The sequence below is a fragment of the Nicotiana tabacum genome, chromosome 17 (genome assembly GCF_000715075.1).
Source record: "Nicotiana tabacum cultivar K326 chromosome 17, ASM71507v2, whole genome shotgun sequence".
Classification (NCBI taxonomy): Eukaryota; Viridiplantae; Streptophyta; class Magnoliopsida; order Solanales; family Solanaceae; genus Nicotiana; species Nicotiana tabacum.
Window position 1 is genome coordinate 44,854,451 of NC_134096.1, and position 72,089 is coordinate 44,926,539.

General features: G+C 39.3%; 2 protein-coding genes across 4 annotated transcripts; one reads left to right on the plus strand and one right to left on the minus strand.

Moving 5' to 3' along the window:
• Positions 1-10,102: 10,102 nt before the first annotated feature.
• On the plus strand, positions 10,103-19,089 carry LOC107806620 (uncharacterized). Of its 3 annotated transcripts, none has more exons than XM_016630806.2 (16): positions 10,103-10,257; positions 10,408-10,490; positions 11,206-11,296; positions 11,388-11,514; positions 11,601-11,784; positions 11,958-12,102; positions 12,185-12,275; positions 13,026-13,084; positions 13,160-13,237; positions 14,773-14,856; positions 15,494-15,633; positions 16,237-16,365; positions 16,921-16,993; positions 18,006-18,091; positions 18,359-18,443; positions 18,531-19,089. In XM_016630806.2, the coding sequence occupies exons 1-16, from the start codon at positions 10,192-10,194 to the stop codon at positions 18,546-18,548; spliced, it is 1,539 nt and encodes a 512-aa protein (XP_016486292.2). In that variant the 5' UTR covers positions 10,103-10,191; the 3' UTR covers positions 18,549-19,089. The 3 variants fall into 3 exon arrangements, 2 of the variants coding, with proteins under 2 accessions (XP_016486292.2, XP_016486291.2); XM_016630805.2 differs by having other exon boundaries at positions 10,128-10,257; positions 10,405-10,490; XR_012701173.1 differs by lacking the exon at positions 16,921-16,993 and having other exon boundaries at positions 10,127-10,257; positions 10,405-10,490.
• An 11,346-nt stretch (positions 19,090-30,435) lies between these two features.
• LOC142171813 (uncharacterized) lies at positions 30,436-34,168 on the minus strand. The gene is made up of 2 exons (XM_075235517.1): positions 33,528-34,168; positions 30,436-30,622 (listed from the first exon to the last, which is right to left on the minus strand). Exons 1-2 carry the CDS (start codon positions 34,166-34,168, stop codon positions 30,436-30,438), a joined length of 828 nt encoding a protein of 275 aa, XP_075091618.1.
• Between the last annotated feature and the right edge of the window lie 37,921 nt (positions 34,169-72,089).

The window sequence follows — 72,089 nt, forward strand, 5'->3', positions numbered from 1 at the left end:
TTTGCTTGGTCCCATTTAGACATGACAGGGATCCCACCGGATATAACGACGCACAGGCTAAGCCTGGACCCTAGGTTCAAACTAGTAAAGCAAAAGAGAAGACCCAGTCCGAGGTAAAGCACGCATTCATAAAGGATAAGGTAATTAAAATTCTCAAAATAGGGTCCATTCGGAAGGTGAAATATCCCGAATGGTTAGCAAATGTAGTTGTAGTCCCTAAAAAAGGGAACAAACTTAGAATGTATGTAGATTATAAGGATTTAAACAAGGCGTGCCCCAAAGATTCTTTTACACTGCCTAACATCGATAGCATGATCAATGCCATGGCTGGCCATGAGATCCTTACTTTTCTCGATGCCTATTCCGGGTACAATCAAATCCAAATGAACCCGAAGGATCGTGAAAAGACTTCATTTATCACCAAGTATGGAACATATTGTTATAATGTAATGCCCTTCGGGCTAAAAAATGCAGGCGCTACTTACCAACACCTAGTAAATAAAATATTCGAAGAACAAATAGGTAAATCAATGGAAGTTTATATTGTTGACATGCTAGTTAAGTTCCTGCGCGCAGATGACCATTTGGCTCATTTTCACGAAACATTCGAGATTTGAAGGAAATACAACATGAAGCTCAACCCCGAGAAATGTGCTTTCGGGGTCGGTTCGGGCAAGTTCCTTGGCTTTATGGTATCAAATCGGGGGATCGAGATCAACCCCGATAAAATCAAGGCCATTGAAGATATCACCGTCGTGAACAGTGTAAAAGCCGTGCAGAGGCTAACTGGACGGATAACTGCCTTAGGACGATTCATTTCGAGGTCGTCGGATCGAAGCCACAAATTTTTCTCTCTACTCAAAAAGAAGAACAATTTCTCCTGGACCTCGGAATGCCAACAAGCATTAGAGGAATTGAAGCAATACCTATCGAGCAAACCACTGCTTCACACTCTAAAGGCAGATGAGAAACTTTACTTGTACTTGGCAGTATCGAAAATCGCGGTAAGTGGTTTCCTAGTTCGAGAAGAGCAAGGTACGCAATTTTCCGTTTATTATGTAAGTCGAACCTTAGGAGAAGGAGAAACTAGATATCCACACTTGGAGAAATTGGCACTTGCACTGATAAGCGCCTCTAGAAAGTTAAGACCATACTTTTAATGTCACCCTATATGCATATTAACCACTTATCCACTTCGTAATATTTTGCACAAGCCCGAACTATCGGGCCGATTGGCTAAATGGGTCGTCGAACTCAGTGGGTACGATATCGAATATCAACCCTGGACGACCATCAAGTCTCAAATTTTAGCGGACTTCGTGGCCGATTTCACGCCAACCCTCATACCCGAAGTTAAAAAGGAACTCTTGATTAAATCAGGTACATCATCGGGGGTATGGACCCTCTTCACAGACGGTGCTTCGAATGTGAAGGGGTCCGAGCTAGGCATCGTTTTGAAGCCACCCACGGGTAGCACTATTAGGCAATCTATCAAAACTTCTAGGTTGACTAACAATGAGGCTGAGTACGAGGCCATGATTGCAGGTCTTGAGCTAGCTAAAAGCTTGGGAGCAGAAGTCATTGAAGCTAAGTGTGACTCTTTACTGATGGTGAACTAAGTAAACAAAACCTTCGAAGTTCGAGAGGATAGAATGCAAAGGTATTTTGACAAACTGTAGGTAACTTTACACCGTTTCAAGGAATGGACTTTACAGCATGTACCTCGAGAACAAAACAGTGAGGCCGATGCACTTGCAAACTTGGGGTCATCGATCGAGGAAGATGAGATCAGCTCGGGGATTGTCGTTCAACTATCGAGATCCGTGATTGAGGAAGGTCATGCTGAGATAAACTCTACAAGCTTAACCTGGGATTGGAGGAATAAATATATTGAATACTTGAAGAACAGAAAGCTCCCATCGGACCCTAAAGAGTCGAGGGCCCTACAAACAAAAGCTGCTCGATTCACATTGGTTGAAGATGAAACATTATACAGAAGGACATTCGATGGACCATTGGCAGTATGCTTAGGACCATGGGACACCGATTATGTTCTACGAGAGGTCCATGAAGGCACTTGTGGGAACCACTTCGGTGCCGAATCACCGATTCACAAAATCATTAGAGTAGGATACTACTGGGATATCATGGAAAAAGACACTAAGGAGTTTGTTCGAAAATATGATAAATGTCAAAGGTTTGCACCGATGATCCATCAGCCCGGAGAACAACTTCATTCAGTCCTATCCCCATGGCCATTCATGAAATAGGAAATAGATATCGTCGGCCCTCTGCCATCGGCCCCAGGTAAAGCTAAGTTCATTTTATTTATGACTGACTATTTCTCTAAATGGGTTGAAGCACAGGCGTTCGAGAAAATGAGAGAGAAAGAGGTTATAGACTTCGTCTGTGATCACATCGTATATCGATTTGGGATACCCACTGAAATAGTGTGTGACAATGGAAAATAATTTATCGGTAGCAAAGTGACGAAATTCCTCGAAGACTACAAAATAAAAAGGATATTATCAATGCCGTATCACCCTAGTGGGAACGGACAGGCAGAATTGACGAACAAGACTATCATTCAAAACCTAAAGAAAAGGTTGAACGACGCTAAGGGAAAATGGAGAGAAATTCTACCCGAAGTCCTTTGGGCATATCAAACAATATCAAAGTCCAGTACGGGGGTAACCCCGTTCTCCTTAGTATATGGCTCCGAAACCTTGATTCCAGTCGAAGTCGGGGAACCTAGTGTTAGGTTTCGACATACAAAAGAAGAGTCAAATCACGAAGCTATGATTATTAACCTCGAATTATTAGATGAAAAATGAGAAGCCGCACTCATTCGAATGGCTACACAAAAGCAACGAATCGAAAGATACTACAATAGGAGAACCAACCTTCGCCACTTCAGAGTCGGGGACTTAGTCCTGAGAAAAGTCACCATCAACACTCGAGATCCTAATGAAGGTAAGCTCGGCCCAAATTGGGAAGGACCCTACCAAGTCCTCGACATCGCCGGGAAGAGATCTTATAAGCTCGGCACGATGGACGACAAATAATTGGAACATATCGCTTCTCGAATGGTATCATTGCTAAGGTTCACTTTATCCCCTTTTTTCATTTATATATTCGACACTAACTCACTGCAGGTGTTCGATCGAAGACATCAAGACCTTAGGTTTTAAAGCACGTGTTGCACTCTTTTTCCCTTAGATCGGTTTTTGTCCCAAGTGGATTTTTCCGGCGAGTTTTTTAGCGAGGCAACAATTATGTGCTACCTGAGGACAATTCAACAGTACCCAAGGCTTCTTTACAATAAATCTCGAATACTGTGGGGTATCACCCTCGGATGTTACGCTTTTGAGGAAAATACTTCGTGTCAAAGGGTCTCGATAGAGAAACTTTGTAATGGGCCAAACGGTCGAATGAACCGTGCCCGTATAGATTAGTCGAGCCCTGATGGCAAAACATGTACGCATGCATAAATTATACAAAGAAGCATTCTTTCTATATCAAACATCTTGTGTCTGAAAGAAAATTTTCTACTATACAAGCTTCATACTTATGATTTTGTGAGAAATGGCTCAAGGGCCAAGTGCAAACACTCGGGGACTGCCGTCGACGATCGACATATTCGAGTAATCTAAACTCAAATTCATAAGACCTCAAAGAGGCACACCTCGATCTATAGGCCAAGGACATCACTCTCAGGGACTAAAACTTTGAACAAGTTCAATGTGTTATTGGGAAATAATCCCAAGAGGCATACCCAAAGGCTATGGCCAAATTAAGGCGGCTCAGAGATGTTCGAATCCCGCAATAAAAATATGCCTTCAAATTCGTTGAAAAACCGGTTTAAAAAGGCTACCCTCGGCTAGTAATCAAAAGGGCTTCGAAGAAATCAGCCCTCGAATAACCTTAAGAGGTACAAATTATCTTAACACAAACGTGCTAAGGCACAAAAAGCAAAGGGGTTTCAATCAACATCGAACCCTAAAAAAACCCAATGGGTAAAGAATACGTGTTAAGGCATAAAGAAAGTTTTTACTAAGTCTTCTAAGCCAAAAAAGGGAAAAGATAGCCATCTTTTAGAGGCCATATCGGCCAAATCTAAAGAGCCTAAGGGCCAATATACTTAGAGTTTGAGATTTTGTTCTCACTCAATTCGGACCTAAGGGTTCCACTACTTCTAGCTCAAATAAAACTGACTTGAATATAGCTCAAGGATTCATCATTATTTGATATAAAACCTTAAGGGGTCTGTTACTGTGAGTTCGAAACTTACTCAAACTCGGCTATTAAAATAGTACAATTAGGGCTTCGATCAAGCCATCCGAAATCAAAATCCCGAACATATTGTTGAGCTCGGGGACTCGCCCTCGCTTAACTAAAAAACCTAAGGGTTTGTTCTACTCTGAGTTTGAGCTATTGCTCACTCGATTATAGAGACTATAGAAATCTGATTTCAACAAAAATCTCACAAGACAACGAAGTGAGTCAAATTTCTCATAGAACCTAAAGTATATCAGAATTATCATGAGGCGAAAGCAAAACAGAGTTTTTACGAAACAGAAATCAGAGACAAATTGAAAAGAAAAAGGATCTTTCATATATGCAAAAGTATTTATAAGGACCACTCAGGGTCTTACATAAAAAAGGAGAAAAAAATTCTAAGTGCCTAATCCTCCTCGGGAGCTTCATCTTCATCTCCTCCGCTCTCGGATCCATCGCGCTCCCGGAGTCATTGTCATCAGAGAGTAAAGCTTTGGCTTCGTCCTCCAGTACTTTCGCATTCTCGACATCGGCCGTGAGGTTAAAGCCACGAGCATGAATCTCTTCGAGATTCTCTCTCCGAGATTGGTTCTTAGCATGCTCAGCAACACAGGATAATCGAACCTGAGCAGCATCAGAAATTTCCTTTGCTCTAGCGTTAGCGACTTCAGTATCGGCTCGGTAGATGGCCACGACCGCCTTTGCCTCGGATGTGGCCTTTGCAAGCTCAGCGGCCAACCGAGCCTTGAGTTCTTCAATTTTCTTAGCTCGGGCCATGCTCTCCTCTTTCATGCTTCGGAGTTGACGCTCAACCGAAGACAGCTGGGCTCGAGCCGCATCTCTCTCCGAGGCAAGACGGTCCATGCTTTGTTTCCACCCCAAAGTCTCTGTCTCTTTCACCTTAGCCTCCTCGTGAAGCTGCTCAATCTTTTCGGCCTTCTATTGAACCTGCAGGATCTAAGTATTAATCACCAATATCAAATTAATATGTCAAGCTCCCTGAAAATTTACGTTACCTGCTCGATGAGATCAGTCTGCTCTTTATGAGCTCTTGCCAATTCAGCTCGGAGGTCCCTGATCTCCTCTTCTTTTTGCACATAGAGGAGTTTGAGGGCGCCTCTCTCCTCCGTGAACCTTTTGAGATCAGCCTCACACCGGTTCAGTTCAGCTTGGGATTTGGAAAACGCTTCCCGGTGGAGCATCACATCCTTTGGAGAAAGCAAGAAAATCAGACAAAAGGAAATAAAAGCAAACGCAAACCTAATAACGGGGGTTGAAATTTACCTGGCTCAGGAGTCGTTGAGCCTCATCAAAAATGATCATTGCATCCAGGTAGGAAACGTCATCGACCCCCCGTGAAGCAACCAAGGAATATGTCATCCCCTTCGTGGTCCATTCCCACATCGGGGGTCTCAATAGACTTAGCCTCCCGAAATTGCCCTTCAGAAAATGTGGGGCTGGGCGGCGAATCATCAATAATGATTGCCCCAAGTAAGTCACTTGGGACACTCTCTCCTTTTCGAAGTGCCTCGGAACCGGACTCTTCAGGCACGCCCGCCGATTGTTCGTCACGACGGGAGACGTCATCAGCCCCCGATGATTCGAGGACTTTGCTCAGACCATCTTCCGATACCTTCTCGACCATCACCGACTCAGCTGGATTCGAAGCTTCGACACTTCCCCTCTTTTGAGCCACCAACACACTGTCAGCATCTTCTCCCTCCTCTTCTTCACCTCATAGTTTTTGGGTTGCGGAGTCATTCTTCGACTTATGAGCCTTGTTATTCTTAGGCTTTGGAAAATCATAAGGCGAGGCCCTTCTCCTCTTCTTATCCTCAGCCGGTTTCGGGACCTCCCATTCCCCAGATGAAAGTGGCCTCATGACGACTTTGTCCCCAAGACCTGTATGGGAGGAAATCAAGTGAAAACGAAGCATTTCACAGGAAGGCATCAAACACAGATAGAGAAACTTACTGTGATTTTTGGCCTCCCATCGGCCCCCGGCCAAATTGCGCCACGAGCGCTCAGCGTACGAGGAAGTCGAGGCCAATTTCCAAACCCAACCTGCAAGGTTCGAGATCGCACCGAGCACCCAATAGACCGATGCACCATAAGGAAGGATATAGATGAGAAAAGATAAAGGAAGCAAAACAATCAACAAAAGTTGTTGGTGGGTTTGTACTTACGCTTCATGTTCCATTCCTCGGGGAATGACATCTTCTCGGCCGGGATTATGTCAGAAGTACGGACTCGGACAAACCGGCCCATCCATCCTCGATCTTTATCCTCGTCTATGCTCGAGGACAACACCTTTGTGGCTCGGTGCTGAAGCCTTACTAATCCGTCTCGATAGAGACGGGGCCTGTATAGTCTAATGAGATGATCGAGGGTGAAAGATATCCCTTCGACCTTGCTCACGAAGAATCAGAGCAAAATAACGATGCGCCAAAGAGAGGGGTGGATTTCGCCTAGGGTTATGTAGTATTGTCGGCAAAAGTCTATTATAACGGGATCGACCAGACCCAGTGTGAAAGGGTAAGTGTAAACACTTAAAAACTCTTTCACATGAGTGGTGATATCCTCTTCGGGGGTAGGAACTACCACTTCTTTGTTTTCCCAGTGGCAATCTTATTTTACCTACTCGAAATCGCCTTCAGTTATCGAGCATATATATCTCGACATGGGCTCACATCGGCCAGGAACCGAAGAGGATTTTTCAACTTTAAAATCGGAAGTAAGGTCGCATGACCCGGGAACTCACTCTTCGATGCGTGGCTCCACCGACGTTTTATCACCGACCGACCGCGATGATGAAGCTTTTCCCTTCTGAGGAACGAATTTTGATGTTTTCGCCATTGTTATATGAGGAAAAAGAAAGAAGAAGACGAAACTTGTTGTTTTAAAAGATTGGCCAACGTGGTTTGAAGAACCGGAAGAATTGATAAGCTTGAAGGGAGTAAAAGAGTTTTTGAAGATTAGGGGAAATTTTGAAAGTAAAGTTTGTGAAAGTTACGAAGATGGTCTATTTATAATATCTGCTATGACGGTTTGAAAACACTGGTGGCCGACCGTCAGCTGTTACTAACTAACGGTCTTGAGAACTGTGTAGACGCGACGCTTCGGTCGCCTCCGTCGCTTACGTCACGAATGTGACATCATAATTGGTCGAGGTACTAAATCGAAGGCTCAGTTCGTTTCTTCTAGTTACACTCCAAGAAACGAGAGGACTATCTATATACGGTCAAAATCGGGACCCGATTTTGCTGTTTGATCTAGACAAGGGAGTTGCATCGGGGGTAGCCTCGTAATAAATCAGACTCGAGCTCGAAGATGAGACATCGAGCCTAAAGATCGAAGTGTACGTTGAGACCGAGGCCAGCAACAATCGAGACCAAGTATGACCGAATTCGAGGGGAGCATAATAACAGAATGACGAGATATCCGTAACCGGTCGAAGATCACGGCAGAAACCCGGAACAGATCAAATCAAGAGCGGTTATTGGTACCAATCATGTGATTTATTTTCGTAATTAGAATTGTACCATACTTAGGAATCTTCTAGTATATAGAGGGGAGTCCCCATCATTTGTAAGCATCTTACATTCACGAATATCAAGGCAATATAATATCTCTTGCTTCGGTTTATCAACTTACTGTTCTTTAAATTGTTCTTACTTCATTATTCTCGTGGGTTCATCAGCTTGAGAGCATTGTCCAAATATTGGTTTGTTTTACATTCTTGTCAATTTGCATCGTTTATCTGTAAGTTAATCAATTAGTATTGAGCAAAATCGCGAATCCTTAAAATCACGTTACAAGTTTAATTGTTACTCGATTTTTAGGGTAAAACATTAAGTTCAATAATACAGCTGATTGTATAAATCGAACTAGTACAATATTTCTACGACCTCAACTCTCTTTACTGGGATCTGCTGTATATCTATGTCGTGTGGCCCTCGAAGATGATATTTTAACACATTCGCCGGTTGGCAAAAGCAATAGCTACAACCTCTTAACAATATCAACTTTGGGTTTCTTTATGAGAACGATGTTCAAATGAATACCTAAAGTTATTTTGAATGGTAATAGAAGTTCAGGAAATTTTCGAAGGACTCTAGGATATTGTTCTGAAGTTTCACTTACAATCCTGGAGTTTTACTTGCAGAAGTTTGAAATTCATGATACATTCTTGGAGTTTGACTTCCAACAGTTCAACTTGTATAAGTTTTAAACTCACTGTATTGGTGTCACTTGCTACAGTTCAAACTCCAAAGAGAATTTCTAAAGTTCTCGTGGCTATGTTTCAACTATTTTGCCCGTTTTTAAGCTCTAGCTATTTTTCAACTACTTCGTATGCTGGTTTTGTTCCAATTAACACCTCCTAAAAGTGGCTCATTTTTACCACTTCAATTTATGAATTGAGCCACTCATGGTTTCCTTAATAAAGGCAGTAATGTAGCGGGTGGATAATAGAAATATGGGGAGAAGTGCATTAGTAGCCACTTTTAAGCCTGCTATTTAAAATATATTCATAATTTATAATGTATTTAAAGTTTAGCCAATTCACCCAAACTTCAGGACTAAGCATCCTGAATTTTTGAGCTGTTAATTTGAAATTCAGGATTAAATGTCCTGAATTTTTTAACTGTTAATTTAAAATTCACGACACAAGATTCAAATTTCTGGACACAACTTTCGAACTTTGGGACACAATGTCCTGAAGTTTGAACTTTGAGGTTTAAACTTTGGGACGTCGTGTCCTGAAGTTTGAGCGAATTGGCTACTCTTTAAATATATTGTAAACTGTGGATATATTTTAAACATCATGCTTAAAAGTGGCTATCTTGTGTCATTTTCACCAGAAATATGACACTTTAGTGCCACTATTGATTCTTTATCCGGCTTGCCTCAAGGGCAGAACTTTAATAAGTGTTGCTCTCGCTTGCCATATGAGCAACACTTTTGACTTTTGACCTTAAAGGTTTGACCAAGCGGGGTCAAAATCAAGAGTAACTATTTTCAAGGTCATTAGGTGTAATTTCGTTTAATGTAGCCGAGCTCAATTGAGCTTGAGAGCCATGTTCAACGTTCGATTGGCTAACAGATTTGGGCTTATCTATTTGTTTGCTAAAGCAAACTGGTGTGAAAATAGCACGGAGCTAGTCAGTTTTCGGACGGATAATTGAAAAATAGCCAACGTTTGTAAAGTCATTAAAAAATAGCCACTATTTTGCTACAACACGGAAAGTTCCAGCATAATATACTGGAGATTGGTGCACTTGTGTATGAACTTCCAGTATATTATGCTGGAACTCCAACACACGGAAATTTCCAGCATAATATACTGTAGATTGGTACACTTGTGTATGAACTTCTAGTATATTATGTTGGAACTCCAACACACGAAAAGTTTCAGCATAATATACTGGAGATTTGAGCACCTATGTATAAACGTTCAGCATATTATGTTGGACTAGTTTATTATGCTGGAATTCCAGTATATTATGCTGGAAGTCTAGTATATTATACTAGAACTCCAGTATATTATGCTGGACTAGTATATTATACTAGAACTCCAGTATATTATACTGGAACTCCAGTATATTATGCTGGAATATTTTTCTGATTTTGAACAGTATTTTCGTTTAGATCTTTACATAAAAATGATTAAATTTTGATTACTTTTGAAACTGTGGCTATTTTTCAATTACCACACTTATAAATCTGGCTATTTTTTAATTTCACCCCAAACTGGTCTACACGGTGATCCGCCAACTCTGGCCCATGACTTTTCAAACGCCGTCGTTTCGGCGTTGCCGGGAATTTCTTTCGGTTACTACCAAGAAAATTCATACTACGAATCAAACAGACAGAAACCAAATATGACTTGTATTTGTCAACTGAAAAAGTAGAATGATGAACAAGAAAGGTCTGGCCATTCTTATGCGTACCCAAATGCGGCCTCTTTCACCTGTCTCTGTAAGCTTTACTTCACTCTCCTCCACTTTTATCACACAATTTTCGCGAATTAGTTCCTGTTTTTTTTTCCTAGTTGGATTTGATTCAATTCATCATTTTTATGGTGTTTTTTTTATTTAATCTTTTTCTTTGGTATTGAATATAAAGCAGAGCAAATTGAATCAAATGCAAGTCTCTCAACCGGAAGGTTATAAAGTTTCTTCTTCTCCGGATGCTTCACTTCTTCCAGAAAGGTCTTTAATACATTTATCTGTTTGTTTACTCAACTTTAAACCCGCCCCTCCCCCGAAAAAAAAAGAGAGAAATTTATCCAGTAGAAAACAATCTTTATTGTATCTTGAATTGATTGTATATATGATAAGCACCTATTTCATCTCTATGTTTTCTGGAGTCCTTTGGTCTAAATTGTTTGTTAATGTCAGGATCAAGCTTTCCTTGTAAATAGTTAATGATTTAAATTCTATGCATTAACGGCATATTGCCTTATCAGTGTCTAACAGGTTACATAACTTCTTTTTTGGGAAATCTCCCTTTGTCCCATTTATGTGATGGTGTTTGACTACGGTCGTGTGTTTAAGAAAGAAAGAAAAACTTTTGAAACTTAAGGTCTAAAACAAGCCATAGGCATTTGTGTGGCCGTAAATCATCTCATCAAGGGTAAAATAGGAAGTTTAAAGTTAAGTTTTTTCTAAATATAGAAGTGTGTCATACTTTTTGGGACAAATTAAAAGGAAAGTGTGACACATAAAATGGGTACTGAGGGAGTAAGAGTTTCCTGTAGTTGGTATTAAGTGGCTGAATAGAGAAAATGTCAGTGTAAATTAAACCCATCAAATTTATGGTCGGAATAGTCAGATTCTCAGAGATATAAAAAAGGAAAAAGGAAGACTTGTAACTTATTATCGTCAATGTTGCTGCCGGAATTAATTATAATGGTTCAACTTTCAGAGAGTTCACCCAAGTACGGGAGTCAATGCACTCAGCTATGTCGACAAACAAGACAGAAATTGTAGACGTTGCTCTAGATGACTTCTCAGAGGTGATTTCCACCACAGCACGAAATAATCAGTTATTTCTACTGATACTTTGTTAGTTGTCAAGTTAGTAATTGTTGAACGTTAACTTTGCAGGGATACTTTTTCCTTTCCCCAGAAAATCGTCATAAGATACTTCTTTCACTAGCCAAAGAGTATGATCTCAATCGGACCCAAGTTCGCGAGTTAATGAAGCAGCACCTTGATCTTCAGCTCCCAAGCGGTGGGTCTTGTTTTCATTCTTATGAGTGTGTCTTCTTCGTTACTTTTATTTTGTTAGTTGGGTTTAGAAGTTTAGAGCTTTGGCAGATAAGGCTGAAGATAGTGGTGATCATGAAGAGGAAGGATCTTTATCTGCTTTCTACCGGATTGAGCGGAATTTGAGGCAGGCTCTCAAGCCTATGCATGAAGTTCTTTTCGAGCGGCTCAATACACATCCTGGGGGATTGAAGTTCTTGTCTGATATTCGAGCTGATATTCTTCGTATTCTCGAGTAATGTTATGTCCCAAATGAAGTGATCTGTCTTTGCTTTTTATGGGCAAACACTGTCTTGATTATAAGACAGTGAAAATCTACAGATTCATTGGAAATTTGTTTTTAATTTTCTGTAATACTTATACCTATGAAACAGGGACTTCATAAATGGTTATTCAATGAATTTGCAGAGACGTAAATATAGCATCTCTGCGAGCATTAGACTCCCACTTAAAGGAGAAACTGATTACATGGCTCAGTCCTGCTAATTTGGAGCTTCACAATATTACATGGGATGATCCTGCGTCTTTGTTGGAAAAAATTGTTGCATATGAGGTACTTTTTTTTTCTTCCTTCTTTGCCTTTCATGTATTATATTCTGTCATTACATTTTTGTATAAATTTTTCTTGTGCTTAGGCTGTGCATCCAATAAGCAATCTTATAGATCTGAAAAGAAGGCTGGGAATAGGTCGCCGCTGCTTTGGGTACTTCCATCCAGCAATACCTGGTTAGCAATCCCTTTCTTGGTTAAGGAGTTGAACTCTACTCACTTTTCTGTTTACTATTGTTCACAGTGTTTGTGAATAAAAATCTCATTCAGTAGTCTATGTGGAAGAACATTTTCCTCTTCCTGGTAAACAAGTTTTCAAGGTTGTTTCCCATGTGTTTCATAATTGGAATGACACTTTATGAGAGTGAACATGCTGCAATTACTAGATCAAGGCTTTGCATCCTCTCTTAAGAGAATATTCAGCATATGATCTTGTTGTTGGTCATGCTGATCAAAATTAATCAGGTGGAGATTTATGCATCACTTTCTAAAGCAGAGCATAGGAGGTGCACTATTTCTAGAACCTGAAGTGTAGATTTTATAGTATCTAAAATTGGGAGAGTTGGCCTTAAGGCGGTCTGTTGAATGTTTATATGTCAACCTGTCCTTATTACTCAAAAGTTCGGATGAATTTTACTTGTGCAGTACAAGATACATACAGAAAATCAACTTTCTTATAAAAGTAAGACTAGCATCACGAAGGCTTTTATGATTAGATCCAGAAGTACTAGAATGTTTGTCTTAGTTCGAGAAATTACTGGAGTTTTGTCTTCATATAGGGTTCAACATTTCTCATGGCTTGGCTGGCTGAAGCATTGCTTAAATCGGATCTCGTCATAATTGTCTATCCTTGCTAACATAGCATCTTGTTACTTCTCATTCTGCTAATTAACCGTATCAAGCCTAATGTTTGATTCTTTTTTTCAGGTGAACCACTTATTTTTATTGAGGTTGCACTTATGAAGGATGTGGCGGCGACCATACAGGTGAAAAAGTCTCGAATTACTCTAGTTTAACTTTGTTGCTGCTCGCTGCCATTAACAACTCTCTAATCATTGCAGGAGGTCTTGTGGGATTATCCTCCAATTTCTGAACATGAGGCTTCTTGTGCAATTTTTTACTCTATTTCATCAACTCAGGTATGTTGACATCTTTCTTAAGTTTGAAGAGCTCTATATTTCTCTAAGTTGCTCGGACTCTTCACTTTCGGTGTTGCACCCATGTCGACAAGACGTGGGTGTGGGATCCGTATTGGAGGTCAACCGATTTTGGGTACTTTGTCCAAATCGTCGGAGAAATTCGGGGCAAATACAATGATTTCTAAAATCAAAACAAAGGCTAGGGTGAAATTGAAGAAAATAAAATACGTTGTATATAGAAATTTCTATGTTTGTCCTTTCCTTTTATCTCCTTCTCGGATTCTCCTCTTAATTAATATTTTCTCCTTCTCGGAGTGCCTTGTAAGTTTTTTACATAATGTCTCATAATTTAGACATATTTTTATAACTTTATTTTTAGATATTTGAATTATTTTTAGATGAATCCTCCCGTATCCATACCTGGATCCGTACCCCCCGAATCTTAAAATTTAGATCATGAAGGATCCGAACTCTAGATCCGCACCCGTATCGGACACCCGCCCAGTGTGTGAGAAACTTAAATATTTCTAAGGTTGCGTTTGGATTAGAAAATGGTCGGGTTTTTTATTTGATTTTTGTTCGTTTGGTTTGATTAGAATTTGTGTTTGTTATTCAGGATAAAGTTCCCCGTAAAGCCCTTAGACATTTTCCAAGGTTTCTATATGGATGAAAGCAAATAGATTAAACCTGGTTACACATATGCTACCGAACTAATAATTCTTTTCTGTTGAAGGAAGAAAATTCTGGGTGGCAGAAAAAGAAAGAACAAAGGTGAAAGTGCAATTCTAAATCTTTTGGTCACTTTCTAGAAGCAGGGCCCGTATTCAGCCCAAAAGTACAATTGGAAGTGCTTTGGGATTCAACTTGTTTTTGGAAGCCAACTCCTACTTTGTTTCTGAAAACAACTTGTTTCCAAAGTTGGGTAGCAATTTTTGCAAACTGTAAATGTTGACTTATAAATGATGCAAGACCAGAAAATATGCAACTTACTTTTTCTTAGCAAGCAAAACTAGAATTTGTTGTCGTCGCTAAGGGAACTGATACATGCAACCTTTTGCACCTCTCGCTGCTGGGATGGAGAAAATTGTTTCCTCCTTTTAGAAAGATAGAGACATGTAGTTCCCTATTTATCCGGAAAATGAGAAGTATACTGTTCTTCAGTTCTGGTCTTTGAGTAAGAAAATTGTCTTTTTCTTTAGGCAGCATAATCAAATATATGATGCTCGCTGGAAGAGGAAAAGGAAGTATAAGAATTCTACTTTAACTGTTAAATGCAATTTCTACACACATCTGACTGAGATCTTCAGGAGAGCATCTTTTCTTTCATTTGCACCATTTGAGGAAGAGAACCTCGACTTCAATCTACTCTTGGCACTTTGATTATTTCTACATTCTTTGTTCACTGAGAAAAATGAACAGTGATTTAAACTGATTTAGTATTGGCATGCCCAATTTCCTATTTTCTTCTTCCTCATATTCTTGCTATTGTTTTGATCCTTCGTCTAAGAGAGTATTTTATTCTTTTAAACATGCAGCCTGGCTTATCAGGAGTCAACCTGGGGAAGTTTCTTATCAAACGTGTGGTTGATGTGGTGAAAAATGATATGCCCAATGTCTCTGTAAGTTATGGTATTTTCATCAAATGGTCTGGGTTTTTGAGCGACTACTATGTAAACTTCCACTGTGAGTTGGAGTTAAAATGTTGAAAAGCGGATGTGTTTGTAGAACTCTTTAAATTACTTCTACCAATTCTGTCTTCTTGAGGTGCAAGTTCCAAACCCTGCAAGGGGAATACAATTTTAGTGGAATTGCTAATTTAGAGAATATAGATAATTTTCTGTGAAGGTATTTGGCATGAAGAGTTTAAATGAGCTGTGAAGACTTTGTTATGTATTGATCTTTGTGTTTAGCAATTAATTTCATATTAAGGGATAGTCTACTACTAGTGCTTTCAATGAAATATTCTGCAGCTATGTCTTGGATGAACTGCTTGTTTCTTCGAGGAAGCTTTTGTTTGTAAACCAGACAAACTCAAGTCTTTACTTCTGGCATCTTCAATGGTGTTTAACTTGTCCTACTTTAACAAGATCCAGTCCTCAACTTCCACAGCACTTCAGTCTATAACTTTAAATGTTAAATTTATATGGATGAATTTCTGGTGTTTTTAGGTTTCATAATGAAACTTTTAGTTCTTTGCTGCACCATTTCTCACATGTAAGGTTTCCTGTGAAAATGATATACAGAACTGGTCTACAGGTATTCGCTACTCTTAGTCCTATCCCTGGTTATAGGCAATGGCTCTTATCAAAGTTGGCTTCATCAGAGATGTCTGGTTCTGCCTTCAAAGAAAATTTGCTTAGACCAGAAGAAGAAAAAGCACTTATGGATGCATCAGGGTAAGTGTGTGTTTTATAGCATTTTCTGGCTTGAGAATGTAGAGAGGAATATTAATTTTAATTCTGGGAACCAACGGCATGGGATTTATCGCTCTCCTATTTAGTAAAATCAACAACAACAACAACCCAGTGGAATCCCACAAGTGGGGTCTGGGGAGGGTAGTGTGTACGCAGACCTTACCTCTACTCCTGGAACGGACTTTGCATGGTCCAATCATTGCGATCGTACACCATGCTGACAGTTACCCAGGAAACAGGGTAGAACACATTCCCGAAAATCCAAGCAACAGAATGTGTTCTACCCTGTTTCCTGGGTAACTGTCAGCATGGTGTACGATCGCAATGATTGGACCATGCAAAGTCCGTTCCAGGATAATTCATTCATAAAATTAAGTGGAGCATATTACTATTGCATATTTTTCTTCAGACAGAGAACAAATATAAAAGGAGTAACTTCATATCTAGTAGATACTTCATTCTAAAATATAGCAAACTTTCTTCAAAGTTAAAACACATTTGTGCTTTTGTTGTTCCCTGAGATTGTTGTCGTAACTTATCAAGTAACAATTTTCTGTTCTCCTAATGATCTATCTTTTCTTGCAGAGGTTCTGATATGGGAAGCAGTGGTACTGAAGTAATGTGGAATTTATTGACATCAAAGAACCATGAGTGGACCAATTCACCTAATCTGGTATCTGCGTTGAGAACCCCTATGATGCGACTTTGTGCCAGGTATGCTAAAGCTAAATATTGGAAGCTTTAGAAATCCTCCATTTAGACATGAGTTGTCTTCCTTGCTTGTTTGGTTTCCTGGTGGTGATATTAAGGCAATGTGATTGTAAAAACTTTCTCCTTCAAACAAGATGTTTCTTTTATGTCAAGATTATCTGTTTCACAGTGATTAAAAGTCTGTTGCATTTATGGCTGTACAGCTGTATAGTGTGAAGTTGACATGCATTTCTATCATGTGAAAGTTTACGGTATTGAGATAATATCATACATTGAGTTTCCACGGTTTCGACAAGGTGGGTTGCTCTGATGGTAAGCACCCTCCACTTCCAACCAAGAGGTTGTGAGTTCGAGTCACCCCAAGAGCAAGGTGGGGAGTTCTTGGAGGGAAGGATGCTGAGGGTCATTTGGAAACAGCCTCTCTACCCCAGGGTAGGGGTAAGGTCTACGTACACACTACCCTCCCCAGACCCCACTAGTGGGATTATACTGGGTTGTTGTTGTTGTTGTTGTTGTTGTTGTTGAGTTTCCATATTGTTACTTCTTCGATTGGAACAGGTACCTATTGAAAGAAAAGAAGAGAGGAAAAGCTCTAGATTCGGTTGCAAATTTCCACTTACAAAATGGAGCGGTATGCCAAGCGGTCCATGTTCTGCAAATTCACTTTCTACTTTGGTTTCTTCTCTGTGAATAAAATTTTTAGGTGCTTGAATAAAAAAAGAAACCACTTTTTGCTTAATATTAAAGTTAAGAGCCAACAAGAGAGAAGACTTTTAACTACTATCCAAAGGATAAACCAAATGGATTTTGTTTATTCCTCTCTAAACTACTGCTGGGAAGGGTCAGTAACTTCTTTCACATGATTTTCATTGAGACAGTTATCAGAATTCCTCTCTGATTATGTATTAGGATAGAGGACTAATTTATAAATACTATCTGAATTTTAAACTTTTCCTTGACATTCAGCTTTTCCGAGATCCCGAGAACCCATTTTCACCTGAACATTTGTGGAAAGAAAATTTCCATGTAAAGAATGTCTATGCTTGGGACCTTGGGACAAAATCTAAATGAATGCACTAATAAGTAATGCTCTACTAAGTTGAAGCTTTAATAGACCAAACACAACAACATTTGTCTGCATGCAATCTTGAGGTGTTTTGCAAGCATAAGAACTGAAACAGTGAAACCTAATTATGACAAGAGAGAAACATCCGAAGGGCATTACTTTGTTGGATTATTAGAACTTGCTGAGTACGTGGGCTTCTATGTCTAGTATAAGGATTGCTGATAACCAGATGTGTATGCATGTTAGTATCAGGAATTAGCTAGAGCTCACAAAACCAAATCTGTGCAAACTGACTTCTTTTCCATTCAAATCCTATAATAGGATTAAGATTCGATATGTTGTTCTTTTTTAGAAGTTTGCATGCATATTTTTGTTTAAATTGCTTTCTAGTTTTCTTTTCCTATATATTATTGGATAATCATCCTGCTCTGTTGAAGTGGATGTTACTATATATGCCTGAGATGTGGATCTATTCTTTTTCCCTTTTTGTGCATGGAGTGAGAAAAGCTCAGCAGAGTCCCTCTGCATTAGTATTCTCAGTATTCCTCCCTTTTATAACTTAGAATATCAATTTTAGATGATTGGAAGGCTAAACTGGATGGCTGATCGGTCACAAAAGGGCCTTGCTCAAAGTGAAGGCATAATGGTAAATTACATCTACAGGTATTATGTTGCCCTGAACAATCTTTTTCTTTCAATTCTACAGTCTGCGGTTTGTGATGTTAAAACACATTCTGTGTTTAGACATCTGATTATCAATCTTTGAGTGCATTATTTCTGTTATTCCAGCTTGACAAGCATTTTCCTGAATACTGATTAACATGAATGATTCAACTATTCTTGGAACAGTGACTTACTGAAACTGTACTGGTTTATGATTGGAACCTGAAATGACTAGGTAATTAAGATATTGATAGAAAAGCATTTCAGGTTGGACAACATTGAAGATACTGCTCAGTCATATATGAATGAAGGGCACATCGAAGCTTCTTCTGATTTCAGAAGCTACACTGAGGTATGTTATTTCCCTAAAGCTGCTACTGAGATGTAGAACTCAGATAGATAGCTATCTCTCTAACACGAGGCTATTTTTCTGCCACAGAATGAATTGAAGGAGTAAATCAGAAGGATTAGGAGAAAATCTTGACACTGTTAAGTATAATATGAAAGATTTATACAGGTTTGAAATGTCCGGATCACAGATTCAATTGTTCTATATAAATGGTACTCTGTAGTATGTATCAGTTTAGGTAAAGCTATTAGTGGTTAATCGTCCTCTTAATCCTTTCCTAGAAAGGTGGCCTAGTGCCTTTTTTTCTTCTGGAGGGACAGGTGTTTTGTGCTTGATTAGAAAGTGTGATCTTAGGCAAAAAAACGCTATGTGATTTCTTCCCAACCGCCTAAGTCTTAGTTGATAGAGCTACTCGGTGCATGTGCTTGTAGGAGTTAGCAGGTACCCAATGAAATAATTGAGATTTACGCAAGCTGGCACGGATACCATCATTTGTAAAAAGAAAGTGTCATCCTAGATGGTCACTACTCGATATTATCTGTTACTTCCAATGTGTCATCTTATGCTTTGTTCTGTAAAACATGAAACTCCAACTGTGTCATTATTTGTTGCTATAGGATTGCTCATCCAGTCACCAATATCTTGTTTATCAGCTGGCTTTCTTCACGATGGTTGAGATGTTTTGGTTTCTTTTGAGCAGTTATCTTAATTTTCACTCTCAAATTTATAATCTTTCCTTGTGATTGAAAAGAGAGCAGATTATCTTGTCAAACCTGGGGATCTCAATCCAGCGATGCATTTGGAAATGTTATGGAGAACAGCTAATCATAATGAAAGAAGTAAAATTGAAAACACAGTATTCTCTAATATATACTGCGACACATGGTCATTTTAATTTTTGATTTTTGTAGGAAGAAGTAAACATAAAAAGTCTATATTTTGCGGATCCAAAAAAAAAAGAAGTTTAACAGCTTATTCTAATGGGATAATACATACTCCCTTTGTTCCATTTTATGTGGTCGCATTTGACTGGGCAAGAGTTTAACCCCGCTCCGTTAGAGTTTAGGGGGACGGGGAATGGGGGTAAAGGGATGTGGGACGGGACCCCGTTTGGTGCCAGCAGCCCGGTCCGGTTATTGCTTCGTTGTGGTCCGGTCTTGGTCCGGCAGCTCGTCGTTTTTGAAAAACATTTATAGTTGTTGGTCAACAGCTAAATTTCCAAAAATAGCCGTTGGCAACAACAAAAAATGGCTATATTTGGCCCCAACCCCCCAAAACACCACTTATCCCCTGAATTTTTTATTTTTTAACCCTCAAATTTATTAAATTATATTTTGGCCCTAATTTTAACTATATATACCTTCATTCTTATTCAATTTTCCCCACAAATCTCTCTCTCTCTCTCTCTCTTTTATATATATATATATATATATATATATATATATATATATATATATATATTATTCTCTCTATTTTCTCACAATTTTAAGTTTCAAGTATTTGGGCAAATATTTGGAGCAAGTTTCAAGCTTTAAATTAATTCGTCAAGTATTTGGAGCAAGAATTTAGGTAAATTCTTTAAGTTTTAATATTTAATCACGGCGCAGTCGTTTCATCTCTTAATTTTCGTATATAAATTATGGCTGATAAAAACGTATTTGGCATATACCCAACCCATTTTATAATTTAAAAAATAGTAAAGGTGCCACCACCAGTAGTAATTCTAATTCTCTTTCTAAAACTAGAAACATATAGAGGATATGACTCATGTTGATGAAACTTCCTTTAGCCAACCCCCAATTTTTATGATATTAATTCGGAGGAGCCACTAGAGCATAAAAATTTAGCAAGACAATTTGTCAAGGATTTTGGTATTAATAAGGAAGAAGAAAATGAAGAAGATGAATTAAAAGAAACACCCACTAGTCTAGTATCAGAAGCTCCAACTCAGATTCAATCCCGGTTTGGAGCTTTACCTCTCATTATATCTCCTGTTAGGGGTAAGGTTAAGGCAACACGTCAGAGAATATCACTTGTATGAAATTTGTTTGATATCAATAAAGAAACCTTAGTTGCTACTTGTAAAAAAATTTAAATCATCATTTACACATAGACCAGTGGAAAATTAGGTGGACCGAGGGTTTAAGGAAACACTTAAAAACTAAACATAAAGTTTTATGGATACAAGTTCAAATAGATGCAGGGAAAATACCGGATCCTAGCAGTAGTTCTTGCGCTCCTATTGGATCTGGCGAGGGTTCTAATTATATCCAACAATACTTTAACCCTAGTATTAACGGTATACAACGTTCCTATAATAATGACACACATCGCGAAAATATAGCAAATTTGTCGCTATATGTGGCTCACCTTTCACTTTTGCTTCTCACCCAGCTTTTGTGCATTATGTACAAGACTCATATAATCTAGCTTTTTAAGGTTTTTTGTAAAACACAATTAGAAATGATGTGCTTAAATTTCAAAGTGACGTTCTTCAGTATATATGTTATGTATTTTACCACTTAGATTGTAAAGCATCTATCATTTCTGATATAGGTCATAGTCTTAATGACTAATTATTTAACTGTTATATGTCATTAGATTGATCATAACTGAAACATGCAAAAACGTAATATTGCTTATAAATTTATTGATTCAAAATAACTAGGGCATATGTGGCATTTACTGTTCTAGAAATTGTTCAATTCTATGGTCTATTTGACAAAGTTTTAACTTTCACATTAGTTATTGCTTCTGCTTACACCACTACAAAGAATAGTTTAAAAGTTAGAATTTGCCCACTTAATAATTCAATTTTTCATGTTAAATGTGCATGTCATATTTTTAATTTAGTTATAAAATATGGTATTGATTTATTTTTTATTCTTGTGCTAAAATACAATATGCTTGTTTCTATATTTTTCGTGCTAGTAAAGCGAGTAGAATTTGTGAATTTAAGGATCAATGTGCATATGCTGAACTTCTATGTAAAAACGTTCCAAATTTTTTTTTGCTTATGTCTATACAAATGGTATTTAATGCACATAATACTAACCCTACTGATCAAATTGTCGAGTCTGATTGGGATGAAATTCATGAGCTTACTAAATCTTTAAAGAGATTTTATTATGCTATAAAATAATTTTTTGGTGTATATTATCCTTTTGTAACACAAATTTATAGTATATTTATGAAATTTCAGTTGTATTTGCTAAGAAAAAAAAATAATGACTATACATCGGCCGTCAAAGAAATGGTTTTGAAATTTAAAAAGTATTTTTCCCTATTCCCTCTAGTTTGTTTAATTTTGAATATACTTAACCCATCTTTAAAATTAAAGTGCAAAGGGACTTGTTTGTAAAATTAATGAGAATTTAGAAATTTCAGAAACTGAAAATCCAACAGCTCGAGATGGAGGGGCGTGGCAAGACATTTCTAACTCTTTCAAGAATGGCTCGAGATGTATTGGCTATTCAAGCATCATTAGTAGATTCAAAAAGTGCTTTTAGCATGAAAAAATTTCAAATCAAAGACCACAACCATTCATTAGCAGAGGACAACCTAGAGTTTTTTGTCTTATTTAGAGACTGAATTTATCCCGAAGAAGAAATCTTGGTTTACAAAAATTAACCATCAAAGAAGAAGGATACAGTGAGATACTTTGCACTACAAGCAATGACGACATGGAGCTCATGGAACATCAAGCGACATTGCCAATTTCAGAGGAGATTCTCACTTTTATTATACGACAGTTAGAAAGAAGTTATATAGGAGAGTACATATACTAGCACGATAATTTTTAATTAGCTACTTAGAGGTTTAGTTCAAATAAAAATATTCCCAGAAGATGACTGTGTAGATTAGGTGCTTATTCTTTAGATGCTCTTCAAGAGACTTGTATTTGTGTGTGAAATTTTAAAATTTCTATTAAATTTAGCCTTGACTTTTTTTTATGAATTGTTTTACTTAGTTACTTCATACCTTGGAATTATATTAAATAAGTTACAAGTCTTTTATATTTACTAAAGTATTTTGCTACAAATTTTTTAATATTTTATAATTTTTTACTTAGCTTCTTTATAATTTATTAAGTTTAAGTTTGTTGAAAAACTAGTCATTGTCAACTTAAAAAACCTAACCGTTGTTAATTTTAAAAACTCTTTATAATTTTAAGTGCTTTAATATTTAAATTAATAAAAATCTAAAAAGAAACCACTAAGGGCCTGTGTTCTGTTATGTTCCGTCCCCTCCTGTTAGTTGGTGGAATGGTCAGGCCTAACGGGTCTCATTTATTCCGGTTGGGATAGGGCCTGGTCTCTTTTATTCGTTTAAGTTTTCGTCCCGCCTGGTCTGCTAAAATCGTCCCGTCTTGTTCTGTTTTGCCCTGTCCCGCTAAAATCATTCCGTTCTATCCTGTCCCGTCCCGTCCCGATGGACATCCTTAAGAAAAATAGAAAGAGTTTTGGAACTTGCAAGAATTTGAAACAAGTTATACGCATTTGTATGGTTAGAAATGAAATCATTAAATGTGAATGAGAATTACAAAAAAAGAAGAAGTTATTTCTAAATATATAATGTGTCATTATTTTTGGGACAAACTAACGAAGAAAATACTTCATGTAAATTGGATTTAACGAGTAAATCGTATTATGCGCAAAGCTGGAAGTAGGAGCCACCAAGTAATTCACATGCATTCAAGAATACATGCTTATTGTACTTTTGACCCTATTGTAATTTTACTTTGTAGCAATAGCAGAAGTTACTCAGATGTGCTACAGTTTCAGTAATAGACTTGGAAATGTCATTATTTTGCTACTCCCTCCGTTCACTTTTAATTGATATGTTTTGACTTTTCACGTCCTTTAAGAAATAATAAATGAAGTACATAATTTACCATGATATCCATATTAATTGATGCATATTTTATTGAATTTGAGAAAATGATTTGAAATGAGTAATAAATACTATGTGCATAACAAAATTATTTTTTTGTCATTCTCTTGATATGCGTAAAGTAACAAGTAAAAATAAAAATCTATTTTTAATATACTTGTTAAATAAAAGTGAACGGAGGGAGTATTATCTTGGAAGTTAGAAAAGCTGCTTTTCTGTTTCTTTTAAATTTCTAATCCGCATTAACTGAGTTGTTGGAGGAAAATATATTTTGGTTCAAACGCGTTCCAGTGAATTCAATGTAGTTGATGTACCTAGATTTTAATGCCTCAGCCCTCGAGGATTCACCCATCATATTCTCGCAGTGACGGATTAGTGACATAGTAATTAATTTTATTTTTAAGTTGGGCACAAAACAATTGTGCTAATAGTTAATTACAGACGAAATTCTTATTTATGGCTATACTCCCTCCGTTCGCTTTTACTTGTTCAGTATTCTAAAAATAGATTTTCACTTTTACTTGTCACTTTTAGCATATCAAGAGAAGACAATTTCTTTTTTCCTGTTATACCCACAATATTAATTACTCATTTCAAATCATTTTTTCAAATTCATTAAAAATATGCATCAATTAATATGGATATCATGATAAATTATGTACTTCATTTATTATTTCTTAAGGGACGTGTAAAGTTCATAGTGGACAAGTAAAAGTGAACGGAGGGAGTATATGTTATCCACGGGCTGAAGTTTGTCACTAATTCAATTTAGCAATGAATTTTAGTACTCCTTAGTAAAATCCGTCGCTAGATTCATTTTGATTTTAGTATGTCGTGCCTTCTCTCAACGAGCCCCTAAAATTTCTTCGTAATGATTTGATGTGATATTTGAATTAAGTGACACCTTGTAAAATTTTCACTTCAATCATTATGTCCGTTAACATAACTTGTCTTTTTTGTTTTTTCCCTCTTTTTTTTACTTTCTGTTTTCGGTTTGTAAGTGTGTTGGTTAACTTCAGTTGCAAGCACGGGTGGTTGCATAGTGTAGGCATGCATACACTGCTTTCGGTAAAAATAAATATGCATAATATGTCATCACAATTTAATCTAAGCTCATACAGATTAAATAAATAGTTGGCGCGGTAATAATTAGTTGATTTAAAATCCTCCATACAGTAGAGTTAATATTGTCTATAACTATCATCTGATACAGAATGAGTATTCTTCCTAGTCCCTAGCTTTCACAAAGAGGGAATCATGTTCTTATCTTTTCTTGTTCTTTCGTGTTGTGAAGGTAGTAAGTAAGTTCCTTATATCTTCTTCGTTCTGGTAAAGAAAGCTCGCAATTAACGATGTCCTTATAAAGGAATACTAACAACCAAAATGTAACAGTGAAAATAGGAATATATGAGGCATTTTGAATTAGTCTAATTAATATTTTAACATCACGCTAACATTTAAGCAAATTAGTGGGCTTGTTCCTCATGCCTAACATAAACAAATAAGTATTTACATTTTAAAAAAAAAGGAATATATATATATATATATATATATATATATATATATATATATATATATATATATGAAATTCTAACGGATATATTAATACTGTTTCTAAAGAAAATAACATCATACAAAAAATTGGATAATTGAAGTAGTTTAATGAAAGACGTAGTAGAACCAAAAACATGTATTCCTTTTAAGTGATCAATTAGCAAAAAAAATAGACTCATTAAGTTTTTTTATGTTCCCCTTTGTCAAGAATATTCAAGACTATATAAAGAGTAAAAGAGACAACCGCTTATTCTTTCGTGGAACATTAGAGTTTGTTTCTTTAAATAATAACATAATTGATAATGAGTCTGTGTGTTAGAGTGATCATGCTATGCCATTATGGATATTGTTATTCCGATGACTTGTAAATATATAGTAACTCGGCTGAACGGCTTTTTAACTACTTGTAGCAGCCTCATCTGTGATGATATACATGTTATTGCTATTATTAGTATGAATTTATACTTTAAATTCCTCACCGTATTTTGTAACTGTAATTTGTACTTGTCATAAAAGATTTGAATAATTAGAATCATCACGAACAACTTTGTGATCAAACCCTCCTTCTTGGTGGAAAAAATCAATATATTTGACGTTTACACTGAATCAATGAACAAATGATGTCATTAACGGGTGTCTTCTACATATGGTGGTTATTTTAATATACATTATTTTAATGGTGGTTATTTTATCCCAATATTTTACTTAAGCATGATTAAGAGTTGAAGGAATTTCAATTGATGGAGTTTTAGAGATTGGAACCTACTACTATCGGAAAAAGGCAAATTAATATGCATGGGGTAGTTCTCGTTTTGAAGTGATTGTGAAGTGCCACATGTAAAATAACAACTTTATGCCTCATTTTTGTGGGGTCTCATTTTTTGTTACACCTAATAAATTATGTATAAGTTTAAAAAAAAATTCTGTAAATTGAAAATGTTTGATTTCTTTCTTTATAATAAATATAAAGAAAAAGGATTTGCATTTATTATGATTTCTACCAAGGAAAATAAATATCGAACCTGGATTTCGTAAGAAACATGTGATATATAGGAAGCAATAATTTGATGTGAATGTTGATAATGAAATCTCAAAATCTTTAGAAGAGTCCTTTAGAGTTGATTACTTTTATACATAATAGACAAGGCAAAGTAAGGGTTTATACTTTATATATACTGCTTTTTAGATACTCGAAGTAGTTTTGTATACGGTCAAAATCGAGTTTTGCCCTTCATATGATTAATCGAGATTGGAACATGATGGTTCAAGGTTCATCATTGTAATATCGAGCCATGGTACGAAGAACATGTTGTAGAACTCGAGACCCAGAGACCGATCAAGATCGAGGTCGGTCAAGATCGAGCTCGAAGAATCAGAGACCGATCAAGATCGAGATCGAGATCGAGATCGACCAAGATCGAAATCGGCCAGGATCAAGATCGAGCCAAGAAATAAAAAGCCGTTACAGCCGCAATTAGGGGGAGAATCTCGGCGGAAATCACAACACGTATCAAGAAGAGGCCCATTAATTAGCCCATCATGAGAGCCCTTACTATGTTTAGAATTGTATCAAGAGTAGAACTCCCATACTATATAAATGGGGTATGATCATTTGTAAAGGGGGCTCAGACAGTAAAAAAGCAATATAATACTCTTTTCTCAAGGTTCTCAATACTCTGTTACTCTACTTATATTTCCTTTGTTGTTTCATTTGGTTCGAGGGCCCAAGCTACATATCTCGTTTGGTTTGCTTTTATTTTTTTTACTGTCAATTTCAATACCAGTTCGCATATTTTCTCAATTTATGCCAAGTAAAATCATAGTACCTGGTGATGTTCGGCTATAATTCTATATTTTAGTATATTATTTATCGTATATTTAGGGCCTTTAATGCTAAACTATACTATATTTGTGCTTAATTGAGTCTATTTTATGTGTAGATACGTTGAAGACGAAATTGGAAGTAAAGTAGAGATTTTATGTATATTTTATATACTATAAAAATAAAATTATGATTATTTAATTAGGGGATAAAAGAAATCAAAAGAAGACAAAATAAAAAAATTCAAAAGAAAGGAAAAGAAAGAGACAAAAAACGTGAAAGAGAGAGACAAGAAACAAGGATGAAAGCTGAAGAAAATCTAAGGCAACATAAATTGAAAACGAAGCAGCAGTGTCTGGGGAGGCGAAGCAATTTTCTCGCGTTTGAGCACGCGACGCGCAGCCTGACGCGAGGTGCGTCGCGCGTTTTGCATGGCAGACACATGTTTCGGGTTTCAAACCTATTTTGTCTCCTATTTAGTTATGTACTGGGTTATTTTATTTAAATTTTTACCCAACACATATAAATAGTCATTAAACACCATTTTTAGGGAGGAGACCGAAATTGGACAGAGAGACCGACATTAGACCAGGGATTCGACCTGAGGAGGAAAGAACACACTAGGAACAAGACGGAGAATTCTTCTACGAGTTTTTCACTTCCTTCTTCTTATTTTCATTATTGGTTATGAATTCTAGTATTGTAGTTATGCATACTATTATGAATAGCTAATTTATTATCTAGGGTTTTGATGGAACCTATTGAAGGATGATTTTCTTGTTACGTTAATATAGATTTGCCGTAGTATTTTCTCTATTTGTTCGACTATATTATTCTTGTGATTGATTGAATGGCCTTCAATTAGCTGTGCCTATTTAGTATGTATTACTCGGGAGAGAGTGCATATTTAGGTAGTTGTTGAACAATATTACCCCTAAACGTATATAAGGGATCAATACAGAAGGTTTAAAGGTGAGATTAGGGATAACGAAACCTTGGTGCGATCTGAGTGAGATGCACTTAATGCCAGCTGTCACACCTCCTTTTTCCCGGGGGAATAGGAAAGAAAGGAGTTTTTCCAATTTAAGTGACATTATTCGAAATGGAATTATTTATTTAATCAGAGTCGCCACTTGGGATAATTTCTGGTGTCCCAAGTCACCGGTTTATTTGAAATCCCAAATCGAGAAAGTTTTGACTCCGAATTACGGTCCGCGAACACAAAAGACCGGGTAAAGAATTCTGTTAACCCGAGAGAAGGTGTGAGGCACTCTCGGATTCCGTGGTTTTAGCACGGTCGCTTTAATCATACCTGGCTTAATTAAATTATTGGCTATGCTTGTATATTACTGGTTGTGATGTGTCTATTATCACTTAATTAATTATTGTATTTTATTAATTGTGTTTACCAAGATGCGGTACGCACACAAGGTATTTCTTTGAAGTTAGATGTTAAACCAAGGTACAGAATGTACACATGGTCAAAACATAATTATTTTAAATTTTAAAAGAATCAAGACGAGAGAATGCACACATGATCCTCCAATTTAAATCTTAAAAGGCCTAAACTCCGGTTACTATCATAACAACTTAATTACTCTAATGTTATTCTTGACTATATCCAAAGATCCACACAACAACCCATTTATTTATCAAATTTGAGTCTTGACCCGAACCACTGTAACATTATGTGAAAGAGTTCATGCGCCTAATGACATCCTTTGTAACAAACGTATATTCATTATCTCATCTAAAATTATTTCCTTCTATTCCAATTACTAAATAAGCTATAGAGCAATATTCTATCCCAAACACATTAAATTAAATAGTTCCAATTTATTTTTAAGCAAATATCACAACCTAAAATACATGAAACAGAAAACTTCATAAAAACAGATAAATTATTCACAATGGCTACAAAAGGCATGATTAACACAAAGACATGAAAATGTTAAAGAATTTTAAGGAAAATATTTTTTCCATAATGTTTATCCAACAAATAAAATAGTGTAAATACAAATGGTAACATTGAAAAATGGACAAAACTTAGCAGTGGCAGAAATCACTCGGCACAAAATTTTTTATTTTTTTTATTTTTTTTTATATTTCAGTTTTCCATTTAACCTAAGGCCTACTCTATCAAATGGCTTGTGTATGTTTCATAAAATTCAACTTGTACTTATTTCATTGAACATCATAAACAGAAACTTAACCAACCATCTAAATAAGTAAACTTCCCTAAAATTCTTATTTAGATATTACAATAAAATAATACTTTATCTCTTAACAAGAGAAATATGTAATCCAGAACAATGAATTAATCACTTATTAGAGAAAAATTAAGGCATCTTCATGCTTAAAAACAAACAATAAAAATGAAACCAAAATACTCATTTAAACATTGACAAAAGTGTAATATTAACATAGAATAAAGTAAAGAACAAGAAAAAGAACCTTTATTGACAAAGTGAAAGAAAACAGAATCTTCCGAGCAAACAGAGTTTCAACAGGAAAATTACTAAACCACGACCAAAGAACTCCGAAGGACGACCTCGACTCGTCGCTGACTGATGAGGAGTAAGGATGATGAAGTATCTATCGGATTTTCTTCTTTTTCGGTGTTGCGGCTCTGTCCTTTTAGCATTTACTAGCTGCCATGTTGTTTTATTTTTCCCCTAAAAAAAGAATTCCTCCCCTCTCCCCCCTTTTGTGTCCTTTTATATATGAAAATGGGATTATGCATTCAGAGATATGAGGGTGAGATCGTGTGTGTGTATGTGATGTTGTGGGTGTGTGATCATGTGTGTGCGTGAAAGACTTGGGGACATGGGGGTTGGGACGTGAGTGAAATGGGGGAAGTGGGGAAGTTGGGAATTGGGTAAGATCTCTTTTTTATTATTATTATTAAAAATATGTTATTTTATTTACTTCTTTTATTTAAAGAAAAGGTAAGGTAAAATACATAAATAAAAATATGAACCCACTTCTTTTAGACTAAGAAAAATATAAGGAAATTAAATATTTGCATATAATTTAAATAATACTAAGAAAAGATACCATAGCATACTTATTTGAATTCTAATTAAAAGAAACCAAATATATTTTGTAAATTTTCTTTTCTCTTATAAATAGAAATAAACTTAGACCCTAAGAATGTGAATATTTTTTTTTTTAGTTTTTAATATTTATTTTTTCAAATAAAACCTATTAAGAGTAAGATAAAAGTTTAAAATATTAAGATTAGACCTAAAAGAAATATTTTACACTAAAATAGTATCGAATTTGGGTGCGGTCAAAAATTAGGTGTTCACAGCATGCCCCTCTTTGCTTGGAAACATAAAGAGTTTTCAGGCAAAGAAAATGAACAATGTGACTGATTTTTGACCTCACTATTTTTAAAAGGGAAAAGAAGTTAAAAGAAAAAGATGTACCGAGCCTTGATTTTAGGCAGCCTACATATCCCGGGTTATAAGGGAATCAGGTCACGTGTAGTTCAAGTGGAAGAAGAGTGATGGAGTATGCTTAGATGGAGAATCGAGCGAAGTTCCGTCGAGGTTCTGGTCCGCGGTTCCTACTATTACAACAAAATAAATAGAAAATTACATACTCTTAAAATCTAAGAGTTACAAAATTCCTATCTAAAAGTCATATGGAGTCTAGTCTTGATTTTTGAGTTGCTTCTCCCATTGACTTTAGACTGAAACTTGATGCTCTCGATGCAACAGACTATGAAATATTCTCACAAGCTTGTTTCTTGATCTGATGATGAGAAGATGGATCTTGAGACCCTATGTCTTCGCATGCATTATGTCGAAGTTGGTTGCGGCTGGTGTTGAGATCAAAGGTTCCACTTTCTTTTGGCAAGAGTTGGAATCTTTTTTTTGCACATCCAATCCGTGCTTTGCAGAAAAACCTGCAAGCCATCAGAAACAGACAAAACGAACAAAATATTTCTGCCCCATTTTTCACTAGGAAATATTTACTGAGTTATTGAAAACACATTAAACTATCTTTGCTATTGCAGAATAAAGAATTGAAAAAACAAATGGGTATCTTTTTCTTCTCTTTTTTTTTTTGAATAATAGGGATGTCGTACCCTATGTTAACCAGAAGGAAGGCAACCGGGGAATGTCGTACCCAGTGTTGACAATAAGATGAGGCTCGTGGCACTCTAGGATGCTACTAGGGAATGTCGTACCATATGTTTGCAATAAGAAATACAACCACGGGATGTAGTACCCTGTGTTGACAATACGATGAGGCTCATGGCACTCTAGGATGCTACTAGGGAATGTCGTACCCAATGTTAGCAATAAAATGATGCTCGTGGCACTCTAAGATGCTACTAGGGAATGTTGTACCCTATGTTGGCACTAAAATGTAACCAGGGGATGTAGTACCCTGTGTTTGGCAATAAGATGAGGTTCGTGGCTCTCTGAGATGCTACTAGGGAATGTCGTACCCTATGTTGGCACTAAAATGCAACCAGGGGATGTAGTACCCTGTGTTTGGCAGTAAGATGAGGCTCGTGGCACTCTGAGATGCTACTAGGAAATGTCGTACCCAATTTTAGCAATAAAATGAGGCTCGTGGCACTCTAAGATACTACTAGGGAATGGCGTACCCTATGTTAGCAGAAAGTAATGCAACCAGGGGATGTAGTACCCTGTGTTGAAGTTAGGGTATTGGTTCCCTAAAATGAAACTAAAAATAAAATGATTACATGTATATTGGAAGAAAATCAAGGATTTGAGAACTTCACTTGGTGGTGTTCGTCTTTTCATGAACTATTTCCTACAACTGTTTTGTTCCTGTTCTGAACAAAGAAAGATTTGTTAGTTTTAAAATGGTGGTCAGTTTGTGGCCTTGATTTCTTGGGCGACTTGACCTTGCGTCTATTACACTTGTTAGAAAAACTGGCTCCGTCGATGATTGTACAAGTTGCCGGGAGATTCTGTCTTTTCTTTCTAGAGATCTTCTTTCTCAACATCAAAACCTAACCATTTTGCGCCTATCACCATTTGTGTTCATGGTGCAAACAACCTTGCTTCCCAAAAATCTTTTAACTGAGTAACTTTTGTTGACCCTTGGAACATTGTTCAGTCCTTCCAGCCTTTTTCTCGTCAAGGAAAATCACAGATGGCTTTATGCCTTTTCCTATACGGTTTATGCCCAGCAATCTTTGCTTTATATAACAGGGAGACTGTACCTAATTTTGTGGCCTTTTCTTTGCTTTGCTTTGACAAAATTAGACTGAAAGGGACTCAAGAAAGTAATGCGAAAGAAAACAAGAAAGTGAACTAACAAGTTTTACAACTTAATCAAGAAGTGTCCCATTCAGGGAAAAATTAAAAATAAGAAAGGACTTATCTGGAGGATTCAATGAACATGACATGCACTTTGGACTGGATGCCCGATCCGTTTGAACCGTCTAATTCTCGAAATATGTTGTAAACTTCACTTTGAAACTGAGTTCTTTGTCTTAACCATGCTTGTGCTAAGATATATGAAGACCTAAATATTTAACTGAATTACAACTTTTGGAACCATTTTGATGGAACAACCATCGAAAATAAAATAAAACCATGCCCCAGTTTATTTGAATACTTGGGACATGTGGATTTTTGTTTTGGTGTGACCAAACCCCAGAGTGAGGCTGCCTACGTATCCTTTCGGAATCAGGTCGAATGTAGTTCAATGAACATGAACTTGTTTTGATGGTTTTTTTTTTGGTTCCAAAAGAGGGGAAAACAAAGAAATATAAACAAGGCTTCAAAGGGATAACTAGGGTTGACCAGTGTTTGGGTAGCGAGAATGATAGCCTTTCGTCATCCCAACATGAGAATGCTAAATATAAGAATGCCTCAATATAGCCATGTCATACATAGTATCTCTTGACCGCATCTGCGTTGACGGATATATCAGTCACCTTTCCTTCTATATCTACCAAATATAGAGCTCCTTTTAACAATACTTTCTTGACGAGGTAAGGACTTTACCAATTTGGTGCGAACGTTCCTTTTGCTTCTTCCTGGTGCGGAAAGATACGTTTCAAAACAAGTTGTCCTACCTCGAATTTTCTTGGGCGCACTTTCTTATTGTAAGCGCGTGCCATTCTTTGTTGGTATAACTGACCAAAACAAACTGCCGCCAAACGCTTTTCATCAATCAAATTCAACTGTTCCAATCGGGACTTCACCCATTCAGTGTCCTCAATCCCTGCTTCAATAATGATTTGGAGAGAGGGAATCTCAATTTCAGTAGGTATGACCGCTTCAGTTCCATAAACCAATAAGTAGGGCGTTGCGCCAATTGATGTACGGACAGTTGTCCGGTATCCCAAAAGAGCAAAAGGCAGTTTCTCGTGCCATTGTCTAGACCCTTGGATCATCTTCCTAAGAATCTTCTTGATGTTCTTATTTGCAGCTTCAACAGCTCCATTAGCTTTGGGACGGTAAGGAGTAGAATTGCGATGCTCAATTTTAAATTGTTCACATACCTCCTTCATCAGATGACTATTCAAATTAGCAGCATTATCTGTAATAATGGTTTTTGGAATACCGAAACGACAGATAATGTTGGAGTGAACAAAGTCTACTACTGCTTTCTTGGTAACTGCTTTCAATGTAATAGCTTCCACCCATTTGGTGAAGTAATCAATTGCAACTAAGATAAATCTGTGCCCATTTGAAGCTTTTGGCTCGATTGGGCCAATGACGTCCATTCCCCAAGCAACAAAAGGCCAATGAGCCGACATAGGATACAACTCTGAATTAGGCGAGTGAATCAAATCACTGTGAATCTGACACTGGTGGCACTTGCGAACAAAACGAAAGCAATCTCGTTCCATAGTAAGCCAATAATATCCTGCCCGAAGGATTTTCTTTGCTAGAACATATCCATTCATGTGCGGGCCACAAACTCCCGAATGCACCTCATTCATAATTATTTCAGCTTCTTTGGCATCCACACATCTCAACAAATTCAAATTCGGAGTTCTTTTGTATAGGATTTCCCCACTCAAAAAGAAACCATTAGAGAGTCGCCTAACAGTTCTCTTTTGATCCCTATTAGCATGTTCCGGATATTCTCTTGTTTTCAGAAACTGTTTAATATCACGATACCATGGTTCACCATCTGGTTCTGCTTCAATTGTATTGCAATAACCATGTTGATCCCGAATTTGAATTTCTAATGGGTCAATGTGAGTATTACCCGGATATGGAAGCATTGAGGCCAGGGTGGCCAAGGCATCAGCTAATTCATTGTGAAACCTGGGAATGTACCTGAATTCGATGGACTTGAACCTTTTGCTAAGATCCTCCACACATTGTCTATATGGAATGAGCTTGATGTCTCGAGTCTCCCAATCACCTTGAGCCTGCCGAATAAGCAAATCTGAATCTCCCATCACCAACAGTTCATGCACATTTAGATTTATTGCCATGTTCAGACCCATGATGCAAGCTTCATATTCTGCTGTATTGTTTGTAGAGAAAAAACAAAGTCGCGCCGTAGCAGGGTAATGTTGCCCAGTAGGTGATACCAGAATTGTCCCAATCCCTATGCCTTTGATGTTGACAGCCCCATTAAAGTATAGTTTCCAAATTTGACTGTCATCTTGGACTATTTCTTCAACTAAATTAACCTCTTAATCTGGGAAATATGTGTTCAAAGATTCATACTCATCATCAACCGGGTTTTCTGCCAGATGATCAGCCAAAGCTTGTGCCTTCATGGCAGTGCGAGTGACATAAGCAATATCAAACTCTGTGAGCAAGATTTGCCACTTTGCCAATTTGCCTATTGGCATCGGCTTCTAAAAGATGTACTTTAGGGGATCCATTCGGGATATGAGGTAAGTTGTATAGGCCAAAAGATAATGCCTAAGCTTCTGGGCGACCCAGGTTAAGGCGCAACATGTCCGTTCCAAAAGAGTGTATTTGGCCTCATAAGTGGTGAACTTTTTGCTCAAATAATATATTGCTTGTTCCCTTTTGCCTGTGGCATCATGTTGACCCAGAACACAACCAAAGGAACTATCCATTACTGACAGATATAAAAACAGAGGCCTATCAGGTTCCGGCGGGACCAAAACAGGGGGATTTAACAAATATTCCTTGATCTTATCAAAAGCTTCTTGGCATTCATCTGTCCACTTGATAGCGGCGTTCTTTTTCAACAACTTAAAAATAGGCTCACCTGTGGTTGTAAGCTGCGAGATGAACCTGCTAATGTAATTCAACCTCCCGAGTAAACTCATGACTTCTGTTTTGTTCTTCGGGGGAGGCAGCTCTCGAATGGTCTTTATCTTGGAGGGATCTAACTCAATGCCTCTTCGACTAACTATAAAACCCAAAAGCTTCCCAGAAGGAACTCCAAATGCACATTTGGTTGGATTGAGTTTGAGATTGTACCTTCGTAGCCTTTCAAAGAACTTTTTCAAGTCTTGCACATGGTAAGCTTGTGTTCTCGACTTAATGATCACATCATCAACGTACACTTCAATCTCTTTATGCATCATGTCATGGAATATGGTAGTCATGGCTCTCATGTAAGTTGCTCCTGCATTCTTCAAACCGAATGGCATGACCCTATAATAATAAGTTCCCCATGGAGTTGTGAAGGCGGTTTTTTCTGCATCTTCTTTATCCATCAGAATTTGGTGATATCCGGCATAACAATCCACAAAAGATTGGATTTCATGTTTAGCACAATTATCAACAAGGATATGAATGTTGGGTAAGGGAAAGTTGTACTTTGGACTTGCTTTGTTTAAATCCCTATAGTCAACACAAACTCTGATTTTCCTATCCTTCTTTGGCACTGACACAACATTTGCTAACCATGTAGTGTATCGGACGACCCTGATCACATTTGCACTTAGTTGCTTCGTGATTTCTTCTTTAATCTTATCACTCATGTCTGTCTTAAACTTCCTTTGTTTTTGCTGGATTGGTGGAAAATTAGAATGTGTGGGAAGCTTATGGACCACTAGATCGGCACTCAAACCCGGCATGTCATCATACGACCAAGCAAATACATCTCTGTACTCGAACAAAACTTGAATTATGGCATCTCTCATCTTTTGTTCAGTATGAATGCTTATTTTTGTTTCTCTGGTTTCTTCAGGACTTCCCAGGTTAATTGCCTCAGTTTCATTTAAGTTAGGCTTAGGCTTATTCTCAAATTGATCCAATTGCCTTTTCATTTCTCTAAAAGCCTCATCTTCGTCATACTCAACTTCTTGATTCATTATTTCGAGATTAGACAGCTTTTTAAGATCTGGGCATGAATTCCGTATGCATGTCATATATTTAAAGCCAACATTATCGAAACTGAAAATGATAAAAATATAACAAAAATTAGGAAATAAAAAGATAGAATTTTACTACGAAAATGGAACTTCATTTCATTGAATTTGAAAGGATAGAAGGGTTAACATCACAGCAAAGCAATTAAACTAAAATATCTGGATTACAACCCTTAAAATAATCCAAATACAGAAGAAATAACAAAACAGGCTACCAAGACTCCTTCCCGATGGGAAGAGGAGTTGCTTCCCAGTTGCTGAGCGAGGTATCTGGACCAATCAGTTGAACACTTGCACGGCTAGGGCCCTCCCCAACTTGAACCATATTAATCTCATAGAACATCTCCTTGAGACCCTGGCAAACTCCGTCAATGTCATCTTGAGTAGAAGGATTTTGGACTTCTTCAAATTGTGGCTTGACAAAAGAGTAGGCAATGTGAGGGATTGGTTTGGACAGATTCCAACCATTCTTTTTGCGGGCCTTGGCTCTTTCTATGTCAGCTGATGTTGGTTTAAAGCCCAAGCCTAAGGTATTTTTCTTCGAAAATAGAGCAATGGGGTTCACAATTCCTTGCAGAGAGGATCCCAATCCTTTTCCTGGTTCATAGCCGTTCCTCAACATCAGCGAAGCTACCATCATAGATGTGGCTGAAAGACGGGGATGCAGAATTGGTTTTCCTTCTTCCACTTGGTCCACCTCTATCACCTCAAATGCTTGATATATGATGGATTCACATCCTTCCTTGGCCTCGATATATGGAATGGATGGGTCTTTATAGACGGATGAGTCGTCCTCCCCATGAACAATAATTTCTTGCCCGTCACACTCGAATTTGACCATTTGATGTAGGGTAGATGGTACAGCTCTGGCCATATGGATCCACAGCCTTCCCAAAAGAAAATTATAGGAAGTTTCCATATCTAACACTTGAAAGACAATGTTAAAATCAACCGGGCCGATTGTCATGGTGAGTTCGATTTCCCCAATAGTGTCTCTTTTTGAACCATCAAAAGCTCTGATGCTGACATTACTGGTTCGAATTCTGTTATTGTCGATGTTCAGCTGTTGTAGAGTAGAAAGAGGACATACATGTACACTTGAGCCTCCGTCAATCATGACTCCTTTTACGTAGTGCCCTTCACATTTGACCATAAGATGCAAAGCTCTATTGTGGCCACCCCCTTCCTCATGCAAATCATCATCGCTGAAAGTAATTCTATTTACTTCAAAGAATCTTTCAGCCATTTTTTCTAGCTGATTCACCGTTGTCTTTTCTGAGACATATGCCTCGTTCAGAGTTTTGATCAACACACGACGATGCTCTTCTGAATGCAAAAGCAGAGATAACAAAGATATCTGAGCAGGAGTTTTCCTTAGTTGGTCAATGATTGAGTAGTCTTGCAATTTCATCTTCTTAAAGAATTCCTCCGCTTCTTTTTCTGCAACGGGTTCTTTCACTGGCAAGTGACTTTCCCTGGCTTGCTTAGCTTTTCTCAATTCCTCTGGTGAATAACACCTTCCAGAGCGGGTCAAGCCCCCCATTTCACCTGTTTCTTCAACTATCTCTTTTCCTTTGTATGTCATGACAGTCTTGTTATAATTCCAGGGAATAGCTTTTGTGTTTGTCACTAGGAGTTGGGCAACAGGTCGGATCATGACTGGCTCTGTTATATTCCTCAAACCATTATTCGGAATGATCTTTTGAATGCCTCCGGGGATGTATAGTTTTGGCCCACCCAATTGAACCTCAACCTTTTTTGTGCTTCCAGGAACATAGAGAATCATTTTTCAGAACATGCCAAGTTCAAACTAGAATTCGCATCTTTCACCATCAATGGTTCCAATTACGGCAGGCACACTATCACTTTTGGTTCTGGTCCTATGGTTCTAACAACCATCCCTGTCTTGCCAGACTGCTTATAATCCCGATCATCACAAATCATCCCAATAAAATGTGTATTATCATGAGTTGGGAGCGGATTGTTTGTGATATTAGGAGTATCCTCATTGTTTGTTACCACAATTGCCTTTGCTTCAATCAAATTTTCAATGGCTTTCTTTAATGTCCAACAGTTTTTAGTACTATGCCCTTGGGTGTTAGAGTGATACTCACATCTTGCATTTGAGTCAAAACCTTTTGAATTTGGATTCACATAACGCGGCATAATAGGCTCAATCAACTTCAACTGCATCAACTTTCGAAATAGGCTTGTATACGATTCTCCAATTGGGGTGAACTCTTTCTTTGGCTCATGTTCTCTCACATATTCTTGTCGGGGACGAGGATTATATGGTGCCTGAAGATTCGGCTGGAGTTGACGGGAGCCTTGTGGAATCGGTGCCCGCCATTGTTGGTGATTAAGAGGCCTAGCATAAGCCTGAGCATTAAACACTGTGTATTGTTGCAGGGGAACTGAGTATCGGGGACCTTGAGGTGGATAATAATGTTGAAGAGAATTGGATAGTCCTTGTTGAAATTGTACGTAAGAAGGAGCTATTCCTCTTTGAACTCCCCCGAACCCAGATGCCATCATGGATCATTCCTCCTTCTTTTTCCGATTTTCGAAATTGCCTGACCCGCTTTGAATTGCTTGTGTGGTTGCCTTAAGGGCTGCCTGACTCACAATTTTGCCTGACTTCATGCCATTCTCAACTATTTCACCAATCTTAATCGCCTCAGCAAAAGGTTTACCGATGGCGGCCAACATGTAATGGAGGTAATCTGGATCCTGAGCTTGGAGAAAATAGTCAATCATTTCTGCCTCTTTCATTGGTGGTTTGACCCTAGCAGCCTGCTCTCTCCACTTGATTGCATATTCTCTGAAGCTTTCTATTGGTTTCTTCTTTATGTTGACGAGAGAGGAGCAGTCTGGCACTATATCAATATTGTACTGAAACTGTTGGACAAAATCTTGAGCCATGTCATTCCAAACGTGCCAGTGAGAGATGTCTTGATCTATGAACCACTCTGAAGCAATTCCTGTCAAACTTTCCCCAAAATAAGCCATGAGCAATTCTTCTTTGCCTCCCGCTCCCCTTAGTTGGTTACAATACCTCTTCAAATGGGCAACGGGATCACCATGCCTATCATACTTGTCAAACTTGGGGGTCTTAAAGACGGGTGGCAAATGAACATGGGGAAACATGCATAGATCGTTAAACGAAACACTCTTGTGGCCCCCCAAACCTTGTATGTTTCTCATTGTTTGTTCCAAGCTCTTCATTTTTCTGGTCATTTCCTCTTGTTCCATATTCTTTTCGGACTTTTCGATCTCAATTGGGAACACGTTATGAGGAGTGTGCTTGTATGAATCTGGAACCTTTAAAGTCAGTTCTGGAGAGTAATGTTGGGCATCATGAGCATCCAGCTGTGGATCATTATTGGACTTTTGAGTAAGAGCCGGTTGAGGGACAGTGAAAGTATGGACAATGGGTATAGTAGGTGGGTCATTTCTGAGGGGTGCGATTGGAGGACGTGGAATGGAGGTACTGGGGATAGTGGGAAGGTTAAAGCTCGGACTGAATCCAGGTTGGTACAATGGGTTACTTGTTATGGAGATAGGCACTTGAGTGGCAACTGACACATTATGAAGATTGTCCGAAGGCCCTATGGGTAATGAGGGCGGTGCTTGTCCATTCACCCAGGCTTGGTACATCTCTGCCAATTGTTGCTTCAACACTCTTACTTCTTCAACCAGTCCTGAACCTTGTTCAACCAATTATCCATGGACATCATCATTATCTGACTCATTCTCACTGTTGTTTGCCATTATACTTTTTCCTTTTGATCTCGTGTTGTAAGGGTGAGTCGCCAGTTTAAACCACAAACCAACCACCTCAGTTTTACTTTATCTTTGAAAATGACAAACAACAAACGTGTTAGAGTTAGGCATTTTACAGACATTAATCACACATTATATGTTATGCACCTAATGCCATTTTCATTTCTAAAATGATCTTGGAAGGCTTTATGTTTCATCCCGGCTTATTGATTTATTGGTTTATTTTCATCTTGAATTTAACATTTTTTTTAATCATTTTTTTAAAGATTAATTATGGTTATGATCGCATCCGATGAGGATTGCCTACGTATCATGACGCCGCATGAATCTGACCATTACGTAGTTTAGGGGAAAACAATAATATATATATATTTTTTTAACAAAACGAAATAATACAATAACAGAAAGGACATTATATTGAAAATGACTTACCAGACTCTGACAAGACTAAAAGACAGCGATTTTAAAGATTCAACAATGACTCAAACTAAAACATAACTACTACATAAAAAGTTCTAACAACTACGACTATAATTCAACTCCACAATCTTCTGGCTTTCAAACACTGGAACATCTGCTCATGGTGGGGCTTGCCCTGGTTGACCCCCTAATGTACGGTACATCCTTTCTAACTCTTCTGCAAGATGACGGGCAAAAGTAGGTGCATGCTCCAAAAACATCTCATAATCCATCCCTTGGCAGTTCACATAACTTTGAGCGGTGTAAACAGCCAAATTATGAACTTGCTCTTTGAAGTACTGGAAATTTTGGTCTCGATCTTGTAACTGCTGCTGGCGAGTGGTGGCTATCTCCCTTATGTGGCCCTCACGATCTAAGGCTGACTCCAACTGAGCCCGAAGTCTAGCCTGCTCGAGTCTCGCCTGAGCCATCTCCCTATCAAAATTTGCATGCTGGTATTCTCTATTGTACCTTCCCATTTCTTCCAACTGTGCATGGAGCTGAGCTTCTGAACGTACCCAATGGGCCTTCTCTCTCTCTCTCGAATTGAGCCCTCTTTTCTTCAAATTGTGTTACTTGGCGATCCTTACTTGATTCGGCCTTCTCATTTAGTTGTACGATCTTTTTATTGGCTTTGTCCAACGACTTTTCAGTCTTTGCCAAGAGGGAATCATAATCTTGCACTTTTTCCATCAGATTGGCAATGGTTCTCTGGTCTTTCCAACTTCTCACTGGGACTTCAGAGGCTTTCTTCATCTGTTGAAGTTGAGCACGAAGGGCTTCATTTTTGCAGATCAGACTCTTCTTTTCCCCTTCGGCTTCTTGTTCTTGCAAGTCTTTCTCAAAATTGAGGTTTCTCAGCCTTTCTTCTAAGACATGAATAGTTGTTTTGTATCCCTTTTCCCGTTCACCCCAAGCCAACCGTTCTTGGATTTTATCATCAAAGGCTTGAACATGCGGCCTTTTTGTGGGCCTTTTGGGCTCTGGCACATCATCCACGTGAGACCTCTTCCCAAACCATATAGCATAACCTGGATCTACCTCACCTCTCGCAGGATCTGGCACCTGAGTATCATATTTCAAGTAGCGACAACCATTCCAAATTTGCTGGATTAAAGCTTCGGGGAGTGGGGCTTCGGGGTGTAGCTCAATAACTTGCACACTCAAATCTTCATCCTTAGGTACTACTTGGTACCTTCCTAGCTGTCTTAGAACTCTGTGTGGCGCATATGGCTGGACACTTCTCAAACCCAACAACAGCAAATAACTTTTTAGGGCCGACATGTGTATCACCTCTCTTAGCGGGAGCCATCCCAAAGTCCACTCAATTTGACTTGCATTTAAAGATCTTAGGTGGGATATCCAGGCTTCCACCCCTTCTGGAGAGTTGTAATCTTTTACTCTTTCTTCGTAACTCTCAATGAAATTGTCCTTGTTCGGACCATAGCTCATGAACTTGGGGTGATGTCGGAGATGCTCAATCAACCACATTTGTAACAAAATATTGCACCCTTCGAAGAATTTTGCCCCGGACTTGCACAAAGTCAACGCCCGATAAATGTCTGATAGAATGATCGGGGCAAGAGTGTGATGTTCTTTGGTAGTGAGGACCTGTACAACCCTGGCTATGCGGGTATCAATTGTCCGCTCCTTGTTTGGGAAGACCATAATTCCCAGAAACGCCATTATAAAGGCGAAGCGACGATGAATCTGCCATGTGTCTTTGTTTTGCTTGTTGTTAAGGCCCTTTTCATGCATTTCAAACCCATTTGGCTGCCCGAACCTAGAGTACAGGAAGTAGAAAGAACAACACCCTTCGACTACGTTGGTCTTTCTAATTTGCTTACTGATGTTCAGAAGATCGAAGAATCGGTGTACAGAAAGATCCCTCGGGAATATGAGCTCCTGTTTTCTCAAATCCCTGCCAAACCCAGAATATCCAGCTATCTCTTCTAAAGTGGGAGTTAACTCAAAATCGGAGAAGCGAAAAACATTATGAACAGGGTCCCAAAAAGTCACTAGTGCCTCAATCAAATCGTCCCGTGGTTTAATTTTCATAATATATGTGAGGGCTCCCAGGTGCTTGGCGACCCATTTCTGACCATCTTCTCCTAAATCATACCACCACATCTGAAGCTGAAGTGGAGCCTCGTCTACAACTGTGAACGGTGTGTTCTGGACAGTGCTCATTTTGTACCTGTGGGTGGTTAAGGTTAGGGTTGACACTAGTCTCAAGAGACAGAACCAATGCACTCCTTTTGCAAACAATCTTTTGTAAATAACTCAATTTTAAGAAAAATCAACGAAAAGGGGGGCTATTTTTGCAATTGTGACCGAAGAAAGGGTGGCTATTTTGCAACTATGGCCCCTTCTTACTTTCAAGGATAGCTTTAGGGCCGGGGGAGGGGCATTATGGTAAAAGTGATTCCCAATTGACAGACACGTCCGTTCTTGCGAGAACATCCCTTCAACAATTTTGAAGATGTTCTAAGGCTATTCCGACAGGAACGATTTGGGATTAACCGAAGTTGAGTCTGCTTATTTGTTTTTTGATTAAAAAAAACACTAGACACATTTCTTTTTTCTTTTTTTTTTTATAGTTATTTTATAAAAATGGGGCCGAACCCTATGAAGGTTGCCTACGTATCTCACATCCGGTGAGAATCAGACCCGCATAGTTCGTAAATATTTCAGGAATATGATGACATGTTTTTTGAAAAATTCAGACTTTTTTGGGGTAAATACTGAGATTTTCGAAAATCGGGTAAATTTTCTCCCTCATATTTTCTTCTTTCTGGTTTTTCCTCAATATTTTTATATTTTTATTTTATTTTAGAAACCGGTCAACATGCACAAACCAAATCAAACATAATGCACAAGTAGCACATAAGATGCATTAGGATGGTCTTGTAATTTCGGGTACACCTGTCCTAGACGGACCCAACCCCTGTGTTGAGTCCCCAAAGTCAAATGCACATGATGCAAACAAACGTTCCTACTAGGGATCCGACATGAAGCTATGTTATTCTAGGTTTAAATCCTAAGGGGAGTATTTTAGACCTGGCTTACCCAAGCGGACAACTCGAGCCGAGGTGGGGGTAACGTACTGGGAGCACGAAAGTCTACCCGGCCTAGTTACTGACCAAGCCTCGTTCTAATTGGTATGACTTCTAACAGAAAAGTGGGTCACGCGCACGTGTGCACCATAAATTCAGAAGACTCAGAAGGGAGGCGTAAGAAGATAATTTAATACAGTTCAAATAATATCAAAGCGTTAAATAAGCGACAATTAGCACATTAGACCCAAAAATACATTAATAACATCAAATCAGTAAAGCCAAGTATAAATCATCTTATAAGCTCGAATTCTGAACCCCGAACCAGAAGTTCTGGGTTTACCTCCCCAGCAGAGTCGTCAGAGCTGTCACACCTTCTTTTTCCCGGGGGAATAGGAAAGAAAGGAGTTTTTTCAATTTAAGTGACATTATTCGAAATAGAATTATTTATTTAATCAGAGTCGCCACTTGGGATAATTTCTAGTTTCCCAAGTCACCGGTTTATTTGAAATCCCAAATCGAGGAAGTTTTGACTCCGAATTACGGTCCGCGAACACAGAAGACCGGGTAAGAAATTATGTTAACCCGAGAGAAGGTGTGAGGCACTCTCGGATTCCGTGATTTTAGCACGGTCGCTTTAATCATACCTGGCTTAATTAAATTATTGGCTATGCTTGTATATTACTGGTTATGATGTGTCTATTATCACTTAATTAATTATTGTATTTTATTAATTGTGTTTACCAAGATGCGGTACGCACACAAGGTATTTCTTTGAAGTTAGATGTTAAACCAAGGTACAGAATGTATACATGGTCAAAACATAATTATTTTAAATTTTAAAAGAATCAAGACGAGAGAATGCACACATGATCCTCCAATTTAAATCTTAAAAGGCCTAAACTCCAGTTACTATCATAACAACTTAATTACTCTAATGTTATTCTTGACTATATCCAAAGATCCACACAACAACCCATTTATTTAGCAAATTTGAGTCTTGACCCGAACCACTGTAACATTATGTGAAAGAGTTCATGCGCCTAATGACATCCTTTGTAACAAACGTATATTCATTATCTCATCTAAAATTATTTCCTTCTATTCCAATTACTAAATAAGCTATAGAGCAATATTCTATCCCAAACACATTAAATTAAATAGTTCCAATTTATTTTTAAGCAAATATCACAACCTAAAATACATGAAACAGAAAACTTCATAAAAACAGATAAATTATTCACAATGGCTACAAAAGGCATGATTAACACAAAGACATGAAAATGTTAAAGAATTTTAAAGAAAATACTTTTTCCATAATGTTTATCCAACAAATAAAATAGTGTAAATACAAATGGTAACATTGAAAAATGGACAAAACTTAGCAGTGGCAGAAATCACTCGGCACATAATTTTTTTTTATTTTTTTTTTATTTTTATATTTCAGTTTTCCATTTAACCTAAGGCCTACTCTATCAAATGGCTTGTGTATGTTTCATAAAATTCAACTTGTACTTATTTCATTGAACATCATAAACAGAAACTTAACCAACCATCTAAATAAGTAAACTTCCCTAAAATTCTTATTTAGATATTACAATAAAATAATACTTTATCTCCTAACAAGAGAAATATGTAATCCAGAACAATGAATTAATCACTTATTAGAGAAAAATTAAGGCATCTTCATGCTTAAAAACAAACAATAAATATGAAACCAAAATACTCATTTAAACATTGACAAAAGTGTAATATTAACATAGAATAAAGTAAAGAACAAGGAAAAGAACCTTTATTGACAAAGTGAAAGAAAACAGAATCTACCGAGCAAACAGAGTTTCAATAGAAAAATTACTAAACCACGACCAAAGAACTGCGAAGGACGACCTCGACTCGTCGCTGACTGATGAGGAGTAAGGATGATGAAGTATCTATCGGATTTTTTTCTTTTTCAGTGTTGCGGCTCTGTCCTTTTAGCTTTTACTAGCTGTCATGTTGTTTTATTTTTCCCCTAAAAAAAGAATTCCTCCCCTCTCCCTCCTTTTGTGTCCTTTAATATATGAAAATGAGATTATGCATTCAGAGATATGAGGGTGAGATCGTATGTGTATGTGATGTTGTGGGTGTGTGATCATGTGTGTGCGTGAAAGGCTTGGGGACATGGGGGTTGAAACGTGAGTGAAATGGGGGAAGTGGGGAAGTTGGGAATTGGGTAAGATCTCTTTTTTTTTTTTATTATTAAAAATATGTTATTTTATTTACTTCTTTTATTTAAAGAAAAGGTAAGGTAAAATACATAAATAAAAATATGAACCCACTTCTTTTAGACTAAGAAAAATATAAGGAAATGAAATATTTGCATATAATTTAAATAATACTAAGAAAAGATACCATAGCATATTTATTTGAATTCTAATTAAAAGAAACCAAATATTTTTTGTAAATTTTCTTTTCTCTTATAAATAGAAATAAACTTAGACCCTAAGAATGTGAATATTTTTTTTTTAGTTTTTTATATTTATTTTTTCAAATAAAACCTATTAAGAGTAAGATAAAAGTATAAAATATTAAGATTAGACCTAAAAGAAATATTTTACACTAAAATAGTATCGAATTTAGGTGCGATAAAAAATTAAGTGTTCACACTAGCTAGCGTAATTCGGGAGAATATGTCTAGTAAATTATGGCAATTACTCGGGAGAGAGTTACGACAGTTAGAGTGCTCATGATCGGTAGAGAAGACATAGGCAAATTTATAGGAAACGTAACGGAAAGGATTCCGACAATTGGAGAAATCATAACTCTATACCTCCTTAGTCTTGTCTAGAATTTCATCCATGTTAGTTGATAATTTTACTGCTTTATAATATTTGGTAGTTAATTAGTAGAAATAAAAATCAAATCTTTATAACTAGAAAATATTTGAACTTGTCTTTCTTTGCAATATTGAACAGCTGTAGCTAAACCTTAGTTCTCTGTGGGATTCGACTCCGAACTTGTAAACCGGATTATATCTACAACGACTGCTTAGTCCTTTTTATAAAGCATAATTGGGCGTGATCAAATTTTGGCGCCGTTGCCGGGGAACTGACGGTTTAGCTGTAGGTGTATATATTGCTAGGTTGCAAGTTTGAACTTTTATTTTTGCTTTCTTGTATTTGATTGTTTTTAATTTTTGTTTTACTTGTTAATTTTAAAAATATGGCATCTTGGAATTATGTGAGTTTTGATGTTGGTAATTCTACTTTTGATTCTCCTTATGCATATAGTGGAGGAAACCACCCTTGGCAAAATTATCAAAATATTCCCGAGAGCGAGTTATATGCACCAACTCAATCTTATGTTTGGAATGTGTGTGATATGTGTGGTGGTCAAGATGGTCACTTTCATGGGTGTGCTTATATTTCTTATGTTCCCCCAACCCCTTATTTTGATGGTACTTCTTTTTCTTGTGAAGTTAATAGGAACTAAGAACCCAGGGATGATGACCTAAAAGAGGTCAAGAATATGCAAAAGTGCCTTGTGGAACAATATGATATTTTAAAATGCTTTGTGGAACAAAATAGTAAAAGATAGTTGCAGATAGAAAGGCAAGAGGAAACTATTCACAACTTGAAAGTTCAAGTGAGTCAACTGGTTGAAGATCTTAATGCTCAACAAGCCAATATCGTGAATAGTATCTAAGAAGAACGTGAATTAGATGCAGAAATTGAGGTACCAATAGAGGGGTCCATAGTAGAACACCAGCAATCAATCAAACTAGAATTTAAGGATGTCGATGTTGTAGAAGAGATACTAGAGTCAAGCAAGGACATTGATGATACATATTTAGTTGACTCTAGTGTCATTAGTGTCGAGGATGTAGACAATCCCAATATTCATGTAGTTGAGCGCATTGGTCCACACTCCAAGTATTTTTTCACATTGTGTTTGGATGATGATATAGAAATAGAGTCATCCGAGCCACTTGAGGAGTCAAGAAATGAGGAACAAGGTGCCTACATTATGAAATTCTCCTTGCCAGAAAGTCGGGAATACATATCTCATCTAAAGGCCAAGAAGTGCAGAATACTACATTGTTTTATTGGGCCAGTCAGATTCGTTTCACCACCCTAGGAGCATGATCATAGAGCATAATCAAAACTTGGGGTCCAATTCATAAGTTCAAAGTGGAGGCAGAAAGTGATTCGCGTCGTGCCGCGACGTTAAATCAAGCACTTGTTGGGACGCAACCCAGCTGTACTGCTTTCTTTTATTTTTTTATTATTTTTGTAGTGTCGATTTTTGATTTTCTAGGAGCATGGAAAACAAAGCTATTGGAAGGATACAACATCAAACTAAATGGTTGGGAATAAATGTGAGGTACCCGCACGAAGGACTAAGCATGGGAGAAGTCTGAGTAACCCATGAGCTGCTGGTGCTTCGGCCTTTGGCCTACCAGGGAGTTTTTTTACCCTCTTATTAGTTATGGTGTGCATTGGGAACAATGCACAATTTTAAGTGTGGGGTGAGGAGATTGTCTGGGCGACTTTCTATGCTATTTTAGTTGTGTTAGTTTAATTGAATAATTTTTTTTTAGAGAACAAAAATAGAAAAGATTGGACTTTTCCCGACGATGGATCTATTAGATAATTTTCTTGAGGGATTTAAGTCGAAAGAAAAAAGACAAAAATATTTTCTTTTGTTAGGTAGTGTAACAATTCCCCCTTGGTTTTTCTTTATGTCGCAGTTTTTTTTTAAGGGTTTTGTTTGAACCGGGTGTAGTTAGTTTTATTTTTTTAGGAATAAGAACCATTGCGCTATGAATTTAATTGAAGAAATATCTCTTGACTTTGTTATGCCTTGAGAATAGTGAGTACTTTGGTTGTGACGCTTAAGCTCAGATTTTGACTCTAATATAAGTACTTTAAACCGTAGATTCTTAAATTTGCTTTACTGCTTTGATAAGAGTGTCTGGATGAGTCCAATCCTAAGTGAGTTATGTGCCATATGTGTGTAAGATTTGGGAGTTATTATGTGCATTGCATTTGATGTTTAGAACTTGCCCCGTGTGTTTGCAAAGTGAAATAGTAGTTTTGTTCAGTCTTGGAAGTGATATAGGCATTTCTTTGTTGAGCCAGATATATATATTTTATCCGCCTAATTATTATGTATCGTAGTTAGTCCCGTTGAGCCTATAATCCTGTTCTTTGGTAACCACATTACAAGTCGTATCCCTTTGTTTTAATCGACCATATATTTGAACCTTTTTACCTCTCATGAGCACTTGAATTGTTATGAACTTTGTAAAAGTTAAAGTGTGGGGTGGTTGGTTCGGCTTTTGCGTGGAACTAATGAAATAAGGAGAAAGGTGCACTGTTTTGAAAAAGTAAGAGCCACCTGAATTAAAAAAGAAAGAAAAGAAAAATTAGTTGTATTATTGTGAAAAATATTCCTTGATAGTGGTGACTCTTGATGTAATTGTGCTTAAAGAAATATGGAGTTAATATATATTGAGGTGAAGGTGGAGTTATGGTTTGACATAAGTATGGGCTTGAGTGTTAAAGTATATGTATTAAAGTGCTTAAGAGAGGTGTAGTCACTCATATCAAAATGTATCCTACCCGACCCGCAGCCTACATTATAACCAATTAAAGTCCTACTTGATCCTAAACTGAATGAGCTCGATTAGTAGATTAGTACACTACGGGCAAGCCTACGGTGCATCTTTTGTGGCATATGAATGTTATTTCTAAGAGTGAGTGAATTCTTTCTATCTTGAGTTCCTAATTGTTCTTAAAATTTATTGTGTGTGGAACTACTCTCTTTTGTTGTGTGAGGGCACGTGATTCATGATGGAAATGTAATGTCATTGACCTCTATGTTAGAGGTAAGTGATTGAGTTGTGAATAATGCATGGTACTTGCAAGTCAAATCTTGAGGTGAAGATGTTACACCTTTGTGCTTAGTATATTTTAAATATTCTTGGTGTGATGAGTTAAGGGAATTGCTTAAAAAGGTCGTGTCTATAAGTGTAGTTTGATTGCTCGAGGACGAGCAACGTTTAAGTGTGGGGTATTGATATTCGGCTATAATTCTATATTTTAGTACATTATTAATCGTACATTTCGGGGCTTTAATGCTAAACTACACTATATTTGTGCTTAATTGAGTCTATTTTATGTGTAGGTACATTGAAGATGAAATTGGGAGCAAAGTAGAGATTTTATGTGTATTTTATACACTACAAGAATGAAATTGTGATTATTGAATTAGGGGACAAAAGAAATCAAAAGAAGACAAAATAAACAAATTCAAAAGAAAGGAAAAGAAAGAGATAAAAAACGTGAAAGAGAAAGACAAGAAACAAGGATGAAAGCTGAAGATAATGTAAGGCAACAGAAATTGAAAACGAAGCAGCAGTGTCTGGGGAGGCGAAGCAATTTTCTCGCGTTTGAGCACGCGACGCGCAGCCTCACGCAAGGTGCGTCGCGCGTTTTGCATGGCGATACATGTTTCGGGTTTCAAGCATATTTTGTCTCCTATTTAGTTATGAACTGGGTTATTTCGTCTAGGTTTTTACCCTACACATATAAATAGTTATTAAACACCATTTTTAGGGAGGAGACCGAGATTGGACAGAGAGACCGACATTAGACCAGAGATTCGACCTAAGGAGGAAAGAACACACTAGGAACAAGACGGAGAATTCTTTTACGAATTTTTCACTTCCTTCTTCCTATTTTCATTATTGGTTATGAATTCTAGTATTGTAGTTATGCATACTATTATGAATAGCTAATTTGTTATCTAAGGTTTTGATGGAACCTATTGGAGGATGATTTTCTTATTACGTTAATATAGATTTGCCGTAGTATTTTCTCTATTTGTTCGACTATATTATTTTTGTTATTGATTAAATGGCCTTCAATTAGCTGTGCCTATTTAGTATGTATTACTCGGGAGAGAGTGCATATTTAGGTAGTTGTTGAACAACATCACTCCTAAACGTATATAAGGGATCAATACGGATATTTAAAAAGGTGGGATTAGGGATAATGAAACTTTGGTACGATCTGAGTGAGCTGTACTTAATGCCAGTAAGCGTAATTCGGAAGAATATGTCTAGTAAATTGTGACAATTACTCGGGAGAGAGTTACGACAGTTAGAGTGCTCATGATCGGTAGAGAAGACTTATGCAAATTTATAGGAAACGTAGCGGAAAGGATTCCGACAATTGGGAAAATCATAACTCTATACCTCCTTAGTTTTGTCTAGAATTTCATCCATGTTAGTTGACAATTTTACTGCTTTATAATATTTGCTAGTTAATTAGTAGAAATAAAAATCAAATCTTTATAAGTAGAAAATTATTTGAACTTGTGTTTCTTTGTAATATTGAACAACTGTAGCTAAGCCCTGTGGGATTCGACTCCGAACTTGTAAACTGGATTATATTTGCAACGACCGCTTAGTCCTTTTTATAAGGAATTGTTGGGCGTGATCACCTGGTGCTAATTTTCATAGTTGGGCGTGATCACCTCATCGACGTCAGTTCCCATGTTGCCCTGAATGCAAATCTAGGCGTTGACCCCGAAAACAACGTCTGCAGAAGCGTTCGATCAGTTGGTTAGAACTTACAGAGCGGCGAAGAAGGTGGAATCAGCCTTCGAATAATATTCAAAATGCTGCAGGCTCAACAAGCTGCAATAGCACAACTTCAAAATCAGAACCACGCACTGAGTAGGGTCGAGCCCGAGCCATCACAGGAGATTATTCACAGGGCCGAACCAGTGCTGGGGAGGTCAAATGGGAATGAGTCAGGAACCGACCCCGCTATCCTGAAAATGTTCGAGGCTGAAAAAGCGAATTGAATCGGGGGAGAAGAAGATTGAAGCGAATGACAAAAAAATGGAAACATATAAATCCCGAATTGATCAAATTCCAGGAGCACCACCGATTTTGAAGGGTTTGGATTCAAAGAAGTTCGTACAAAAGCTCTTCCCCCCGAGCGCAGCTCCTAAGCCCATTCCGAAGAAATTCCGCAAGCCAAAAAATTCCCAAGTATAATGGAACTACCGACCCCAACGAGCATGCCACTTCTTACACATGCGCAATAAAGGGGAACGACCTAGAGGACGATGAGATTTAGTCTGTGCTGCTGAAGAAATTTGGAGAAACTTAATCAAAGGGGGCAATGATTTGGTACCATAATTTACCACCTAACTCTATTGATTCTTTTGCCATGCTCGCAGATTCCTTCGTCAAAGCGCACGTCGGAGCGATAAAGGTCAAGATTAGAAAATTGGACCTCTTCAAAGTAAAACAGAAAGACAACGAGTTGCTTAGAGAGTTCGTATCTCGGTTCCAAATGGAGCACATGGATCTGCTCCCAGTCACCGACGATTGGGCCGTTCAGGCTTTCACTCAAGGCCTAAACATACGAAGTTTGGTAGCCTCACAACAATTGAAATAGAACTTGATCGAATATCCAGCTGTAACTTGGGCCGACGTGCATAATCGGTACAAGTCAATGGAGGGGTCAATATTCCTCAGGGGCCCATATTCAAACGCACCAAGGTGTCGATCATGAGGGAAAAGTGGACTCGAGACTACGTACCGGAGGGAAACTTATCTTTCAGTGACGAGGATGCAGAGGGGATCTTACAACCCCACAATGACGCATTGGTAATATATGTCTTTATGAATAAAATTCAAGTGAAACGTGTTTTGATTGATCTAGGTAGCTCGGACAACATTATTCGACCGAGGGTCATAGAACAGCTCGGCCTACAAGATCAAATCATGCCCGCAACTCGAGTACTTAATGGCTTCAACATGGCAAGCGAAACCACCAAGGCTGAAATTACTTTGCCAATGAACGTGACCGGGACCATCCAAGAAACAAAGTTCCATGTGATCGATGGTGACATGAGGTACAACGCCCTGCTCAGAAGGCCTTGGATCCATAACATGAGGGTAGTGCCCTCGACCCTTCACCAAGTTCTAAAGTTCCCGACGTCAGAGGGAGTCAAAACAGTGTACGGGGAGAAACCCGCCGTCAAGGAAATGTTTTCAGTCGATGAAGTGATACCAGTATCGGCACTCTCATCAACGAAGGGATCGAATGGAAAACAAGAGGCCAAATAACAACCACAGATACCAGCCTTGGCCCAATTGCAGGAGCAAGGGATCGACGAAGATGATGACTACTGGATCCCTTGATCCTTCGTAGTCCCCGACGACTCTGATGCCACCAAGTCAACAGTCGAAGAGCTGGAACAAATCACACTGGCCAAGCATCAACCCGAACGAAAGGTATACCTGGGCACGCGGCTAACCCCCCAGCTCAGGAAAAAACTTATTCATTTCCTTAAAGCTAACATGGATTGCTTTGCATGGTCCCATCTCGATATGACAGGGATTCCACTAGAAATTACCACTCACAAACTAAGCCTGGGCCCTAAATTCTGCCCGATAAAGCAAAAAAGAAGGCCCCAGTCCGAGGTCAAACATGCCTTCATCAAGGACGAGGTAACCAAACTTCTCAAAATAGGATCCATTCGGGAAGTAAAGTACCCTGAATGGTTAGCAAACGTAGTGGTAGTCCCTAAGAAGGGAAACAAACTTAGAATGTGTATAGATTATAAAGACCTGAATAAAGCATGCCCCAAGGATTCTTTTCCTTTGCCAAATATCGATCGTATGATCGATGCCACGGCCGGCCAGGAGACTCTCAGTTTTCTCGATGCCTACTCCTGGTACAACCAGATACAGATGAACCCGGAGGATCAGGAAAAGACCTCGTTTATCACTAAGTACGGTACCTACTGTTATAATGTAATTCCATTCGGTCTAAAAAATGCTGGTGCAACTTATCAATGCCTAGTAAACCAAATGTTCGAAGAACAAATAGGAAAATCAATGGAAGTTTATATTGATGACATGTTAATCAAGTCCGTGCGAGCAGAGGACCATTTAAAGCATTTGCAGGAAATTTTCGATATATTAGGGAAGTACAATATGAAGCTCAACCTCTAAAAGTATGCATTCGGAGTTGGCTCGGGGAAGTTTCTTGGTTTCATGGTGTCCAACCGGCAAACTGAGATCAACCCCGATAAAATCAAAGCTATCAATGATATCACGATAGTGGATAATATAAAGGCCGTGCAGAGGCTGACGGGGTGGATAGCTGCCCTAGGATGATTCATCTCGAGATCCTCAGATAGGACCCAATGATTCTTCTTGCTGATTAAGAAGAAGAGCAATTTTGCATGGACTCCGGAATGCCAGCAGGCCTTAGAGGAACTAAAGCGGTATTTATCGAGCCCGCTGCTGCTTCACACCCCGTAAGTGGACTCCTGGTCCGAGAAGAACAAGGTACGCAATTCCCTGTCTATTATGTTAGCCAAGTCTTGGGTGAGGACGAAACTAGATATCCATACTTAGAAACATTATCGCTTGCTTTAATAAGCGCATCTAGGAAACTAAAACAGTATTTCCAATGTCATCCAATATGTGTTATAACAACTTATCCTCTTCGAAATGTTTTGCATAAACCCGAGCTTTCGTGTCGATTGGCCAAATGGGCCGTAGAAATCAACGGGTACGATATTGAATATCGACCCCGAACCGCCATCAAGTCTCAAATCTTGGCAGACTTCGTGGCTGACTTTACGCCGTCCCTTGTACCCGAGGTTGAAAAAGAACTACTGATAAAATCAGGTACATCTTCGGGAGTGTGGACCCTTTTTACGGATAGCACTTCAAACACAAAAGGGTCCGAACTAGGCATCGTGCTAAAATCACCCATAGGTAATACAGTAAGACAGTCTATCAGAACTACAAAATTGACTAACAATGAGGCCGAATATGAGGCCATGATTGCAGGTCTCGAACTAGCTAAAAGCTTGGGAGCAGAGGTCATAGAAGCTAAGTGTGATTCCCTCATCGTGATAAACCAAGTTAACGGGACTTTTGAAGTTCGAGAAGACCGAATGCAGAGGTACCTGGATAAACTACAGATGACTCTACATCGATTTAAGGAATGGACCTTGCAACATGTACCTCAAGAGCAGAATAGCGAAGCTGACGCTCTTACAAACTTAGGTTCCTCAGTCGAGGATGACGAACTCAACTCAGGGACTGTCGTACAACTCATGAGATCGGTAATCGAAGGAGGTCACACCGAGATAAACTCCACGATTTTAACTTAGGATTGGAGAAACAAGTACATAGAGTACTTAAAGAACGGGAAACTTCCATCGGATACAAAGGAATCGAGAACTCTGCGCCCAAAGGCAACACGGTTCACTTTGTCCAAAGGCGGAATGCTGTTTAGAAGGTCGTTCGATGGACCGTTGGAAATATGCTTAGGACTAGGAGATACCGACTACATCCTACAAGAAGTTCACGAGGGCGCTTGTGGAAATCATTCCGGTGCCGAATAGCTGGTCTATAAAGTAATCAGAGCAGGGTGCTATTGGACCGATATGGAGAAGGATGCAAGGGCGTTCGTTCGAAAATGCGACAAATGCCAAAGGCATGCGCCCATGATTCATCAACCCATAGAACTACTCCACTCGGTCCTCTCCCCATGGCCCTTCATGAAATAGGGAATGAACATCATTGGCCCTCTCCCGTCGGCCCCAAGTAAAGTTCAGTTTATCTTATTTATGACTGATTATTTCTCTAAATGGGTTGAAGCATAGGCTTTTGAGAAAGTCAAAGAAAAAGAAGTCATAGACTTCATTTGGGACCACATTATATGTCGATTCAGGATGCCTTCCGAGATTGTATGTGATAATGGAAAACAATTGATCGGCAGAAAAGTAACTAAATTTCTCGAGGATCACAAGATCAAAAGGATCCTATCAACACCTTATCATCCCAGCGAGAACAGACAAGCCGAATTGACCAATAAAACCATCATCCAAAATCTTAAGAAGAGATTGACCAACGCCAAAGGAAAATGGAGAGAAGTACTACCCGTGGTTCTATGGGCATACTGCACAACATCGAAATCCAGTACCGTAGCAACACCGTTCTCGTTAGTTTATGGCGCCGAAGCTCTGATCTAGGTCGAGGTCGGAGAACCTAGCATCAGGTTTTGATATGCAACAGAGGAGTCAAATAACGAAGCCATGCATACGAGCTTAGAATTGTTAGACGAAAGAGGCGAAGCCGCTCTCATCCGATTGGCCTCTTAAAACAGCGGATCGAAAGATACTATAATCGAAGAGCCAACCTTCGACATTTTAACGTCAGGGACTTGGTGCTAAGAAAAGTCACCCTCAACACCCGAAATTCGAATGAAGGGAAACTGGGTCCGAATGGGGAAGGACCTTACCAGGTTCTAGAAATCATCGGAAAAGGATCCTACAAGCTCGGCACAATAAATGCCGAACAACTGCCGAACAATTGCAACATATCGCACCTAAAACGATACTACTGCTAAGATACGACCATTTCTATTTTCATTTATATTTTAAAACTAACCCTTGCAGGTGTTCGACCAGGAACAATGAGATATTATTCAACAAGAAACCCTTAGGTCTGAAAGAACGCGTTGCACTCTTTTTTCCTTAGACCGGTTTTGTCCCAAATGGGTTTTCCAGCAAGGTTTTTATGAGGCAACCATTGATCGTGCTAACTTAGAACAATTCAACAATATCCGAGGGTTCTTTATAATCAACCTCGAACACTTGGGGGCATTACCCCTATGTCAACTTTGATACAAGGAAGTTACTTCACGGCAGCAGGGTCTCGATAGGAAATATTTGTAAGGGCCAAACGGTCAAACGAACTGTGCCCGCATAGTTTGCTCGAGCCACAAAACATGTACGCATGTATAATAATTTATAAAGAGAAGTATTTTCCTTTGCAATTCCATACTCTCGACCTATTATATAAACAAGCTTAAGGGCCGACTATAACCAGAGTTCAGATAATTACCCCCACTCTCGGGGACTGCCGTACGAAAAATAAACGAGATCGAATTATTAAAAGTCCGAGATCATAAGACTTTTTAGGCAACCCTCAATTTTTATAGGCCACAACCAATTCACTCGAGGACTAGATCTTTGGAAAAAATAAGCCCAAGGGGCAAATCCCAAACTAAAGAGGCTACGGCCGAATTAACTCGGATCGGAGACGTCCGAATTCCACAACAAAACAGACCTCGAATTCTTTCATAAAACCGATTAAAAAAGGCTTCCCCCGGTAAAATCATAAAGGCTTCGATAATATCAAGCCTTGAAAACTCTAATGAGTGTAAAATTGTTCGAACTCTTGAACGATTCCTTATTTCGAGCCAAGGCATTATGAGAAAGCCATAAACAACCTTTCTTACAAAAGCCTAAGGGCTACATTACTTCGAGTTTGAGCAAGCACTCACTCGATCAAAAAACCTAAGAACTGTACTAGTTCGGTTCCAATCAAATTGTCTAAAACTCGGACATAATTTTATGCTAAGGTATTTTCGACCTTCGTAAAATACAAAAAAGCGAAGGAAAAATACAAGAATAAAAAGAGCAATAGAAGTCTTATATATATATATATATATATTCAAAAGTTTTTACAAAAGGCCGAATCGGCCCCAGAAAACATACAAAAGAAAAATAAGAAACCTAATATCCTAAGTGGCTTGGTCTTCATCAGAGGCTGCGTCCTCGGGATTTTCTCCGTCCTCATATTCGCTCGAGCTCTCGGAGTCTTCCTCAAGGAAGGCTAGCCTTCAGGATCTGGTTTCCTCTGCCTTGGCATTTTCAATTTCGTCCGCAACATCAAAGCCCTGAGCACTGACCTCTTCAAGAGCTTCCCTCCGAGACTGCCATTTAGCATGTCCGCCCATGCTCTTGGCCTTGGCCTGGTTGACCTCAACATCGATCCTGAACTGGGCCACTTTAGCATCAGCTATTTTATTAGCCTCAACCACCTCGGATCTGGCCAATTCGAGTTCATCGGCCAAGCCTGCCTTATCAGTAGTGGCCAAATCCAATCGATGCTGAAGCTCCTTAATCTTCTCGATTTGCACCAAGGAATTTTCTTCTGCAGACCGAAGCTGGGTCTCAACCAACTCCAATTACACTTGGACGACCTCCTTTTTCGAAGCAAGGACGTCTATATTTTCTTTGAATTTTTCCGCCTCGACCAGTAGCTCATCTACCTGCGAATTGAGCTGTCCAATCTGTTCGAGCCTCTGTCGAACCTGTAGAATTGGATTGTTAGTGGTTATATCCAATTCATCTTCACAATCGTGAAGAATTCGGAATACTTACTCAGCCATTTCCTCGTGCTCCTCTCGAGCCATTGCCAAATCTGTCTGAAGCTTCTCACCAAGAAGTTTGTAGGAGTCGGCCTCATGCTCCTCCCGGATTCGGAGGATAGCCTCATGATGCAACACCGAGGCCTACAAACATGGAAAAAATGTTAGAATTATCTACAACACTAAGTGTAAAAGAAACGGCAGAGATACCATCGAAATTACCCGACTTAGAGCATATTGAGCCTCGTTGATAATGCAAGCAGGTCCTACCATATTCATCATGGTTTGATCCTCTTCGGTCACCAAGGACCCAAGGTAACTAGAAATACCCACAGAGGGAGAGAAAATTCGGTCATCCTCCGGGACGGAGTGCACTATCTTCCACTTGCGATCGGGATTAACACTCGGGGTCGAGATTCGGTCCACCAGTTTTGGAACCGATGAAGTTCCAGTAGAGCCCGACCATGATGCTTTCTTCGGCACCGGTAATCCGTCGAACCCGATAATCTCCTCCGAGTCAATTGACTCGAGCCCGTCTAGAAATCCATGGATGTCGGTCGATCTTGAATACCCTCGTAAGATCGACCTTCCAACATGTTGGCCTCACGAATCATAGCATCCAAAATCTGAGGGGATCCGCTAATGTCGATTACCCTGAGCTCGTCCCTTGAGATATTTTCTGCTACCCAAAGAATCTTTCCCTCGGTCTCACCTTCAACCATCTCAGCTCGAGAAGAGATAATCTCGGCTTTTCCCTGTTTAGGAATTATGGCCAGGTTTCCCTTATCTACCTCCGCCGATTCGGAGGATTGTTGTATCACAACGTTAGCCCGTACGCAGGCTATTTCCTCTTCTCCTTCCTCGGGCTCATCCCTTAATAAGTGGATCAAATCCGGAGGCATGATACCGGAGCCCCCTTGGGCTTGCGAGTGCTTTTCACCGGTTTTTCCTTTTCCGAGACCGGGAAACTCAGTGCATCTTTTATCTTCTTCTCTTTAACCTGCTTCGGGCAGGGACCTCTTCATCACCATATGGGGGCCTCATGGCAACATCTTTCCCAAGTTCTACAAAGGAAAAAAGGGGGGTAAGCAAGCGAAGAAGAACAAATGATAAACAAACTAAGAAATAGACTTACCATGACTGCGGGCTTCCCATCGACCCTTTGATAGTTCCACCCAAGCACGCTCGGAGTACAGTCTCTGCAACACTAAACCTTCAACCCATTGTTTAAGACCCGGAATTAGTTCCGACATCTGAGCGACGACTGTTACAAGAAAGAAAAAAAGGGTCAAAAAAGAAAAAGAATGGCAGTCACAAATTAAAGCGCTCAAAGGGAAATGAGTACTCACGATTCATGTTCCATTTCTCAGAAAACGACATATCATCAGCAAGGTTCAGGTCCGAGGTTTTAACTCAAACAAATCGGCCCATCCAGCCCCAATCACGAGTCTCGTCTATACTCGAGAATGACGCTTTGGTGGCTCGGCAAGCAAGCTTGATTAACCCTTCTCGATAGAGTCGGGGACTATAAAGGCGCATGAGATGATCGAGGGTGAAATGACACCCTTCGATTTTGGTAGAGAAAAATCGGAGAAGGATCACTATTCTCCAAAAATAAGGATGGATTTGGCCAAGGGTCACATCGTATCTCTTGCAAAAGGCGACGATGACAGGGTCTAATGAACCCAGCGTGAAAGGATAAGTATAAGCACCTAAGATACCTTCCACGTGGGTAGTAATTGGTTCTTCAGAGGATGGGACTACCACGTGCTTGTCGCCCCAGTTGAATTCATGTTTTACTTTATGGAGAATTTTCTCGGTGATTGAACACTGGTATCTCGAGATCGGCTCACATCGGCCCGGTACCGCAGAAGGTTTTTAAACCTTAAAGTCGATGACAGTTGAGCACCCTACCAGAACGAATTCCTCTGGGCAAGGCTCCGCCCCATCCTCGACGCCGGCGGGTCGTGATGAAGAAGCGGCCTCTTTTTGCGGTACCATGTTGGAGGTTTTCGCCATTGATGAACAAAGGGAACAAGAATTAGGGTTGTATGCGATGTAAGATGTATGAAGCAAAGGATTTTTTTGAAGAAGATGCAGGAGCAGAGAAAAAGCTTTTGAGTGAAAAGTTTGGATGAGGATGAAAGTGTGAATATTTATAGCCTGGAGATGATGGTTCAGAATCGGTAGTGGCCGACCAACGACTGACAAGCATTTAATGCCTTGGTAACTGGACTGATGGGACGTTTGTTACATACGTCATAATCGGGCTCATCGCTGACGTCATCATCCATCAAGTCGGAGTCCGAAAACTCATATCGTTTCTCATCATCTTCTTTCCGAGAAACGAGAGGACTATCTGTATACGGTCAAAACCTAATTTTGCCATTCGTATGATTAATCGAGATTGGAATATGATGGTTCAAGGTTCATCATTGTAATATCGAGCCATGATACGAAAAACATGTTGTCGAGCTCGAGACCTAGAGACCGATCAAGATCGAGCTCGAAGACCCAAAGACCGATCAAGATCGAGATTGGCCAAGATCGGAATCGTCCTGGATCAAGATTGAGCCAAGAAACAAAAAGCTGTTACAACAGCAATTAGGGGGAGAATCTCGGCGGAAATCATGGCACGTATCAAAAAGAGGCCGCTTGATTAGCCCATCATAAGAGTCCTTACTATGTTTAGAATTGTATCAAGAGTAGGACTCCCATACTATATAAAGGGGGTCTAATCGTTTATAAAGGGGGCTCAGATAGTAAAAAAGCAATATAATACTCTTTTCTCAAGGTTTTCAATACTCTGTTACTCTGCTTATATTTCCTTTGTTGTTTCATTTGGTTCGGGGGCCCAAGCTACATATCTCATTTGGTTTGCATTTATTTTCTTTACAGTCAATTTCAATACGAGTTCACATATTTTCTCAATTTATGCCAAGTAAAATCACGTGTCCTTAAAACCACATATAAATTAAATTGTTATCTGTTTTTAGGGTAAACAAGTTTAAAGTCTAAACCTTTTTTGCCAGCCAGCTTTCTGTTCAAGAATGGCGATTTATAAAAAGCCTAATCAAAGAGCTAGATTCACTTTTTTTTATTGTTTATGTACACATGGAGAAAAATCTAATTAATGAGTACCTTATTTTTCTCTTCTTATCTTTTCCTTTTTCTTCTATCGTACACACACACACACATATATATATATATATATAGTGCTAAAGATGGAGTTATAATTTTGTTGCATGCTGGAGAATGGAGCGTGTGGAGTCCAAAAAGATTTTGGTGATCACGGAAACACGACTAATATTTTAGTCTTCATTATGAGGCTGCTTAATCCCAATTCCCCAATAAATACTCATTGGTCTTAACTCTTAAGAATGCTTCGTCTTCACTAACCATGGGAACCAAATTAATCCTATCATAAGATCTGTTACGCGGCGCCTTCCTGAAGTTCCTGCCATGCCCCGAACCTAGGAGCGAGACAAGCACCCTGTGCCTCACCTAACCTGGCGTACCAAATTGCGACTAAGGGACTCCGAACACATAATGTCATACTTTGGCCATGGGGCCACCTTGCAAGACAATTTGCGAAGCAAAATATAAAACTGAATGGAAACTAGCGCTAACTAAATATCAATATAAAGCTAGGCCGACAAGGCCGTCATAGCTACTACAGCTGACAAACCACCAATTTATACAAACCCAACATACTGCACTAACCAACAGGATATGCCTACAAGCCTCTACTGATAGATGTACTGTGATCGGAACAGGGCCCCGACCTACCCATAACATATATACAGATATACATAAGATGTACACAAAACTCTAGACCTGGCAACTCCGAAAGACATGGAGCTTACCGATCAGGCGGAACTCGGGAAACACCTACTGAGGAGGTCTACCCGTCTGTCTGTCTGAACCTGCACGCATGAAATGCAGCGCCCCCAAAAAGGGACGTCAGTACGAAATAATGTACCGAGTATGTAAGGCAATAAAATAACTGAAATCTGAAACTGAACTGATAATATGATAACTGAAATTAACTGGGAGTCAAAGATGATCTGGAGATATACTTACCTGCTGATACTGACTCAACTCCTTCAATATAGTAAGTAAAATAATTGTACGGCCTTATAAGGCTCGGTATATATAACTGCTCTGCCATAGTAGGCTCGCTCATAGGCGCTCGGCCATACTAGGCTATGTATCTCGACCATGCTGGGCTCGCTCATAGGCGCTCGGCCACAGTAGGCTCGGTATATAACTTTCCATCTGATCAGAGGTTGCCCAATAGGGGCCTGCCCACCGATTATAGCTCGATGGTGGTGAAAATAGTGTAATACTGTATATATATATATATATATATATATATAGACCCTTTGCTCTCTTGACTGAATAAAGACAAAACTAAACTGAATATGAAGTCCCGATAAGGAATAATATTGTAACTTATGAGACTAGAATAATGTGAATAAATTCATGAATACGAACTTCTCTTTATGTCTCATTATTAACACATGTAGCTACGAGATCATGCCAAAATGAAGGAAGGATTAGCCTTAACATACCTTATCACAATCTTTCCAATCACAAAGTTGAACTCACCTCTTCACACCTTAATCTACAAGAATGATAATAATACTATCGTTAAGTTACGAAAGGTACAACTATCGCACAACGAACGACAGACCTATTTTGTATTAAAACGGGCAGCATCTCCCCTATAATATGCCCTTCCTCCAAATTCAAGATAACACCAACAATACAAGAACCGAACAATAACAATATATATACATCATTTCCAGCCCTATATACACCATCAAATACTACAAAACAGCCCAACACACCCCAATCTCTTCGTACACAAAACGACCACCGTAGTAGTGTCAAACGACCCGAAAATGTTATGATGAACGACCAGCCAACCACCCTACATTTATATGGTGTTTATAAACCCCCTTCCTCCTCCAAAACTCCACAAAATAGTAGTAAAACACGCAGCCCAACAGCAACACAAAACAGTCCACAAAACAGTCCGCTACAAGTGAATAACTCGAACTCACGGCTTCCGATCACCGTCCCGTGAGTTCTTACAAGTATAGAACGACTTACCATGAATTTACAGCAGAAAAAATGGATGAAAGAGAGCAGTAAACTCACCTTATTTGTTGGATAACTCAGCTCCTATCTTGGTTCTTCAAACTCTAAGTTTTACCTCCAATTGGAACTTGAAAGGGAGAGAAAATCAATTAGGGTTTGTGGAAAATTTTTGGGAGGATTCTTTGCAGAGCTTATGTCTGGTTATTATGCTCTATTTTAAGTCTAATATATGAAGAAAATAGTCCCTTAAAAGGCCTCTTTGGACGACCCGAAATGGCCCATTTTTGGGCTTTCATTTAAGCAAGTAGGTGACACACCTACTTGTCACCTAGCAGCTTGCGCAGTGTTGCAAAAATGCCCATATCTCTCTACTCCGATGTCGTATTGACAAACGGTTTAATGCGTTGGAAAATAGACTCATAGATCTTTAATTTTATGGGTGGAGAACACCCCATAAATCTAAGTATATTGGGAGAAAATCGCAGTTACATTTGACCCAAAGTTTCAGTAAAACTTATGAATGTAACTTGTGATGACTTTCATCGACTTTTGTTCCACAACTCTCTTGACTTCAAAACATAACAAACGGATGTCATACGACTAATATAAATCATAACATAATCTCCTTATCATGTTAATCACCCTAGTCTCACCCCAAAGGTACATGTTATAACATTCCCAACTTGTCGACTTTCGACGAAACATTGTTTTATTCAATTACTTTAGCTTCTGAACTGTCCAACCCTCTTTGTACTTGTTGTTCATGATCTTCAATATTTGTAACCTCAGAGGTAACATTATTAACTTACTTTATATACTTTTAAATATTATCTCATTTTTTGTCCTACCTTAGTTTGCTTACGAAGCATTTTTATGTACGAAAATATATGGTGTAACAGTTCCTTGGAAGGGCGACGTAAGGCTAAGCAACCGATGTCAGTACGGTTGCTGTCCGCCAACTGAGGTCCCCTCCGTATGCTAGACTAGATTGTCACTGCCGTACGGGAAAACCAATGTCATGAGCAATTGAAAGAGAGCAGAAAAGAGAATTGAGAATGAAAGAAAGCTTGATTGCATTGAATGAAAGCTATTACAGAAAACAAGACGGTGTCGGGGGGGAGAGACACCAGTACAGAGAATTGTTTGCTTGCTTGAAAGTTTTGATTGCTTGGTCCCCCTTAATAATGCTTAAAAAAAATAAACCAAAGTTACATGACTAGATCTATGAAAGCTGGAAAATCACACTTAAAGAAAATGCAGCAAAACTACTCTATATTTACAATGAAAAGGACTTAGTCTTCTACAAAGCAGCAACAAGTACGTTGGCAGCAACTTTGTCTTTAGCATCAGGGTCTGCGTACGCGGCATTGTCTGCGCGCGCGGCGCTGTTGGCATCTGCCTGTGGATGGGCGCTGGCGATGGCTATCGGTGGGGCGACAGAGGCACATGCGCACTTGTCACTTAGAGCGGCCGAGACCACGGGGCCGACCGTGGCGACGGGCGTTGAGAGGCTGGCCAGGACGCCACGGGGCGCGTCCAAGGGGTCATGGGGCATGGTTGGAAAGCCACCCATGACATTCTCCCCCACCTGAGTTGGCGACGTCCTCGGTGCCTTCCTTGCAAGGTAATCATCAATCAGGATCTTGTAGGCTTTGAGGTTTGTTCCCCTCTCCCAAGTATTCTCCTCTGCATCACATCCCTGCCATTTCACCAAGAACTCCTGGTGATCTTTTCTTGAGGCGTGAATCACTCTATCATCAAGAATAGCTTTAGCACGCCTTTTCTCGGTTGAATTAGGGCCTCGAATACTTGGTATTGTAAGTTGGCTTCGTGAAGGATCCTCCATATCTTCCCGAAAAGGTTTCAGGAGACTGACATGGAAAACAGGATGGATTTTCCACCAAGCTGGGGTATCCACCCGGTATGCAACTTTCCCAATGCGTCTTTCAATGGACAAGGGTCCAATATATTTTTGCAATAGGCGAGGGTCATGGACCCCTGCAAACAAGTACCGCTTTGGGATTTTGACCATCACTTTGTCTCCCACCTGGTATTCCACAAAGCGGCGATTCTGATCAGCATGCCTCTTCATCCTCTTTTGTGCTTTGACAAGATAGCTCCGCACTATCTCCAAATTTTGCTTCCATTCTTTTGAGAAGCTAGCAGCCCGAGGAGATTTTGACATGTTTGGTGCATTCACTGTGTGTGGGAGTAGCGGTTGCTGTCCGGTAACAATTTCAAAAGCGCTTTTGTTGGTACTTGAGCTCTTTTGTGAATTAAAACACAGTTGAGCAGCATCCAGAAGCTTCACCCAATTCTTCTGCGACCCGGTCACAAAGTGCCGGAGATATTCCTCTAGCATGCCATTGAATCGCTCCGTCTGGCCATCAGATTGCGGATGAAAACTTGAGCTATGACTCAATTTTGACCCGAGGCACTTAAAGAGTTGGGTCCAAAAATTGCTAGTGAAGCGTGAGTCGCGATCACTAACAATGTCTTTAGGTAAGCCCCAATATTTGACGACATGAGAGAAGAATAGTCGAGCTGTATCTTCTGCTGATATATATTGTGGGGCTGCTATAAAGGTAGCATACTTGGAAAACCAATCCACCACAACCAAGATAGTTGTGAGATCTCCGACCTTGGGCAATCCGGTGATGAAGTCCAGGGAAACGCTTTCCCAAGGTCTTTTTGGGACAGCTAGTGGTTCCAAGAGCCCTGCCTGCGTCAAGCGGTCTGAGTTGTCTTTCTGGCATACTAGACAAGTCTTCACATACTGAGCGACGTCATCGACCATTTGAGGCCAATAATATGCACGACGAAGTAATGCCATGGTGCGTTCCTCACCGGGTGACCGGCCCACAAAGTATCGTGGCATTCTGCAAGAAGAGTCCGTCACAGATCTCCTCCTTTAGGAACATAAAGTCGATTCCCTTTCACCTTCAGGAAACCATCTTCGGTGTAGAACTGGCGAGTCTTGCCCTGTCCTACCAAATCAACCAAATACTGTGCAGCAGGATCCTTGATGAGTAGATCCTGTATCTGGTCTTTTATGGTGGTGGTTACTTCGCTTCCCTTTAGGGCGGCGAGTACACACATCGATGCTAGATCAGCTCTCCGACTGAGTGCATCAGCAATATGATTGGTCTTTCCACTTCGGTACTCCAGGTTGAAGTGAAATTCCGCTAGAAGTTCCTGCCACCTAGCCTGTCGACCGTTCAGCTTTGGCTGGGTCATGAAATGGCTAACGGCTGTGTTGTCTGTCTTGACCACAAATGGGGCTCCCAGTAGATAATGCCTCCAAAGGCGTAAGCAATGAACAACAGCCAATAATTCTTTCTCATGGGCAGCATAGCGCCGCTCTGCATCCTTCAGTTTCCGGCTCTCGTACGCTACAGGATGCCCTTCTTGTAGCAATACTCCACCAAGTGCATAGTCGGAGGCATCCGTTTGCACTTCGAATGGCTTGGCTAGGTCAGGGAGGGCCAAGACTGGGCTACTAGACATAGCCATCTTCAATGCGTTGAAGGCCTCTGCCCGCTTGGGCCCCCAATCCCACGGGGTGGCCTTCTTGAGAAGTTCTGTTAGCGGCACTGCAATGAGGGAGTAACTTTTCACAAAACGCCGATAGATGTTGCATAGACCAAGGAACGACCTCAAGGCATGTATATCCTTAGGAGGCAGCCATTCTGTAATGTCCTGAATCTTCTGCTAGTCCATCTTGATCCTCCCTTCCTCGATGACATGTCCGAGGAAGTCAATTTGTTTCTGAGCAAAGGAGCACTTGGATAGCTTTGCATATAATTCGTGCTCCCGCAATCGAGCTAGGACCTTCCGCAAATGCTCCAGGTGTTCTTCCAGTGTCTGGCTATATACCACAGTGTCATCCAAATAAACCACGATGAATTCATCAATGTATTCTCGGAAGACTTGGTTCATCAAGGTGCAAAATGTGGCTGGCGCATTAGTCAAGCCAAAGGGCATAACCAGGAAGTCGTACGACCCATATCTTGTCACACAGGTCGTCTTGTGCTCATCACCATCTGCAATCCGAACTTGCCAATAACCTGTCCTCAGGTCTATTTTGGTGAATACCGTCGCACCACCTAGTCTATCAAACAAGTCTGCCATTAGCGGAATAGGATACTTGTTTTTCACGGTGATTTTGTTTAGAGCCCGGTAATCCACACAGAGTCGTAAACTACCATCATGTTTCTTTTGGAATAGCACAGGGGACCCATATGGGGACTTGGAGGGCACGATGATCCCTGTGTCTAGAATTTCTGTCAATTGTCTCCGAAGCTCGGAGAGTTCGGGTTGTGACATTCTGTACGGCGCCCGGGCAGGTGGCTTCGCACCCGGCACCAACTCACTCTCATGGTCCACAGTTCGCCTAGGCGGAAGGTGCTTTGGCATGTCTTGTGGCATGATGTCTTCAAATTCCAGAAGCAACTCCTTCACGGGTGCAGGAATAGGACCCGAGGAGCGTTCTATATCTTCCATGCAGAGGGTAGCCAGGAACGTGGGTTCATGTCTTTTTACCCCCTTCTTCAACTGCAAGGCCGAGATGTTCTCGGCTGCCATCTTCATAGGAATGCATGGAATAATTCAGGGCTTGGCCCCATTTGCTCCCATCATCAGTAGCATGTCTGCATACGGTGCGGGCATGGAGTTGGTCTGTCTCAGGAATTCCAACCCCACTATTAACTCAAAGTCATCTATGATCACTACGCACAGGTTGAACTTTCCTTCATAAGGGCCAAGCTTCACTGGTACTTCTTTGGCTATTCCACCCACTGGTTGAGATGGTGAGTTGATAGCCTTCACACGACCTTTGCCCTTTCCTACAACTAGTCCAAGACGCTCCACCTGAGTCGAGGCTAAGTAGTTGTGGGTGGCACCCGTGTCTATCATTGCTCGAATGGCCTTGCCATTTACCTTCATGTCAACGAACATTAAGGTCCTCTCTTGATGAGGAGGAGTCCTCAAATTCGCCTTCTTATTTCCTTTCCTGGCAATTGGACAGGGGTCCTTTTTCTTGCGGATACCAGCACTGGTTCCCGCTAAGGGCTCAGAAATGGAGCCAACAATTGCATTGAATGCACCTACTGGCTCGGTCTGGTCTGCATCATCGGCTTCGTCATCCGTCCCATCCTCAAAAGCTTGATGGGCGCTCATCTGTGCATGTGGGCATTCATTATTCCAATGAGGTCCGCCGCAATGAAGACATCCTGAGGGGGGCTTCCTCCCCCGATCATTGTTGTTAGATGCAACACTAGTACTGCCGGAAGAGGGAGCCTTGGGTTTGGGTGCACTCCGATCTCCTCCACTTCTGCTAGGGCCACCAGTGTTTGGTTGGCCTCCTTTGAATCCTCCTCGGACAGGCTGTTGAGGCCTATCCTTCCGGGCTTCCACTTGGTAATCCCCAAGGCACTCTACTTCTTGGATTGCCTTAGGCAACGTGTCTAACCTTTGTGTCTGCAGCTCCATCCGGGCATAAGGTTTCAACCCTTCCAGGAAGGTGAAGAGTTTGTCTTTGTCCCCCATATCACGGATGTTCAACATGAGCGCGGAGAATTCCCACACGTAATCTCGCACTAATTTGGTCTGGCGGAGCTCCCGCAACTTTCTCCTGGCATTGTACTCAACATTTTCGGGCAAGAACTGTAGGCGTATGGCTGCCTTCAGTTCCGCCCATGTCTCGAGGGCATCTTCACCAGCCTTGATGGCTTCATACTTCACCCGCCACCAGAGTTTGGCATCACCCTAAAGATACATGGTAGCAGTTGCTACCTTCTTAGCTTCTTCTAGGCCTCCCACGGCATTGAAGTATTGCTCGATGTCGAAAATGAAATTTTCCACTTCTTTGGCATTCCGAGCTCCACTGTATGGCTTTGGCTCAGGAATCTTCAGCTTTTGTGCCATAGGGGTGAGGTTCACACCACCCCCAAACTGGTTTCCGCCTCCTCGAAGTAGGCCTTGTAAAGCAGCATTGACAACATTGAGCTAGCCTGTCAAGTTGTCTATGGTTTGTTGCATGGCAGTCACCCTATCTGCCTCTTGTTCCCTGTTGGCTAAATCCTCGGCACGCTCCTGCTGGAGGACCTCAAATTTACCAAAAATTTCAGCTGCCTCTGTGGCTGCTGTTTGTCGGTCTCCTTCAGAGTCGCGACTGATATTTTCTATGTCAACTTCGGCCTGGATGAGTCTGCGGTCCAGGTCGTCCAACCTTTGCACTAGGCTGGTCTTTAGATCGGGCACCATTTCCACGATGGGCCGTAATGAGTCAACCGTTCCCTCAAGGGTCGCGATGCGATCCCCGTAATTCACCATGGTCAGAAATGGTGGTAATTGCAACGTAATCCCTCGTCCGATGTCGAGCCTACGCTCTGATACGAACTGTTACGCGACGCCTTCCTGAAGTTCCTTGGAAGGGCGACGTAAGGCTAAGCAACCGATGTCAGTACGGTTGCTGTCCGCCAACTGAGGTCCCCTCCGTACGCTAGACTAGATTGTCAGTGCCGTACGGGAAAACCAATGTCATGAGCAATTGAAAGAGAGCAGAAAAGAGAATTGACAATGAAAGAAAGCTTGATTGCATTGAATGAAAGCTATTACAGAAAACAAGACGGTGTCAGGGGGGAAAGACACCAGTACAGAGAATTATTTGCTTGCTTGGAAGTTTTGATTGCTTGGTCCCCCTTAATAATGCTTAAAAAAATAAACCAAAGTTACATGACTAGATCTATGAAAGCTGGAAAATCACACTTAAAGAAAATGCAGCAAAACTACTCTATATTTACAATGAAAAGGACTTAGTCTTCTACAAAACAGCAACAAGTCCGTTGGCAGCAACTTTGTCTTTAGCATCAGGGTCTGCGCGCGCGGCGCTGTTGGCATCTGCCTGTGGATGGGCGGTGGCGATGGCTATCGGTGGGGCGACAGAGGCACATGCATGCTTGTCACTTGGAGCGGCCGAGACCACGGGGCCGACCGTGGCGACGGGCGTTGAGATGCTGGCCAGGACGCCACGGGGCGCGTCCAAGGGGTCATGGGGCATGGTTGGAAAGCCGCCCATGACAGATCAAATGATCATCTAAATATTTTGAAATAACACCATTCATGCAATTTTAAATATTACATCGATTTTCACACAACATATATGTTTAAAAATTAAACGTAAATATTTCAATCGCCCAAACCTAAATTATATTGGATTACTTTTAAAAAAAAGTGTTTTGACGTACCTTGTTCTTAATAATACTCAAGATATATATGTCAACTGAACTCCTCTGTTAACAACTGACATTGAAATTATAATTTTTGTAATGATATTTTCATTGTCAAAAGATCATAACTGAAGCCACAATGTATTAAATTTAATTAAGTTTAATTATTGCTTGTTCGGTATATGACACATAATAGTTTTCTTTCTGTAACGATCCGACCGGCCGTTTTGTCTTTTAGATCTCTGTTTCCTTATTTAAGACTTTTCATATGCGCTTTTCCTAATTTGACTTGCGGGGACGGTTGGTTTAGTTTTGGAAGGGTTCGGGTCGAATTCGGAATACTTAGTTCCATAATAGTGACCTAAGGTGACCAAGTTTGACTTGAGTCAACACTTTGAGTAAATGACATCGAAATCAGGATTTGAAAGTTTCATTAGGTTCGTATGGTGATTTTGGACTTGGGCGTATGTTCGAATCGAGTTTCGGGTAGACCGTGAGTGTTTTGGCACTTACTATCGAAAATTGGCATTTTGAAGGTTTTGGAGTTTTCTAAGTTTGACTTGAAAATAGATGTTGGTGTTATCGGATCCCGTTTGGCATTCCGAGCATGGGAGTAGGTTTGTATCATCATATTGGACTTGTATGTGAAATTTGGTATCATTCCGAGTTGTCTAACTATGATTGATCGCGTTCAGAGTTAGTTGGAAGAAGTTTGAAGTTGGGTAATTTGGTTTTGTGTGTGATTCTTGGTTTTGAGTTTGTTTTATGTGTTCTGAGATTTTGAGTAGGTCCGTATTATGTTTATAGACTTGTTGGTATATTTGGACGGCGTTCCGGGTAGCCCGGGTGAGTTTCGGACCACCCGGAGCAAGGCTGAAGTTGGCAGATTTTGCTGATATCTGGTGTGTATCGCGATCGCAGAGTACTTGTTACACCCCATATTTTCGTATGTGAAAGTAAACCATAAGTAAATTGATGAAAGCTCGGAAATGAGATATTACATCCAACATTTTCGTACGTTAAAGTTTCGTCGTAAGTTAATCGACGTAAGCTCGGGAATAAGATTATTTTGAGATTATAAGTATTATATTATTTATAACAAGTGATAAGTAAATTCATGAAGGTGAGAGGGTAAGAGAATCGAAAAAATGAGTTTCGTCGAAGTTTGACATTTTGAGATAAAATATGGTCCAAGCTATAATATCCCGTATTTATGCACTAGTGCCATACAAGGTACCACATGACCATAATAGTAAGGTATATGAAGTATACTAGTATTTAAGTGAAATGAGACCTAGAAATTATTATGTGAATAATTGGTAAAATATTGAATTTTAGTGGAAGATTAATAGATTAATTAGTAGATAATTATTGTGTGGGAATCAATCCACGTGTATATAGCTAGAATGACTAAGCACTACTTAGTAGGTGGCCGTGGATACACCTAAGGAAGAGATTCTCTTATGTTAGCTAGCTGGATGTATGACAACATATTTGATCAAAAGTGTAACACATGTGATGATTACAGAAACCCAAAGTTCTACGGTTTCATGACACTTTTGGAAACAAAGTAAAACTATTTCCTTTTCTCTACTACTACTACTACTACTACTAGAATATTAGTAGAACTCATTTAATTGAAAAGGGCATGATGCTTGAGAATTTTTTCGGCAGCAAAGCAAAACTATTTCCTTTTCTCAAAGTTCGATTGCTCAAATTCACGAAGAAGGCAATTGAACTTCAAGTTTCTTATAGTGCGTAACTCATATACCTTTTTTCCAGTGATTATGATTGAGGCGTGGAGGAGATTGTTCATGGATACAAGTAAAGTTGGCCTTAAAGGTATGTTAAGGATATCCCTTCTTTTTTTTGGCATGATTCATACGATATAAACGAAACGAGAAAATGCACAGCTTGCATAAATGATTCTATTCATAGAAGTACTAGGGGTGCCTATATTCTTGATTCCCCATGTGAATTATTATTATATCTTCTCTTCATGGATCTCAGAAAAATACGTAGTTGATAAAGTTTATCCAAAAGGCATATTGATCTTATGACATTCCGAGAAATCTTATTAACGTATTTTTTATGCATTTCATTCATTTATACATGTACATTGACCCATGACCAGATAGCATTATATACGCATATATTATATGTATATGGGATATGGAAAAAGGTTACG

Excerpts from the sequence above, each read along its gene's own strand:
- LOC107806620 (XM_016630805.2), top strand. The coding sequence starts at position 10,192 with ATGATGAACAAGAAAGGTCTGGCCATTCTTATGCGTACCCAAATGCGG. Across the intron at positions 15,634-16,236 it reads GCACTTATGGATGCATCAGG|AGGTTCTGATATGGGAAGCA; the intron begins GTAAGTGTGTGT and ends CTTTTCTTGCAG. Across the intron at positions 16,994-18,005 it reads TCCACTTACAAAATGGAGCG|ATGATTGGAAGGCTAAACTG; the intron begins GTATGCCAAGCG and ends TATCAATTTTAG.
- LOC142171813 (XM_075235517.1), bottom strand. The coding sequence starts at position 34,168 with ATGGGTCTGAACATGGCAATAAATCTAAATGTGCATGAACTGTTGGTG. Across the intron at positions 30,623-33,527 it reads TGCTTTCGTTTTGTTCGCAA|GTTTTTCTGCAAAGCACGGA; the intron begins GTGCCACCAGTG and ends GATGGCTTGCAG.